The sequence below is a fragment of the Oryzias latipes genome, chromosome 13 (assembly GCF_002234675.1).
Source record: "Oryzias latipes chromosome 13, ASM223467v1".
NCBI lineage: Eukaryota > Metazoa > Chordata > Actinopteri > Beloniformes > Adrianichthyidae > Oryzias > Oryzias latipes.
Window position 1 is genome coordinate 13,819,166 of NC_019871.2, and position 71,835 is coordinate 13,891,000.

At 42.0% G+C, this 71,835-nt stretch overlaps 3 protein-coding genes across 6 annotated transcripts; 1 reads left to right on the forward strand and 2 right to left on the reverse strand.

Annotated features, from left to right (window-relative positions):
• Nucleotides 1-490: 490 nt before the first annotated feature.
• On the reverse strand, nt 491-8,130 carry LOC110016214 (protein CASP-like). Its single transcript, XM_020708242.2, has 8 exons — nt 3,537-8,130; nt 2,801-2,916; nt 2,580-2,696; nt 2,380-2,463; nt 1,622-1,678; nt 1,470-1,550; nt 1,330-1,394; nt 491-1,245 (listed from the first exon to the last, which is right to left on the reverse strand). Exons 1-8 carry the CDS (start codon nt 3,772-3,774, stop codon nt 1,197-1,199), a joined length of 807 nt encoding a protein of 268 aa, XP_020563901.1. The 5' UTR covers nt 3,775-8,130; the 3' UTR covers nt 491-1,196.
• cux1 (cut like homeobox 1) lies at nt 5,309-60,279 on the reverse strand. Of its 4 annotated transcripts, none has more exons than XM_011482511.3 (23): nt 60,121-60,279; nt 43,338-43,448; nt 40,035-40,082; nt 36,371-36,449; nt 32,760-32,897; nt 28,447-28,570; nt 27,064-27,140; nt 25,567-25,633; nt 21,403-21,451; nt 20,353-20,457; nt 19,765-19,947; nt 19,559-19,617; nt 18,363-18,405; nt 18,095-18,191; nt 15,818-16,618; nt 14,966-15,049; nt 14,360-14,461; nt 13,392-13,939; nt 13,155-13,296; nt 12,274-12,561; nt 11,988-12,176; nt 9,894-10,158; nt 5,309-9,463 (listed from the first exon to the last, which is right to left on the reverse strand). In XM_011482511.3, the coding sequence occupies exons 1-23, from the start codon at nt 60,181-60,183 to the stop codon at nt 8,959-8,961; spliced, it is 4,167 nt and encodes a 1,388-aa protein (XP_011480813.1). In that variant the 5' UTR covers nt 60,184-60,279; the 3' UTR covers nt 5,309-8,958. The 4 variants fall into 4 exon arrangements, with proteins under 4 accessions (XP_011480813.1, XP_011480812.1, XP_011480811.2 ...); XM_011482510.3 differs by having other exon boundaries at nt 19,765-19,953; nt 60,121-60,276; XM_011482509.3 differs by having other exon boundaries at nt 12,274-12,558; nt 19,765-19,953; nt 60,121-60,275.
• A 6,234-nt stretch (nt 60,280-66,513) lies between these two features.
• fut4 (alpha3-fucosyltransferase) lies at nt 66,514-67,671 on the forward strand. The gene has a single exon (NM_001104775.1). The coding sequence runs from the start codon at nt 66,514-66,516 to the stop codon at nt 67,669-67,671; it is 1,158 nt and encodes a 385-aa protein (NP_001098245.1).
• The last annotated feature ends 4,164 nt before the right edge of the window (nt 67,672-71,835 follow it).

Sequence of the window (71,835 nt, forward strand, 5' to 3'; positions counted from 1 at the left end):
TTTAACAGTATGTTGCATGAAGGGGAAAAAACAAAATGTAGTTGTTTTTTATGTATGACTATACCCTTTGTTACTTAGTTAATGTGATAATAGCCCATAACTGTCCAGTCAAGTTCAGTGCAAACATCCTTAGCCACTATTAACGTGTCAGTCATCATAAGTCAGCGACTTCAATTTGATCCAGTCTGCACCACCTTTGTCATAAGAAGGACCTCAAATGTGTTAATTACACATGTTAATTGTTGTTAATTACTTTGCATTTATTCAATTTAAAAACTGTTTTAAAAACCTTGTTTCTGCTTTTACCTACCGTGTGCAAAGAAGAGAGCACATATGAGCACAAACACACAAATAGGAACTGAGATGACTAAATAAAAAAATGACAGCCGAGTATCTTGGGAAACAGGTTCTGTGCAGACGCAGCAAACCCATTCAGATGCAATTAGCACATGGAGCTTAGAATGTTGATCGAATGAAGACCCAAGACAGATAACTGCATAGATTTTATTTGAACAGGAAGATGGAAAAAAGGGATAGACAAGCATGCAAGTAGCTGTTGAAAGCTGGGTTTACACTTTAGGTAACCGTCAACATGTCATTAACGTGTAACTAAACAAAGACAGTTGAATAAGATCCACAGCCCGTCACTTATCAATCCTACCATTGATATCAAGAGAAAAAGAAAAGATCAGCATGTTAGCTGTGTATATAAGTGAAAAAAAAACTTTTTTTTTGATCCAACATCCTCTCTTTCATAAATGTATCAACCCTACTAGAGAAAAAAAACAAACAACCCAAAACCCTATCATAATACCGCCACCGTTACCTTCAAAAACTGCATTAATTCCATTATAGTATTTTTATATATTAACCACCAGCCCTCTATCTTTAAAACACCCAACTAATCAAATATATATTTCAATTCTGAAAAAACAAAACTTAAGTACCGAGGTGTACTATGGTAGATTTCTAATTCTTTAAATCAAAATCGTTTTTAAATCATCTCAAACTTCATTTTGGTTCCCCAAAAATTTATAGTAAACGTTAAAACCCATAAAATGTCCCTAAGTCACAGTTTAGAATCCTATACTGCCACCTAGTGGAGATGTTCACTACTACAAAAACAAAGGAGCCAGAAAACCCGGAAAGGTTCCTTCAGAACCTGCATGATTTAAGGCTCTGTGATGCAGGACAGCCTACAGGTTTTGGTCGTTCTCGTGGAAGCGGTGGAGGTGGTCAGAATACCTGAAAGAAAAGGATTTATTTGATTGATGCAATTTCCTATTAAGTTATTATTATTATTTTTTTAACGTTTAGATGCACGCTTACTTTTTAGCACAGAACGCAGTGCAGTCTCTTCCAATACTCTCGCTCCAAGCAGTCTTGTACAGCACCTGGGCATTTTTTTAAAAAGGTGGTTAACACCTGGTTTGACCAAACCTGTGCACTAGAGTGTTTAATTGACCCACCAAGAAGACCAGACAGTGCAGGAACAAGGTGTAGAAGAAAGCAACAGTCCTGGCCATCTTGTTGGAGAGAATCACACGACCCTGCAGACAGAAGTCTCAAAGTTTGAGACACAACAACACATGACAGGAACTGTAAGGAGAGTTAAACTCACCAGGCTGAGAGTTGCTTTATCCCAAGGACTGAGGCTCAGGTATCGGCGCTGGCGCTCCTGGAGACAACACAGAAAAAAATTAGTAAAATGAAAAAAAAAAATGAAAAAATTAAAAATGAATTCTAGTGTCACTTTTTCTGGAATCTTAAAACTACATATAAAAGCAAATCTGCACTTCACATACAAAAAAATATGCCACTTTTTAGTGGCAAAGTACAATTTTTTCTATGACAAAAATCACAGAGAAAACGTAGGGAAAAAAAATACAGTAAAAATAGATACTCTGTTGTCTGTATTAACAATTTACTATCATTTTTATCTTGAATAAAAAAAAGAAACAAAGAAAATGATTGCAGTATTTTAAGTCTGATGATTTTTCATATACCCAGTGGGAAACGTGGTTCTGTTTGGATGAACACAGAACTGATATCCTGGCAACAGTAAAACATTTTTAGACCAATTAGGTGGAATTGAAGAATTTCTCACTGGTTGATAAACTTATACTGCTTTAGATCATCCTTTTTGGGGCAAGTATTTTTCTGCTTCCCTTATAACTGGTATAATTAAAACAGGTTCATGTAGACTTGAATAAAATATGTAAATGATATAAAATCAGATGCTTTAAAATAAGCAATGTTTGTTTAAAAAAACAAAAAAAAAGCTTCTTTTAGATGGGAAACAACAAACACATCAACAAGGACTGAGGTGAGGTAATTTGAGAGCAGAAACGTCATGGATTGTGTGTGTATGTGCTATACCCTCTTGCTGAAGGAGGCAAATGGATCCAGTCTTTCTTCATACTGAGAGGAGTAACGCATCACTGTGTCATCGCTCCCGCCAGCCTAAAACATAACAAAAACACAAAAACTGAGACGTCCTTCCAGCTTTAATCTGATTTTCCAGACAAAAACAAAGAGGAATCCCCACATCTGTATGAAAGTCACAATGAGGGACTCACTTTTCCCGGGTAGCTCTGCAGGAACTTGATTTTCTCGTAGAGCTTGATGTTGTCGGCCCTCAGGCTATCCAGCTCATTCTGCAGGGCCTGCATGGTCTGCTGCAGGGAGCGATTCTCCTGCAGGAGGAGAGGAGTCGCAGGCCAACGAAAGGGGTCAACAGTCACGTGAAGCAAAGACAGGTCGTCTGCGGCGGTTATTCACGAGGGTGTGAGAAACTCACAGCTTCCAGCTCCTGGTTACGGGAGCGGAACCGCTCCCTTTGGCTGGAGATGATGGCGAGCAGGGAGTCCATCTGACCCTGAGGAAGCTCCGTGTTGAGACTCACGCCTGAACCTGCTGACAACACACAGAGGAGTTGTTACACGCCACGACTCAAGTGAAGACATCAAAGACTTCCAGGCACACTTTATCTGATTATCCTGAATGAAAATGGAAACAACGCCGTTTAATTGCAGCATTTACTTCAAAGGGAAAATTTTTTGAATTGAGCGTGGAGATGAAACGAAAAACTTTCAACAAAACGATGCACCTTTTCATTAAGTGCATTCTGCCTTTCTAGTAGGAAAAAAACTGTAAATCTTAAGATCTGCAGGGAGGAAGTTTTCCATCAGCATCAAAGCTGCACATAAAATCAGTTTAAAACATTTTGTAGCTTCATATAGAAAAAAATAAAAACTATCAGCTTTCCAGTCCAACCTCATTCATAGTTGTAGCTATAGTCAGTTTTGTTGAAACATCCTGGATTCTGCCCAAGACGAACTCATTTACAGACCAATCAATTTGTCTCATCTCCTGAATTATTATCCTTCCAGTTCCCAGGAAGTTTTTTTCTACGATGATAAAATTGAAATCAAATGATCTTGATATGGTTAACGAGTAAACAAAGCCTTTTCTTTGCTTGAATATCCTCAACTTTTACTTTTTGCTCCAAACTTTGGATAAATCAAAGATTTTACCAGCAAACGACGCAGAGGCCTCCTTAATGGGATCCGGGATGTCCCTCATGTTGCTGATCTCCGATCCGTCCGCTTGGGGACGAGGCAGGGAGGACATGGCCTGGATGGTGCCCAGGTCATGCTCCAGCTTCACTATGAGCTCCTTTTGCTCCGAGCTGGTCCGCACCGCAGCAGAGAACTCTCCCTGCAGCTCAGAGTAACGTCCTGTCAGGAGCAGAGAATGTCGAGCGTTATTCATTCATTTTGTTCAGATAATCAGTAATCCTTCGGAAAACTCACCTGAAAAAGATGAAAAGAGCTGAAAAGGAAAAAAAAACGACTGCTTTTTTGTTTCTAGTTTCCAACCAAATGTCTCTTTTTCTCTGAGAATACTTTTGTTTTTCAAACCCCCAAATATTTTCCAACAGAAAAGAAGCACACAACAGAACTCTGTTAGTATTTGTATAAAAGAGATTTACTTCAATTATCACACCTAGGGTGCAAGTGAATAATAATGATGAATCAAATGTCAATCATAACAAATACATTGTGAACGTTTCATACAGTGATATTGCTTTTCAATGTTGCAGAAGGGACTGTTTTACAGTGCTGAGAACAAACAACATGATGCGCTTAGTAAATAGAAAGATAAAAGAAACAATGATACATGAAAAAAACAGAAAACAAAGGGAGACCCCACAGGAGGAAAAAAAGAGCATCTCATGAGTGACAGAAGTGCTGAGGAAACAACTTTCAAAGGAAAAAAACACACACATCCCTTTACAGTCATGCAGCCTTTTGTACTACAACAAACACATACTCGCGCACACACACACACACACACACAAAAATTAAGATGAGGAAAATTATTACTTCAACGTTGTTGATGGATAAGTTGGAGAAAATCCTCTAAAAACTTGCTGAAGCCTCAACAAGCATCTTAAAGCTTTCCAAAAGAGGAGGAGGAAGAAGAGAAGGGGTGGAAGGGTGAGGGGGGTGGGTGAAGATCTCCCCAGGTCATTTGGTCATCAGACTACACTGTGGTTGAAGCTATGGGTCAAATGAAGCAACGACGCTAGGTAGCAATACACAAAAACTTCTGTCGGCGACCTTTCAACAGAAGTGGAAAAAAACAAACCAATGTCACTTTTTGGCTTTTGCGTCTTTTCTTTAAGTCGTGCGAGACTCGACCTCGTGTTTATCGTCTCAACGTCGGTCTCGGAGTAAAAATAAGCAAACAAAGAAATGGCCTAAGACTTCCAAATTAGCCGGCGCCATTGCGAGTGAAAGGAAAACGCACGCGAGTGGAAGGGATGGGGGGGTTTAAAGATGAGTGTCTTGTGCTGTATAATGTGAACATGTATAACTGAGTGTGCTATGCATACAGCACCACTGATTCAGAAAGTGTTTCCTTACAAAACCCACTTCATAAGATATATTCTAAAAGTATTACAAAAACATCTGAGGTTTGTCTTTTTTTCTTTTTTTTTTCCTGAATGTGACCAGTGCTGCTTTTCCGGCTTCCATCACAACGAACGTGTCAAAATGAAGAACCACTACTTCAACAGATCATACAGTAAAGCTTTACGACTTCAGAAAACATGATAAGATATACAGCATTTGTTACACCTTTACAATGTTATTCAACAGTGTATAGAATCATCTGATTTAAATTTGTAGAAAAATATCTGTGGATCATGGAAAAGTCCTGAATCGTCCCTTCTCTTCTCCTGCCTTCAGACAAAAAGCACACTGTGACAATAGTGAATCAATCAGCTACTCGATTGACTGTATTTACACATCTCTCTTTTTTTTTTTTTCCAAATAAGCATTAGAATTGGCACACTTCATTATCAATACCTGTAGTGCCGCAATTCATGTCACAGCAAACCTGACACAAACAGAAAAATACAAAATGCCCCGTGAATAAATTCAGTGTTATTACAGTGTATGCTGATTCTACATGCTTCCTCCTTCATTCAAAGCTCTGGCCTTTCGCTGATGGTTCGTTTGAGTACAACATAAGAAAAAACTTGAGGGGGGGGGGATTATACAAACATAGACAATAGTTTGAAATGATACCCGGACTCCAAAAATGACTGCAGCTCAGTCGTAAAAACCTTTTCTTTCCTCCCGTTACTAGCAAATACACACAAGCTTCCACAGAGAACGCGTTGAGTACCAACATGAAGACCACCAGAAGAAAACTTTGGACCAGGGTGAGCGATTGATGATATCACTAGCTTGGTGCCCTGCTTGGCAGATAAAGGCACAAATCTGATGATGGTTCAGGTGAGCTGATGGACCCTTGAAATGTTCCAATAATCCGTGTGGTCATCCAGTCCCAGCGGTCCAACAGAGGCCCTTCAGGGAGGACAGACGTCTCACATCTGCTCTCCCGGAGAGGAGCCCACGTTGGAAAAGTTTTACAATTATCAGATTATTATTAGAAAATCCAATTCTGATCAATGGATTTAATTGAAGAACAGCTATGGCTGATGGTTGTAATCTGTACTATACAAGAGAAGTTTGATAAGAATAAAGTCTATGACGAGATGAGAATGGGTCCAGCCAAATTACGTCTCCATTTTTAGTGTCAATGTGAGTCTGTGCTTGGTTCTCAACCACACATTTTTTTTTCTTTTTTCTTAAAAGGCATAAATGTCCCAGACTTCTGGGATTTCCGTTGTAGTGTTTGCAGACCCTGTCCAAGGTTTCAGTCATAAAAAGATCTCGCTAAGTGCTTTGTTACGAACTGCAATAGAAATTCTGCATAATCATAGGCTGGCTATCTCTGCTCATTGTGGCGCAGCACTCCTGCTAGCTGGTACAATTCTCTAATCTCAATTTGGCAGATATGACCTCTTTTCAACACAAGTTCTCAAGTGAGGTAATTCCACTTGACCAATTTGATAAAAAGTACAAACTTGGAGCAGTTATTATTACATTGGCGTGATTAATAAGATGGGCGACATTTGGCTGCATGCCTTGCCAAGCGTTAGTGTTGGGCTTGCCCAAGGGGGGGGTTAATATATAAAAAGGATCAGAAAACAGGAGAAAAAACAGAAGGATTAGGCTATTTGATATCTACTGATCTTGATATGTCCTTTGATTCTCTAGCTAGCATTTGAAGAGTATAACAGTTGTGGTAAGAGCTTTCTGCTTATGGGAGCATGAACCGTAGCAAAACACGTTTTCAAAGCTACTGAAATGACACTAAACTTTAGGTTTCATGAATATACAAACAAACGAGAACTAGTACATCTTTGTAAATATTAACCAATACTGCCGGCAGTCTATACGCTAATAAAAATGTTACTTGCCCTCAGGAACAGTATAATCCCTTAAAAAATTGACAACTTGTATGATAAGACATTAAATGAAAAAAAAATACAGCACCTATAAATAAGCAGAATAAAAACCAAACTATAAATGCAAAATAGCAATAAAACCAAGCTACAGTAAATCATAATACACTACTTTGTGAGAAGATTAATGTAATGGTAACGCATCAAACAGCTTAAAGAAGGGTGTCAGTTGTGCACTAGTAGTGTGTGCAAGTAGATACGAAATATGACCCCCACGCATTGGATTACACGAAACGCTCCTCAATCTCACACACGCATGTGTCAACAGGCATGCGTGGATCCGCGCAAACACGCACAAAAGGGGAGGCAGTGGGCTGACAGGCACTGAGGGCTTGTGTGGGACAGGGAGGAGGTGATATGCCTTATAATTTTGTAGTGTATACAGTAGAATTTAATGCAAAAAAGACTTACATCCCTGGATACAGGAGAGACTGGAGGAGAGTGGCAACTACTCACACCAGGGTCAGGGGGAACTCACTTCGACAGCAACCAGCAGAAAGTACACAAGTTCAGCAAGTTTGCTTGCTTAAACCCTTTTTTCAGTCAATAAAATTATTATTTTTTTTATACTTTTTTTTTCTCTTTTAAATTCAACTGAGTGAATTGACCTTAACCCTGACTTACATGCAGGCAAGCAAAAATGCACACAAGAAGACAAGTATTCACACACACTCACACACTCTTCCTGATTTGGCCTATAAAAGATGAGTTTGTGAACAGAAACTGTTTTTTTTCTCCATTTTTCCAGAGGTGCAGACACAGACGCCAGCAGGTCCAGTGCTGGATTCAGATGTGCACCGCCTGAATCGACAAAAGAAATGTTAGACAGCTACAGTACTGCTGGAATTTCTTTGTACTGTATTTTGAGAAAAAAAATAAAAAATTCCCAACAATTTAACGTTTTCTGTTCTTAGTTTGTACGGATTAAAATGCTTTCCAAAAATTAAAATAAAATAAAAAAAAATCACTATTTTGTTCTCTTTAGAGTCAATAGACTGTGCAATCTCTTATTGGCAACCAGATAGCAGTATCAGAAACAGATCATCCTTCATCCTAAAAAGAAAGGTCTAAGGAGGCAAAAAAAAGAGGGTTCCTTCCTTCCTCTTCAGGTGAGTACGTGTGTTTGTGATGAACCTCAGATCCTTCTGGCCATCCCATGGCCGTCAGCAGGATAGGCGACGCAACAGGTCTAAGTTCATCAGTCAGTAACCCCCGGCAGCTCAGCCAGCAGGCTTTGAGTGTAGGAGTGACTTAAAAAAAAAAAAACCACAAAAATAAATGCTGCCATTGAGAAGAGAGCGCGCACACACCCACACACACACACACGCATTCTCTGAGTGTGTATGCATGCAAACGCATACACACAAACAGGTGCACACTGACACAACCCCCCCCCCCCCCCCAACACACAAAACACACACGCAGTGAGTGAAAAAGGCAAAGGGTTTGTAACAGTCACTCTACAGTGTGAAAAATGAGGCATCTCACTGAGTGAGGGGAGGTTTGTGGACACTTGGGAAGTGACAAGAAGAGCGGAAAAAGAATCTCCTTTAACAAAGTGAGAGTTCTTGTAAGAGAGTTCCTGTCTCTATCTATCATCTATCAGTGTCTATCACTGTGACAGCTGCTGTGTCAGGCCTTGCCTGTGTCACTGAGTACAGGTTTCAACCCCAGCTGTGGGTCAGACCCCAGCTCAGGACGAATCAGTCTGGTGCACCAGTGGCTGGTGATAGGGGGGGAGGTACAGCAGGGCCAGAGGCCAGCAGGACGGCTAAGTGCTTTTCTCAGTACAAAAACAAATATCAGTTAAAAAAAAAAAAAAAGAGAGGAGAGACACTTAAGTTATCTTATTTTGTTCTTCTATGTATTCAGTAAATCTTCTTTTAAGGGCTTTTTTTCCCCCCTGACCACTCTTTGTTTCTTTCCTCTTTTTTGGAAAGCTTCTACGTAATAAAAATGGCTGCTGAGCTTGACTTTGGCTGTGTCCAACCTCCAACTGGAACAGAGCAGGAGGGGTCCAAGGTTAGAGGTTGTGAGGTTAGGAGACAACGGGGATGAAGGACAGTCAGGGGGAGCTAGAACTCCCACTCTGAAGGATCCTCTTTGCTTGCAGCCTTCTCCAGCCTGTGGATGATATTATTGAGATTGGCTGCTTTCTTCTTGCGCAGATTGTTGTCCCTGGGGTTTCTGGCGGGGCCAGAGGCTGGGAGAATTGTACTAGAGGCAGAGCCACCGGAGGACGCGTCTGTAAGCCCAAAGAGCCCCAGTCCACTCTGCCCACAGCTGGAGCCTGGCCCGGCTAAGCCTGAGGTGGTGCAGTCTAACTGGGCAGGGGAATTATTAGAGCCCCCTGCCTCAGACTCTGCCTCCATGTCGTGGTCCTTGCATCCTCTGGGGTCCTCCATGCCGATGCCTAGTCCGTGGCGAGTCTCCGCTGTGCCCTCAGACTCTGTGCCATCACAGCTATCCCCTTCCCCTGATTTGGACCCACGGAGGGAAGGGGAGCCCCCCTCGCTGCCAGTCCCCACTCCTCCGGCTGCCTGGATTTCCTCTATGAAGAGCTCTCTTCTGATGCGTGACCTATTGGATAAACATGAGTTCAGTCTGACTTGTCAAACATGGCCTTCAGTTAATGAAATGTCAGCGTCTTCAGCTTAATTAGATAATCCTAATGAGAACTGCAGTTATTTCTGCTCGCTGTGACTTTTCAAATACAAAAGGAAAAAGATTTCACTCGTGGAAATAAAGGCAGTCAAGTCCAACTTATAAAACATTGATGTTTCATATCAAATCTGCTAAAGTATATTTGGGGTTTTTATTTTGATTTCACTAAAAAAATTCTATATAATTCCAGAGAAAAGCACATGAGACAAACCCTAAACTCTAAAAATGCAACTGATTTTGTGCAGTGTGTGAATGTGTGTGTGACTGTAAAGCCCTTTGGGCCTTGTAGGTAGAAAAGCGCCATATAAGTATACGCCATTTACCCATTTTTGTTTGTAGTACAGACCTGTAATTATGGAACCAGTTGATGACAGTACTGGTCTTCAGGTTGAGCTGGGAGGCCAGCTCCTCTATGGTTTTGGGGGAGGGATAAGGCTTTTGCTGATAAGCCTTTTTCAGGGCCTCCTTCTCTTCAGGGCCCAACACAACCCTGGGCTTCTTCAGCTGCTGTTGCCCGGGACTCTGGGAGCCTTGGACGTAATCGGAGCCGGGCAAACCCCCGTCTACCAAGTGACCATCGCTCAGGGAGCTCAGCCGCCTCTTCATGTAAGCTGTTTAACAACAAAAAACAAAAGGGGAGTTAGCATACATGGCAGATTTAAATAGTAAATCAATGAAACTAGATCAGTCCCTTAATAAATGATATAAAAGCACAAGTTAATATGTAATTTCTTTTTTTTGTTGTACAATGGTCCCTTGCCATTTGGCATTTTTCGCCATCTGTACTTGTTATTTTTAAACAGCACATTGTGTTTTGCTGTTGACCTTGTCAATTGTGCCATGTCCTCTGTACCGAAGGCGTTCAGCTTGCTATATATGCAAAAATCTTTGATTGCGATCAGATCTTTGGTTTCCCTCTATGACATTAGACTTATTTTTCTACATAGGCGGGAACTTTGAGAGTTCAAACAAGAGGGACAAGCGGGAAAATGCTCACGTCTGTCTGAGACAACTGTATGAAGTGTGTAGTGAGTTCGGAGCGTGAAATTCTACTTCACGGATTTCACCCATCGCAGGTTTTTTCGGGAACGCAACTCCTGAAATTAACGAGGAAGCTGGGCATTCATTGTAAAATGAAATGGCCACAATCGGAGAGCAGCAATGAGGCAAATGATGATTGCTGGACAGCAAAGTCAATTAAAAAAAAAGACCTAATAAGTAAAGAATTAAATTTTGTACTTCTGGAAAAAAAAGAGCGATTGAAATGTAAGAAGCAGTGACAGAAATTGAATGAAAACATGCCATCTTACCATAAAAACATAGATAACTAGCTATGCAAGCCATTAGGTGGTGCTATTGTCTCTCTAAAGGCTCTTCAAAGGAACCACTTCCATTTTAAAGCAATAGAGCCTTTACCATTTATGCTAGACACCGGCAGCTACATAAAAAAAACAGCGGATCGTGGCAGCTTTGCATTGACTTGACATTTTCTCCAACCCCAATACACGCTGCCAGACATATTAGTATTGCGAGAGGAAAACCCCTCAAAGCAAGGTTAGACCACTTTGAAAGTTGGACGCTGCCCGGCAGGTTTGTACCACAAGAGTGAGAGGTCAAATGTGGCCATTCTGGTTGAGCGGAAGCCCATGCGCTTCCTCTGGGTTCTGCTGATGGCCAAGAGCGGCGTCAACTCTACTATTTAAGCATTGTGGTCAATACGCTAAAATAGAGCTGAACACAAAAAACGATAGCATGGACTTGGGGTTCTTTTTACTCTTTAGGTTTGTGTATAGTACAGGGGAAAGTGATCCGCGGTTGCTGTGTGCACCGGTGGACTCTGACACGCGTCTTCAGAGAGACTGCTTCAAGTGGGCAGTTAGGGGTCACTGGGAGGCAGCTGGACGAGTGAAACCTTTTGGCTTTGTTGATTCTTTAACAAATCTTGCAACCAAGGCAGACAACAGAATGATGGGGGGTGAGGGAGTGGGCAACGGGCTAACGGATGATAAAAACGCGAGCGTATAGACACTGATGATTATTATGATGACGACGATGATGAAGAAGAGTGCTGATGACTGAGTAAGCAGGCCCCTGGCAGTCCCTGAGCTGTCACATTGAATACAGTATGTGATGTCTGCAGTCCTGATCGGTACTGACATCACACCAAGATGACTGCAATCTGCACAACATGCTCTGCTGTCCTACACAAAAGATACCGTGCGTGCAGATGTGCACGTGTAATTCAAAGCCCGCCGCTTGGGGTTGTTCTTTGTCATGTGAATTCATTTATAGAATAAGTAAATACTGCTGGAGATAAAGATTGCTTTTTGGGGATTTAGGTAATTTGGTTTGACATCACTCAGAAGCCAGTGGAATGTTTTTCTGTGTGCAGCAGTTTCTCAGTTTTCTTCTTATTTTCTTTTTTTTTTAATGTGCACACCTTTTTTCTCCAGGCGTTTCATGTCCATGAGCTTCTCCACACTGTGTGGATCCTGGAGCCAGAGCTGCATGCGGACAAAGGGCTCCCTGCCCTTCAGGCTCAGCTTGTGCCAGGGTTTGGGCCTGGCCAGCAGGTCTGAGACAGAACCCTGAGTCAGACCCAGGATAGTCTCCCCAAACAGACGTTGGCCTGGTTAGGCAAAGAAAAGAGGGAAAGACACACCGATACATCAATGTCTTCAGTGAAGAGAAGATGGATTTGATCTGAGAAATTGTACTTTTCTCACCAAGGTTATTGTCGGTTAACACCTCCTTAACCTTCTTGGTGATAGCATAAGTGTCGAGTTCAGGAGACATTGCAACCATCTCCTGAATGCTGAGACCCGAGTGACCTGGTACGGGCAGTGGGGTGCCCGGCTGAGACTCCCCACCTGAGGGGTCATCCGATGGAGGTTTGAGGGAGGACTGTGAGATGAGGGGATCCCCCGTGAGGCCGTTGACAGACTCTTCAGCCGAACTGAGAGGGGACTCGGGGGCCGGGCTGCAGCTCGCTGATGTCTTCGGTGTACTCTCTGCTGGAGCCGAACAGACACAGTGACAAAAATCGTACAGGTTAGCTGACATGTTGCATTAGGAGAGGGAAAAAAACTGTTTGATCACAAAATCACCAGGAATTTCAGTCAAATGACATCAACAAAATCCTTCCTGCTATACAAACAGCAAAAGGTGCTTAAGTTTTCAATTGAAGCTTTTTTTTTAACTTCATTTTTCCCCTCTGTGTCTGAGTGGAGCTGCGATGCAGCTCAGCAGGCTGGAAGAGAGCAGTCGTGAAGAGCTGTCAGTGTACATTAGCTGCTGTTTACACCCCCAGAGAGAAAACGAGAGACACACAAGCGCACACACACACATACTGAGCTGCCATCTGGCGCTGCGACACTAACTTGTCTATGACATGACAAACCAGCAGCTTGTTGGCTGACACTGCCACAGCACTGGAGATGGGGGGGATGGGGGGGATGCTAGGAGGGTGGGAGGCAGTGAGTGACACACTGATAGCAACGACTAGCCCTAATCAGCGTTTCAGTGGGAGGCTGTGGCCAAGGTTGGCGTGGTTTGTGGATCTGGATTTTGTGCTGGTGAGTGAGTGTTGGTGTGTTTCCCTCCTTACCTTGGTTCTGAGCTTGCTGGATGTGTGCGTTTTGTCCCTGGTCGCCATTGAGCCATGGCTGCATGCGAAGATATGGCTCTCTGTTCCTCTGGTTTAACTTGTTCCACGGTTTGTGCCGAGAAACGCCGTCACCCAATATTCCCTGAACACAAAAGAAGAATGAATCGGGAAGGTGAACTCCTCAGAACATTAACGCCCTGGAAGGGGAAGACAGTGGGATTTGCCCACACCCCTTACCTCTTTGGAGTCCTCCTGGTTGTGGTTCTCTTCTCCTGCCTGGTTCGATATGCTCCTTCTGGAATCTGTGTGCATGTTGCTCCACCACTGCTCTCTCCAGTAACCCACTCCTCCAGCATTCCCGGAGCGGGCCGAACCCTCGGAGGTCCGACCCACCCTGAGGGCGCCGTCGGCAGACATGTCGATTCCTGAAGAAGATCGGCTTTCCCTCTTCACACCAGAGCTGAAGTCCAGGATTGGAGATGGGGACGATGGGGATGACAACAGTGCACTGGCTGGCTTCTTGAGTGACAGAACTAGGGGGTTGTAGGGGGGTAGGGGGGCAGTGAGTGTGGAGCTCAGGAGGTCTCTCTGAGATAGTGATGATGAGGAGGAAGATGAGGCTTTGAGGATGGGCTCGAGTGCAGCCTGTTGAGCCTCCATCTCTCTGCGTGCTTGCTCTAAGATGGAGCGGATCGCTTCGTCCGACCCACTGCTCCCTCCGCTCCCTGCTCCACCTCCACCCCCTCCTTTCAATCCTGCATATGACGGCTGCGCGTGAGACAAATCTGTTGGGGGGGAGAATCAAAGGGTCAAAATTAAAGAACTGATGTAACCATCCTGACGCTACATACTCATACTCATGTGTGGCACGCTCAAGAACATGCTAAACTTGTATAATACAGTGTTGTACTGGACTGTCGCCACCCGATACTAGAGCATGTTCGCTTTCCAATACAGTTGTATTTGTCAATTGGTCAAAGTTCAACTGGTATAACGTTTCTCGCGCTTTTAATGACAGCGTGTTTTGTACATAGAGCCTAAAATCAGACTTAAGAACTTGAGCAGCAACGAGTGGAAGCGAGGGTTTTAAACCCTCGAGGCCAAAACGAGTTTTCATTGAAAGTGATGGCTTGAACGCACGTTTCCGAGCCCGGTGGGAACATAGCATTAGATTCCCTTTGCAGATGGGAAAAGCTGCAACTCACCAACTTTCTGCACTTGCAGCTCTCTTTTAGCCTGCTCCAGGATGGACTTGATGGCTTCATCTGAACCTGCTTCTGGGGTGCGGACACGAGCAGTGATGTTCCCTGAGAGCAGAGGAGGAGGAGATGAAAACATTATGGCTAAAGAGAACAAGTGACCAAGAGAAAATACAAGGATTAATAATGCAACCAAGGAAAAAAAAAAAAAACATTTTCAAAGGCACAAAGAGCAACATTTCCACCAATGTGCGATTGAGCAAAGATGTTGGATGGATAGTCCTAATGTATCTGGACCCTTCAGAGGGCACACATGCACACGTGCTGCAGAGATCGTCGAGGAAAGACTCCACACAGAAATAACAACTACCAATAAAATCCCTAAATACACATGCTGGCTTTCCGTGTGACGCAAGTCACTAGAAGTGTGCGGTTACTTTCAAAGCCCATTTATATCTGTTTGCCTACCCACAATTAATAAATGGCAACAAGGGAGCACACACACACACACACACACACACACACACACACAGCATGGATACACTTCACCCCATCACAAACATGCCACACAAACAGAACGTGCTAGAATCGCTGCATGTGAAGGGGACAGACCTGTGTGTGAAGCTGTATCGGAGAGGGTTCTCCGCTTCGGAACATCCTGAAACACTCGGCTAAGCTGGGGCTGGCCTGAGCCCTCTGTTAAAAACAATATACCACACACTATGTTACAGCACTTGTGTGTTTTCTGGTTTTTCTTTTTTTTTTGTTCCCTCCTCCTTTTACAGCTAGACTATATGGTGCCTTACAGTGCTTTGCAAATACAAGGAGTGTTTGTTCCACCCAATGCACATTATATGGTACCATAAATGCATTGATCTTAACCATCTGCAGCCCCAGTGGGAGCCAAACTTCTATTCTGGCGGCAATTTAAAAAGCCCTGCTGAAACTGACAACTGTGGGATTCATAATTTAACAGCATGTTTAAAACATAGGCATCCCAAGCGCAGCCTTTGCTTAACGTAGACCATCTATGACTCATTGGCTTTTTTTTTTTTTTTCCTTCAACTGCTGAGGCCACCTTCAATCAAAATGTCCTGATGCGTTAAGAAAAGCATGCCCAGGCTAATCGAATCTACCCGCAGTTAACAGTACCCCTGCCTTCCTGCTGGTTCCAAAGGATCAATAGTATTGACGTGTGAAAGGTTTCTGTATTGACCACGATGGCTAGGAGAGGCTCTTGGGATGAGTGCGTGCTAGGAACTCATTCAAAACACACAGGTGTGGCACAGAATGAGAGTTAAAGAGAGAGAAAGGAAAATAAAAAGCTAGTCCATATTGACAAGCTAATCAATGATTCTGTACAGGGCTGATTGCTACCACACTCACTCTCACACACACACAAGACAAGCACACAAACACAGGCTCCTCTACACCCCCACACACATTAAATATACACAAACTAACCTCTTTGCCGTCCCTGGATGCTGCGCAGGGCGAGGATGTTCTGCTCATCGGCGAGGAACTGCCTCATCTTATGAAAGGGCTCCTTCCCTCGGATGGTTAGCTTGTTCCACGGCTTTGGTCTGGCCAGGATTTCACTGACTGAACCCTGGGACAGTCCCAGCACGTAGTGGCCAAACACACGCTGACCTATGTTGTGCTTGATCAGCTGCTCTTTCACCTGCCGTGCAATTTCTGCTGTGTCCATGTCCTCCCCATCCAGAAGGCTGCCGGTGGTGGCGTCAGAGTGGCTGGGCGATGGCGAGGGGGCACTGCCCACTGTGCTGCTCCCATTGACGGGAGCCATGTCCGGACTGGCTGGAGGTGGCTGGGGGCTGCTGGCTGCCAGTGGGATAGCAGCAGACCCTGAGCCGGGGGTGGAGGTAGGGATGGAGCTCAAGGTTGGAGTGAATGGGGTGAACAGTAGCGCCCCACTGTGGATTCCAGATGACTCCTGCAAGGCTTTTGAGTAGAAGGTTTGGAGCAGCTGTCGCTGAATCAGGGAGTTCAAAGCCATCTTACCACCCACCAGAGGAAACACAGGGGAGTAAATGTCCTGTCCAATGCCTGTGGGAGTAAAGGGGTGTGTTTCGCTGCTGCTGGTTGTGGTGGCAGTGTTGAGGAGGTCCATGGGAGCACGAGACATAGGCAGCTGAGAGGAGGAAGGGAGAGAGGGGAGAGGAGGAGGAGACGAGGAAGAGGGATCGCTGCCCAAAGTCTCCTCCTTTGCTGCAGACTCTTCTGTCCCTTTTCGTCCGGCTGACCCTACAAGAAAGGGCACACACAATGCATTATGGGGGAGCCAACAAAAAAGGGGTTCCAAAACAAGAAAGGAACAAAGTCGCTTTAAAGTTGTCTTAGTCAAATCTTCCAAATTTGTCAGCGTTGTTTTCCTTTTTTGCCAACCCCCCCAGACAAAAGTGCCCATGCATTTGTGATTGCAACCTTTCTTGTAAGCCACAGCCTGGAAGAAAACAAGAGGACAAACAAAACAGTTGTCACCATGCCACTCGGGCAGATTAGCCTGGCCCATGACTCAGTCCGTCTCTCTGGGGCAGCATAAAGGTAACCGAGCAGCGTAAAAGACGTCCTTTCGAAAAACAATGCATCATCGGCGTCTTCTTCAAGCGGTTGCAGCCCTGTCTTGCATATTTTTCTCGGTGCTGCATCAGTCTTTAGTAAAAGTACATCCAGGTTTACAAAATGTCAAAATAAATACAGCTGGAATAAAAGTTTCAAACAACAATTGCATGGGTGGATACACAACTGAATCACGTTTTCTGATAAAAGACTTTTGCTCCCATCTCTGGGATGTTGCTCAGCTAAAATGCTCACATTCCAACGTATAAAAGACATAAAAACATTCTTCCAAAGTTGAATAACTACTAGAATAAATCTTTAGAAGCGCTTTGGGAGAACTCTTCTCATGCATAACCACAGAAACTTAACATGATTGAATAAGACAGTAAGCTTCCCTTACTGAGAATGTTAATCAATTCAAAGCTATTCAACTATTCAAGCCTAAAGCAATGACATTTCAAACCCATAAACAGTGGTGCAGAGGGCAACAGTCCCGATGTAGGGGGATTAGTACAGTGTTCTCCTTATTGTGAAATGCATTTATTTAATGTTCAGATCACCCGATTGTTGAGGTATTTACCAGAAACAAGATGGTATATTTTATTTGTTTTATGTTAGGTTTTTTAGATAAGAGTTCTGTTGGAAACTTGGAGACAGAGATTTTTCAAATAATAAATAATAGCAACAAAAAAACACACCCACATTTTTTAAGTATTCTCAGAGAAAAAGAATAACCAGGTTTCTAAAATTCAACCAAATTTCTGTTTCTATCAACATAAGAACTGTACTTCTTTTAGAGTCTTGCTGCACTTGACATAAGTTTTGGAGTTTAAGCTATCTGCATTTTCTCCTCTCTACCAGTTAAACCTTTGCTGAGCAGTCTGTTGCAAAACAAGCACAGAGATGGATCAATCCACCAATGTGCTCTACACTCAAATTGTTAATTTAGAAAAACATTTTGGCGCTGAACTTTTGCCAGCAAAACTCTTTTTCACAAAAACAGAAATTCTTAGCCAGCGTGCACTTTCATGATGCACTTGACCTTATCCTGAGTTTCTGCTTAGCTGTAACCGAGGACAAAACCTTTAGCAGGCAACCTAATGTGGTTTTGCTCCTGCTTTTTACGGACTCCCTCCCATAAAGCTGAACTTTGGGACTCACCGCTCAGCTCCGTGTTGGCGATGCGCAGAGCGGCACTCTCGGACTGAAGAGCGCGGTTCCTCTCCAGCAACAGCACCTCCAGAGGTTTGGAAGAATCCTGGTGCAGCAGAGAGGTGAAACAAGGTCAAAACGGGACTTTTTTCGATAAACATTTCCCATAAATGCCTGTTTAGGTGTTCATATTATTGATTTACCTATACTAATATGTCACTGCCTTATTAATAAGTAACAGTTTAACAGCTGAGTACTCGGTGTGTTTTTCTTTTACCTGCAGAGAGTCAGATGCTCCAAACTCCATCGCCTTAAGGATACTGACAAAAAAAAGGAAAAATAAAAAATCTTATCAGATTCCATCAAACATAAACACACATCTAGTGTAAAACTATCTTCATCGTTTACGTCTTTTTAGGGGCATGAATATTTGTCTCATTGCTACAGACATTTAGCACCACATAGGGAGTTCAAATCAAATCTTCCCTCACTCATCAGATGATTTAGCCCCATTAATTCATGGAAAATTTGAAATGTGCTTTGACAAATGACCATACAGGATTTGTGTGTGTACTCGGGCACTTCATTCCAGCAGTGCTTACTGAACCAGACAGGAGTGTGTGTGCATTATTCATTAGCTATTGTTTAGACTCTATGAGAATCATTGCCATCCTCTTCGTCATCCTCGGTGCATCACCCTGTCCTGTAGCCGGCAGTGAAACGACAGGAATGAAAATGGAGGCTGTGCAGAAGATTCAACAACGACGGTGCATAGGGAGGGGCAGCGGTGGCCTTGTTTCAGGGGCAGGACATGGTGCTGAGCTTCCCTCATGGCTGCATGAAGAATTGGAAAAACATAACACTGCATCCAGGGCCTTACTGATTCCTGATCAGTGTCCTGGAAGAAATGTTCCCTGACTTCAGAACACTGACTTAAGTGGCACTAGGGTAAGTCCCGCCCCCTGTGTGGCACCAGAGTGGGGGCCGGGGCTTCCAAACAAAGTTGTTGGTTTCAGCACACAAAAAACAAAGTAATTGACAGCTGCCTCTGCAGCAGACCCTTCTCATGTGCTTGAGCGGCCATGGGGACGATAACTCAGTCTCCACAGTGGTGGTGTGTGTGCGTGTGGGGGTGGGGGGGGGACGACTCGGTAGGTAAAAGAGGACAGCAAAGCCATTTCATTTATCTGTTTCTGTCAAATTGAAATCTAAATCAAGCGCTGTGTCTGTGCCTGTTCTTTGTGGCCTTGAGAACTCATTATATCCATTTTTTTTCAACAACTTTTACTGGCAGATCATTTTTTCAAAGAGTAATTTTCTCTTAAATACACCAAAGGTTAATTCACATTTTATTTAATAGTAAGTAGTACTGACTTCTGAAAATTCCACTTATTCGATTAACAGAAAAGTCAATGCCGTTTTTCTCTCATCAGTGGCTGTGCTGCTCATTTAAGGGCTTCAGTGTCTTCTTACCTCAGCTCCTTCTTAACCTCCTCATAGTCAGCTTGCTTCTCCAGTTTCTCCTCCAGCTCCTGTAAATCAAAGAGGTACATGTGAATAAAAGCAGAGATGTATTGCAAGGGCAGCAAAAAGCTGGTATAAAAGACAAAACAATCTTAACGAAAATGGTGTCTAAAAGCTGAAATTGTTTAGTTTTTGTGTGGTTTTTTTTGTGGAACCTTGAGAACTGCCGACTTGCTGCTCAGCTGCTGCTCCAGCTGTGTGATCTGAGAGCTGGTGGTCTCTCGGAGTTTGCTCAGGCTGGCCTGCAGTCTCTGGACATCCTCCACCAGCTGTGCGGTCTCTCTTTCTTTGGCCCTGAGTTCCGCCTCAAGACTGGAGTGGGATGCCCCCTCGGCAGCCTGTTCCTACAGGTCACAGAAGTTCAAAAAAAAAAAAAAAAGACATTGCTAACCCATAAAACAAACTGCAATCGCATTCATTTAAAGTCCCGCCTTTCATTAATTAATATGGAAGATTTTCCAAAAGAGATTCTTGAAGACTGCCTTCTCCTGATCAAAAAACATCAAATAAAAAAAAAATTCCTCAAACGTTGGTTTGCAGCATCAACAACTGATTTGCTGTTGAAAACTATGAATCTCCACTCTTCCTGTTAATGACTAAAAACCGTTCTGGGAATCCTGGAACCAGTGGCTGCAGTGATTCTAAACATTCATCAACCAAACAGTTCCTCGCGTGCAATGCTCATTTTAGATCTTTTACGAGCCCATTGCCAAACAATTCAGTGAATCGATAAAATGTGTCACCGTGTTGGGGTCAGCCTCGGCCGGGCTGTTAAGCTGCAGGGATTGGTTAGTCAAGGACAGCTGCTCTCGGAGTGCCTCTGCCTCCCTCTGAGCCGCCTCCGCTCGCTGGAGACAAAAAGACCAGAGCAAAAAGAAGATAAAACATCATATGCCTCCACTGGTTGCTCTCGTGTGGCTCACTACTTTTGGTGCGTGTGCATATTCTTCCTTTTTTGTCTGAATTAACTGCTATGTATAAGTGTTGGGAAAACGGCAATAAAACCTAAGTACGAGTTTTCCATTACACCATCAAAAAGAAGACGGCATCGATTGTTATACAGCTGAGAAAAATGTAGGATGACTTAAAAAAATGGATATTTCCGTTATTTAAATAAAAATCCTCAAAACTAAAATATCCACTGAAAAGTCTCTGCAACCATGCTGTGACGCTCCTGTTCAGAATCATCTGCAACATTGGGCCAACTTGCCATCATTAGGAGTTACAAGGAGCTGATTCCTCTGAGTTCCTAATTGCAAACATATTGAGAGCTGTTATTGACTGGGTGGGAGTGGAAGAGTGTGTTGCAAAAAAAAAAAAAAAAAAAAAGAAGACGACGAAGAAAATCCTGTTTTCCATTTTCTTCTTGTAAAAGCATATAAAAAGTCTGGCTGAGCTCAAGGCCATGCTGTCGCCCTGCGTAAACCTCAAATCAGAAGTGTGAACAGTGCGTGTGTCTTTGTGTATGTGCAGCATTATGGCTAGAATGGTAACCTGTAGGCCAATATTAACATTACATGCCTATGCTACCTCTTTCGACCACAAATCATTCTCTTGGGCTAATAATGAAAGTTAACAACAATGACATTAACAGATACTAAAAGAATATTTGCAACATGAGGGTGGAGGGCGTGCTACAGGCCTTATTTCAGCTGAAAGGCTTTAGTAGGTGTCTAGTAACCATGTGACTGAAACAGGACCCCTAAAGTGATAAACAACTCTTATCTGGTCATTTAGGACACTTTTATTTACAGATTTATGTAAGGTTTCCTTCCTTCTTTAGCCAAAATTACCTGATTGGCTCTTTCCAGGTCTGTCATCACCATCTCAATCTCATCGGCCCTGAGGGAGATAAATATTGTTACTCTAAAGAAATGTGAGAGTACTGGGAATAATAAAACACAGCTTCCCTAAAACATCAAATAATGGAAAATGAGCAGACGAGTCTCAGCTTAAAACACTGCACACATCACGTGTGTCTGGGATTGTTTCAAAAGTTAGGATCCATTAAGCCACTGTCTAAATTTCGCTTTAATCCATCGATTGTGAACCTTGCAACCCAAACAGCTTGCGTGTGTGCTTTCTTACATGTATTTAAGTGTACCTGTGTGTTCATGCGTGTGGGTGTGCACATGTAAGCCCCTAAACCCAGGCCACAGTAAAACAGAGGGATTACATTAATAGAGCTTTAAATCCTAATACAGCAGACTAATCTGCTATGAAGCTGTGTGATTGTGTCTGACTAATGGTCTGGATGGAGGCGACGGTTCACCTCTCACTTGCTAGAGGTCACACACCAAAAATATAACCTCACGCTACCACCTCTCATTTTAATCCTTTAGGAGGAAAAACAGGAAAAACTTTTCTCCTTTAATGAGTAAAATATATCATTAAAGTGTGCTTAGTCTGAAAACAGTAAAAGTTAAACACAATATAGAGACAGAATTTATATAGAGAGGTTTAATATATTGTGATATACAGATGTCAGGTTTAGACACAAAGGAAAATCCAAATACTATTAATGCTGATTAGTTGATAATTTCTTAGTGTGTGAGGGTAAGCAAAATAAACTCGACAGTTGTATCGTTACCAGAGTGAAGAAGCATGGAAATATTGACCTTTTGAATAGTGCTCAATGCAGCAGAAAGATGCGGACATGTTTATTTAAGACATTACTTGCTGATAAGAATACATGAGTTTGGAGTGCGGGGATGTGAGCGCATATGTGCACTGCTGCATCCATTAAGAACTCCTGATTTGACTGTGATCCTTTGATAGTGGACCCACTAGCCCACGCGGCTTTTGTATTTGTGTGTCACAGTATGAGAAACAGCGTTATGTCCCATAGGCTTGCATACTACTGATTTGAATGTGTTTAACAAAACCGACACAGTTGATATTAGGTCAACATTATGCCATGGGCAATGCAGCAAAAGGAATCAGATGTGGGCGGGAGAGCGTTTCGCTCTCCTCCTTTATTCCTTTCATACTTTTCCTTAATAGTTAAAAGGATCTGGTATGTATTTAAGCAACATAATAGTACACTACCTCAACAGCTTTTATCCAGTCTTAAGCTATAGTGTGCCGGACTCGCTCGGTTCCTCTCTCGCACACGCAAATGTAAGGTCAGACGGCCAACAAGCTAGAAAAGCTTGTAATGGAGAGCGTTTATGGGTAGTAATGCAACCCAAATACAGCGCCGCTTCTGCTCCAAATGTGATCATTTAATCAAAGTACAGATGCACAAAGTCTTCTTAAATAACCTTTGGATTTGGCTGTATTTGGGAATTATAAAGGCAAAGCTAGAGAATGAGGGCCAAAGCAGATCACAGGGAAGGGATTTTCTGTATATCCTGATACAGTCAGTCAGTCGCTGGGCAGAGCAGGGACTGCTCATGGCCTGCTAATGAACCCCATGGCATTAAATCGTCAAACATTTAGATGGGTCTACGGTAACCCAAAGTCCTATTTTAAATAGATTGAAAGGTGTATGTAAAGCACCGTCCGATAACCACAAGGAGGCGCTCTAAATTAGTCACACAGCTGTATGGGAAAACACATAAATGCCAACAAACACCACACACTTCCTTTGTACCATGAAAGCCAATGGGTGCACCCAGTGACATCAGTGAAGGACCTCCAAAAAAACACTAGAGCCTCTAAGCCTTTACTCTACTTCCTGCATCTGAGACGGGCCTTTTCATCTCTTATCTTCTCTATCCTGCTCCACACATAGCTGCTGCCTTTCTTTTCTGTACTCTGCTCATCTCTATCCTTCCCGTTTCAACCGTTCCTCTCCACTTTTTTTTCCTTCCTCCTTTATCTTTTTTTCCCCCCTTCCACCTCTCCTCTCTCATCTTTGGCCCTTTCTTCCTTGGCCTCTGCCTTCAGTGCCAGCAGGATATTCCCCTGATTTAGATTTTCATTTCCCTCCTCTTCCATGCCTCTTATCCCCTTCTTCCTTGCTGAAGCCTCCAGCCCCTGGCCTGCTTTTTGCCCCCCAGCTTTCATCACTCCATTCCTTTTCTTTCCGTGGCTCTCTCCACATTGCGTTTTCACAGCGTGTTACCTTGGGGATTTCAAGGAGGCTTAAAGAAAATCTAGCTGCGAGAGAGTGTCTGTGTGTGCGTGTGTGTGTTTTGCGTGCCATTTTGTGCTTAAATACCCCCGAGATGGACACAGGAAAGAAAAGCCAACTGCTGCTTAATTACCAGCAATTAAATGGGTAACCCTAATTGCATCAAGCCCCGTCTATGCAGTCAAAGCCACATCTACACCGGCACGGAGCGCAGCCTGCAAGCACACAACCCCACAGCATCCTGTGAGGCCAGAGATCAATATATCATTAATCTTTAACACAAACTAAACGATGAAAAAGCGGCCGGGCAGCCCCTCGCAGTGCCGACACGGGGAGGGAGCGATGCTACATCTACAGGCCGGCCTCCCGCTGTCGCTCAGCCACACACTGGACACCGCAACAACGGAGCGGATTCTTAGGGAGCCGTCATACGCCCCACAGTGTGTGCGTATTTACATGGGAGGCAGGCCTATGCAAGTTCATATATTTAATAGGCAGATTACCCAAAAGCAGCGAGAGGATTGGGGATTTGTCATGCCGTGTCATTCTCGTGAAATATTTTAGAGCGCCGTGTTTTGGAAGGAAGAAATATGAAGGACGTTTGTGTGAAATGGTATAAAAATGGGTGTAGTTAAAGGGTTAAAAGTTGCGTTCAGCCAAACACTGGCAATTTGCTCAGCCAAGCAGTAAACAGGGGAAGGACTCTGAGGACTGGGAGGGTGCAGCGTTAAAGAGGGTTTGTGTGTGCTTTAAAGCGTTGCATTAAAATTTCAGATCACAGCACGCCACATAGTCAAGGACCCTGAATGCCTCAGGCTCACGAGTGAGCAAGTGAGTGTGAGTGAATGAGTGAGTTCCAGTGTGCATGTGTGGATGTAGGCGGGCATGTGCTTATTAGCCTCTGTGCCCAGTCAGGGCCTACTGTAAGCACCCCCACAAACTTCCTTTTCTTTAGACACAAGAAGAAGAGAGACACCGACGCTAAAGAGAGCTTAAAGCCATGAAGCACTTCAGCGGAGAGAAAGAAAAATGAGGGCTGGTCCTCTGTTAGACAATGAAACCTATTGATTAGTGCCATTACACTGCATGCAGTGTCTTCCTGTAACCTTTACTCTCACACAAACTCCGTTCAGATGATGAAAGGGGCACACAAAAAAATGCAGTAAGTGAAAAGAAGAAAAAAAAATATCCTCAAGACAGAAACAAAATCGATTTGTTTTTAACTTCCGATCATTTCGACATCGAAGAGACATCGGGAGTCTGGGGAGCAGAACATCTAGAGAGTCACGTTGGCATTCTGCTGCACTTTGGGTGTGAATGCAGGATGCCCTTTAGTATGCAGTGTTTTATTTTCTAAAGAAAATGAAACACCAGTAATTAAGGGGCAAATAAACTCACATTCTCTTCAGAAAAAAAGTATTTTTTTTTACTTTGTAAGAGCAGTTTGGACAGTGGAGGGACAAAGGAGCGTGAAAGTGATAAAGTGGAGTGCCAACATGGAAAGGTTGTCATCCTGGCCATCACTTTTGCAATCAATGCAGCTCAAGCTCATCTGTCTGGTTCTTTTGGAATACATGTTTTAACTGATAATCACTGCAAATAGTCATTACACACCCAAAAAACACAAAGAAATATAATTTAGAGCTTTGCTGAGGCTGCAGAATAAATTTCAATCCACTTTAGAGCTACGCTGCATGGATGTTGCTGGGATCTGAAGGCTGCCGAGCGCTATGGGAGATATTCCAGCTGTTAGAGGGAGAGTGGGAGTTTCTAAGGAGGCAGATTCTCCCAAACAGGATGATTATGTCAGGAATAGAATATTGTGCAGACAGAGGGGAGAAGTCATCCGCAAACACACGCTGTTCAACAAAGCACTTACTTTGCTGTGGATTCTTCGTCGTACTTTGTCTTTAAATCAAAAAGCTCAGCCTGAGTTGTTTCAAGTGCTGTAAAAGATGAGGAGAAAAGAAAAAAAAAGAGTAAGACGAAAGCTGAAAGCCACAAGTCAATTTTCAAACAAAGTCGTTTAAGAGGCCCTTTTTCCTCGTCCTTTTGAGGTTTGGGCTCATTCCCAACATCAACATGTCGTCTTGTAACACTGAAGTACGGCTTAGTTTGCAACTAGTTACGTCTAAATATTGACAAGACATAGTGGCATCTAATGTGGCGGTCCAACATCCTTTAATCAATAGGGGAATGTGTCGCCTGGGCTCGCAAACAGAAACAAAGACTGATTAACAGCCCCGCTTGATCTATAAATACTGCTCTTCTGGATTGGGCACAAAAATATGTTTTTATCTAAATAACACCATTTAGCTTCAATCTGATGAACCAATATGGACCAATGTCAGATCTGACCCATTGGTTTCTATAGAACACTGCTGTGGATAGTGTGTAGCTGACTGCAACACTGATCTGATGTTACCAAACCCACACCTTTCTGACAACAGGCAAGACAAACAAGCCTTTCACTTGTTGGAACAAACCTAAGTCATGTGCGGATTTGACAAGCAAGTTCAAGCAAAAGACCACACCTCTGCTTGTGGACAACAATGACGACAAACATAAAATAAAATGTTATGGTACAAATTTGCCTACAACACATAAAATCAAGTAAGAGGTGGAAACTAGGCTGAGAGATGTTTACTTCTGTTTGCAGTTTTGTGCAGGGACGGGCACAGATGGCCTCATTGCTATTTGTTTTCCCAGCAACCCCTGCTCTAGCATGTTCTAATTGGCTAGGCACACCCGATCCAGGTAATCAGCCGTGAGTAGAGCGAGGAAATCTGGAAAAGATGCGTACAAACAAACCTTGAGGCTTGGAATTCCCCTGTGCAAATTGTTACTTGGTGAGCTGAGTTAGCTCCAGTACATTTGTTTTTAAACAAGCTTCAGTCTGGAAGTCAATGGGTTGTCTCTGCTGGAAGCCCCCACTCTCCCTTCCCAAATTTGATACAAACCAGCAAGCACCAACTTCAGCAGTTCGCTTTAGAAGTAGCTTACCTTTATCATGGTCTAGTTTCAGAGTTTTTTTAATGAATTTTGCTTTATTTCATATGTATATCATATTCATATATGGGGAGGGAGTAGTCACACGTTGACATTATAGCTCAAACTTGTGCAGATTTAGGGGTGTGTTGTTTTTGACCCAACAGAACTTTTACTTTGTCCCACCCAGTTGCTGTTTTTGGAAGGCTGGTGAGTTGGGAGGAGTGAACTCCGGTCAATGTGTCCGTCCCACTTTATGAACTTTCATAAAGAAATGCTTGAAATGATGGCGTTTTTAAATAATACAGAGACAACCGCAACAGCTTTTCAGATATACGACCTTTTTTAATTTGGCAGCCAAATGTGTTGGGACTGAATGGAGAGGTACCTGTCTGCAGGGATTGGACCTTGTGTTCAGCCTCTTCCAGCCTGGAGGACATGGAGGCCTGGCTTTCCTGGAGTTTTCTACGGAGGTAGAAAAACAGAGAGCAGGAAACAGAAAGTCACACTCAAGAGATGAGTCGGTTAATCTTAGGTTTGCATTTTGCTTAGCTTCTTTTAAAAAACCATTTTTCCCAGCGTTTCTGAAGTGTTTTCCCCACTAAAATCCTCCCAACACAGCCCACTCCTCATTAAGCAGCCCTATTAGGCAGGAATGTCTGGCCACTGGGGCACTCTGCGCACAGGGGGTGGGTTGAGTTAGGGTTGATTAAGGGAGGGGGGAAGGGGTGACAGAAACCACACGGATAAAACAGATTGATTCTTGGCATAAAAAAACTTGTGCTCTGCAGAAAAATTGTCACTGGCTGTGAAAACATCAATAATCCGGAGCAAAGATGGCATTTATGACACCATTTAATACCAGACTTTCCCACCATTCTGTCTCTAACTTTATGTTTTTTGCTGTCATTTTTTTTCTTTTTTTTAAGTCTCTGCCCATCTCCCCTTCCGAGATCAAAATGCATCAAGGGGTGCCATCTATTTAGTACCACTTTCAGACACAGGAAGTCGGTTCTCTGCAGACAGGAAGGGGCCTATAAAACACTGACGTACAGGAAATACAGTTGGACAATTGATCTTTTACTGCATGCCAGAAAGTCTTTAATCCACTGACAAAAACCCACACAAAAAAAACAATAGGATTAGCATTTTTGCAAGTTCAATTACAATTTTTAAAAAACCCAAAGAAAATCCTCAATCTGCAGTTGGGTAATTGGGTCTCTTTCAATGATAATTACAGCTGAATGATTTTAAATCAATATATAATTATTATATCTACATGGTGTGGCACTAAAGCTGCACATTAGCCTAGCTAAAGATTTTTCTGAACCACTTCAATGAAATGCTGAATCTCTTCATTCTGGGTGTACTGGTTTGCACCAGCGAACCACGAGTGCCCGTCACTTAGATGTTGCATAAACGTTTATTGACCCTACTAACTCGAAAGGGGGGCACACTTAGGATCCAAGTTAACAGTCGCTCGTATAAAATAAAGAATGGTTTCATAGAAACCTGCACTAAATTGGCAATCCTAAACAATTAAAGCAGTTTTCCCTGGAACGTAAATGGCTTTTCTGGAAAAGAGCAATTTAAAGTTTACTCATACTGTGAAAATTCATTCAAACATTTGAATCCAAGAAGGAAAATTAAAGTTTGACATTTCAAATTCTCTTTTTTTTTCTTTCAGAATACACAGAATTCCTAAAGGACAGAGAGGTGACACTGATGTAAAATGTTTCTCATTCGAAACAAAGGTCCACAGCAGCTTTACCTCTCCTTCTCTGCATAGTCATTGTGTAGCTGGAGCTGCTTCTCTTGGGCCAGGTTCTCCGCTTCATTCTTCAGAGACTGCTCATACTCTCTGATCTTCTCCTTCAAGGCCTTAATGGTGACCTCTGATGGAGGATTGGAGCAGAAAGACAGATTTTGATGAAAGAAACAGTATATACTTTTTTTTTTCTTGAATCGTGTTTGATTAAACCTTTTTTTGTACTGATATTTGATAAAACATGATCGTTGAAAAGTTATTAGCACCACAATACATGTTAGCACTTTCCTTAAGTATTTTGAGGCTTTAATTATTTATCTGTAATAGCTAAAAGTCCCACTCCAATCATTGTTTGATCTGTTGTAAAAGTGTTTCCAGTGGTCTTTTAATTATTATGCCGGTTTTAGCCAAAATGGAAAAAAAAACCTTTGTCGTTTTATAGGAGATATTTTCTGCAGGGCGGCAATAGTTAATCAGAAATTCCCCTCTGAGTTGCCAGCAGGACTGTTGGTGCACTCAATTCCCATCTTCCATTTGTTTACAGCAGGGTTGGACAATTATTTTAACTCGCGGGCCACATTGGGTTCTAAAATTCAATAGAAGGGCCGGACCAGGAGTAGAGGCGTGGAGTGAGAATGATCTGACATGGAATGTAGATGAAAACATTTGGGTTAAAAATTATATTCTCAAACAGAATATTCTAGAGTTTTTAGTTTAAAACTTTTGTTTACCATTTTTGGATCTCTTTTTTATTGTGAAGCTCTATGGTACCTTCAAGGAGTTGTAAAGTGCTTTATGTTTCATTCATTTATGATAATTTTGATAAAATAAATAACACTATTTATGAAATAAAACAATGACCAAATAATACTTTCTATGATTTTCAAAGACAAAAATTCAGCAAAAATATACTGATACATTAAAAAAAACCAATAAATAGTGGATCCTCTCCTGTCATAATTCTGCTGAGACTTTGAGGGCTGCTATTCCTCACGTCTCACAGTTTGCGCAGTTGTGCTGTGTCCTGCACGTCTGTTTCTCATCCAGTAATAATGAAAAAGCAAATTTCTATGTCTTCTGCTGCAGCTAAGCATACATCTTTCACCAGTACAGAGTTCCCTCGTTTATTGCAGGAGTTACGTTCTAAAAATAACCGTGATCGGTGAAATTCACGGAGTTTGATTACAGACGTTTATGGCAGTAAAACTCCTGACTGCCAAAATACACTTTTCTCACACTGACATGAACATTTTCACACTTTTCTCTTGTTTAAATTCTCAAACCTTCATAGAAATTTAGGTCCAGGATCTTAGAATGAAAACAAAGATCTGATCGATCACAGATTTCTGATCTGAAGAGCTCAGCGTTTCTGTACAGTAGACACTGAGGAGATTGATTGACAAGGTCTTCAGCCAATCAGGATACAGAACAGGGTGCGCTCTTTAAAAAAAGCAGCATGATCGCTCTAAAAGAATGAGCTAAACCGGGAAAGATGAACTGCGACGTGGAAAAGGGAGACTGTCTTCTTTTTCTATTTGACAGAGATTTTTGGAGGGTTTCACATCGGGACACAGACTGCAGAAGGGGGGAATAAAATGTCACGTCTTGATCGTGTGGCCAGATTTAAAAAAAAAAATACAACAACATGGGTCTCTGATATTGTTCGCTGGGCCGGACCAAACATGGAGGCGGGCCGGATCCAGCCCGCGGGGCGTAGTTTGCCCACCCCTGGTTTACACTCTCTCCTACTAGCTTACAGCCCCTCACAACCTCAACCTAACTTTAGTGGCACAACAAAAAAGGCAAGTAACATCGGAGCTATCCAGCTGGTACGGTTTTAAGTCAGATTCCAGCTCAGGTGTTAATAAATATTTGTTTACAAGTGGATGCATCAGAATGGAGTGGAGCAGGGAGCTTGCGCCTGCCGACTGCAGCTTCTGTGTAACAACTACCGGTACAACCCTTTTCAAACTTGCTTTTTTTCCCCGTCTGGTCCTGATTCAGAACAATTTCGATAGCAAAATACTCTGAAATGCAATTTTAATCTATATTTTCTTTACGTGTCCTCCCTCATGAGAAAAATGCAACAAGAAGAAAAAAGAAACACCCAAAAAACCCACTTTTCATTGGAATGACTGTTAAGTGCCTGACTGATTCCTACATCTCTTAAAATGTAGACAGATTGCTTAGGAAAAAAAACAAGGAAACAGAATTTGATATGTTTCCTGTGTTTTATAAACAGCAGCAATTGATGTGTCTGACCTTTGCTGATGAAGCAGCATTTTAAGTCCTGTGTTTTCGGTTTAGCACAGACGAAAACCTTGGCCCCTATGGCTCCAGCTTAATCTTTACATTCATGCCCGATACAGAAAACACACGCAGTAGATATGCTGTATTCATTAGAGTGGGATTAGTACTAAAAGCCCATAACATGCTGACAGCTGAGCTCTGTATGAGGTAGCCTGAAATAAATCTAAGGCATAACTGGAGTAATAAACAGGGCCAAGTACCCGTTAGTGTGTTGGTGCATGTTTCCCAGAGAAAGATATAAGTGAGGGAGACAATGATATAGAGCAATGTTGCCTGCTGCCTTTGACTGAGGGCTCTTAGCAATTTGTGTGTGCGTGTGTGTGATTTAAACTCCAGTCTCACTGCTCTGACACATAATCAATAGAGGAGAGTCCCCTTAGAGCCCTCTTACCCCTTAACTGCTTAACTGAACTTTAAACATTTAGGTTGCAAGGATCAATGGCCCCTGCACTCTGTGTGTGCATGCGTGTGTGTGTGTGTGTGTCTGTGCGTGTGTGTGTGTGTGTGTGCAGGTGGGTCCATGTATGTTTAACAGGAGTGGGAGTTCCACGGTGTGTTTTGGGGTTTAAATTCCCCCCGATCTATTGATGCGGGACGGAGGAATAAAGGAAGAGGGGAAAAGGGAAAATCAATGGCAGAATGGAACCCTGCCGCTATTGAGCTGTTCCAATTAACTCTTGCTGAGGAAAAAGGGGGATTCCAAAACACTCCCTGCCTGCTCACTCATTTCTTTTATACAAAAATTCCAACACTTTTATTGCCACTTCACACTCATCTCTCAGCCTGTCAGTTTTTCCATCTTTCTCTTATCCTGAATAGGCTTCTCTCCCTTTTTTTTAAACCAGTAAACAAAACCTCAGACAAACAAAGGGAAGATTTTCTTTATAAAACTGCTTTAAAAAAACAAGAAGTCATTATAAAGTCCAGGTTTTTGTATATACTGATATTTTAGAGACACAAACAAACTTCCTAATCTGACACATCTGCTCCTCCAGTGGCTGAAGACATCTCTTTATAGATTTCCTTTGGCCTCATGTCCAGCTGCCATATTTCTGTTTTTAAATGCAGATACTTCCTTTAACAACAGTCCAGTCACTGCATTAATGGAAATAGTAGTAGCCCTGCATTCATTTCATTGGTGCAGACTCATTAAATATGCTGCTTGCAGAGAGTGTGAAGACCTGCTTCAATTTCACACATGCGAAAGTTGGGGAAAAAAAACATGAACTGTTAAAAGTCCAGTTTCTCCACCATTCTAATATTTTAAACGAGTTAGCCATTTCATGGCTGCTCTGACAAAAAGAGAAATAGTGTCTTTTACCTTCCTTATTCTCTTTTGTGGCTCATTACTTAATCTATCTGCAGCACATCTCAACTAGTACAGATACAGACTGTGCAGTCACAGTGTGCCAACTTTTAGTTGAAGGGTGCAAAATGCGCAGGGGCCAGGAAGGACTATATTTGTTCTCAGCAAGTGCCTATATACCGTAAATGAAGAAACCAAGACACTGCCTACTGCTACAAAGCCATAGTATTCATCAAATCACCAACTTCAATGCCATTTTATTTGGGAGGTAAACATAACTTTAGGAGTTAAATAAACCCCTTCATTTACCACAAGTGGCCCTTGCACAGCATAGAGTCAAAGTTTAACTCCTGAAAATATAGAAAAATGCTAATGGCATGAAAATGGGTAAATATACTAATAGGAAATTGGATTACTAGTCTGATCTGAGTCTGTAAAAATCCCAGAACTCTGTGAATCTGAATGGCTAAAGATATACATTTACATAACACTAACATGATAGTTTTAAAGTTTGTGGGATCTTTAAAAGTTTGGAAATGTGCTCCAGAGTCTGAAAAGAAGCATCATTAGAAAATAACTCTTGAAACATTATCACGCCGGATGGTTTCAACATGAATAGAAGAGTGTAGATTTGAATCATGTGCCCTGAAAGTTAGGGAACATGCTCAAATGTGCAAATCTGCGCCCAAGTGTTTCTAACCTTGGTTTTTAACCTCTGCGAACTCTTTGTTGTAGTCCTCCAGTGTCTCTCGAAGTTTGGTGTTCTCTGTCTCAATGTCGTGCATCCTCTGGAGCTTCAGCTGCAGCTGCTGAGCCAGCTCCAGCACAGGTACAGGGTCTGGGGAGAAAAAACACACTGTGTTAACACACTGCAAAGCAGATTAGACAAGCAAGGGCGGCAAGGTAGAGAGCTCGGAATAACTACAGTCAAGGCCCTGTGAGAGCAGGAGTTTGTCCTGGTGAAGTGTCCTTGAGCAAGGCAATTAATCTAAAAGCTCCAAGAGAACATTTCTGGAGCCAACCATAGCTTTGATTTTGCTCTGAAGGATGACTGATTCCAGTGAGAATACTAATTTAGAACAGAATAATGAACATTCTTTATTGGAATATAGAATGTATATAATTCATTAGGGTGTGCTTTATATGCAACGGTTAAAATGCAAAACAAAATTTGGTAGACTTAACATGTCTACCATTTTTAAAGTAATTTGCCTCATATTTGGGGGAGATGAGCAGCATCAATTAAGGCTCAAAGTTGTTTATTCTTAGATCAAGAAATCAAAAGAGAAAAAAGAAAATAGGAGAAATAACACAAAAATAAATCAAACAGGATATATAGTCTTAAACTGATTAAAAAAATAAAGACATGCAGATGATACCATTAAGTTATTCACCTTTTGGCATTTCCCTTCGGGGGTCGCCACAGCGAATCAGCTTTCACTGATTGGCACAGGTGCTTTGGCCGAGATTTTCCTGACACACCCTGTATTTTATCCAGGCAGACCAACATTTGGGCCCACTTGTGGTTACATAGTTAGCCAGTAGCGTGTAGGGTCTCTCCCAAGGACCAACACTGGACGAAGCTCATCGTGCCCCCTGGGAAACGAACCCTGGTTTGAAACCCCACAGCCAACTGAGCCGTCCAGCCGCTTCAAATGGTGCCATTATAATTACTCTAATCAATCATAGACCTAGATGGACTCTTACATACAGAACACACACACACAACACAGTAAACCCACTTATATATAATGACTGACAGATAGTTTTAGAAATAGCATTAAAAGGAAGTGGAAGCAGCTTTATAAACCGTTCCCCGTATTGTATTTTACTTAACTTTTTTTATACAGTTGCCATAATACAAGACTTAACATCTATGTAGTTATTTAAACTTTATCAGTCCAAGTGAATATTATCTTGTATAGCTATAAATATTAATGCCACAAAAAATGTAGTACTCATTGATTATCATAACAAAAAATTAAACAGTCCTCTAAATGCACATACCCTAAGAAATTGTTTCAACAACCAGGGAATTCTAGGTGTCAATGATTCCGACGAAAACTTTGTTTTCTGTATTTTTAAACATTTTTTGTTGCATTTTTTTCATAATGGAAAAACATATATAAAGAAAAGTAAGATTAAAACTGAGTATTTCTTTATTCAAACTACAGAGAATCAGGAGCAGACAATAAATGTCGTGTTATTTTTTGGATAACCCTGCATTTACTTTGTAATGACCAAAAAAATGCTTTACGTTTAAAGATAATTTGTTGTAATCTGTCCTTTTATTTAGCTCTGCATTAACCACATTGCTAAGTTCCTTATAATCCTCTTCAGAGTAAAATACATTTGTATCATCAGCAAATATGAGTTTTTAAGGAACTGAACCATACAGGACACCTCAAATAATCTGATGTAAATTCTTCTAGCTTGACAAATTGTCTTCTAAATTGCTTTTGACCTATATTGATAATCACAGTTAGTTCAGGTTTGAGTACATCTTGGATACTGTCTTTCCTCTTTGACAAAAAGTTCAGCACAAAGTACACTAAATGATACTAAGTAAGCCATTATAAAGAGGAGCATTGTTAATTTATCAGATAAACACTAGCACTGTACGCAGGGGGGTTGTTGTCTTCATCGATTGCTAACGCAGCAGGAGAACTGGAGTAGATATCAGTAGATTTAGATGGGAACATAGATCAGAGACATTAACAAGAAATATTATTGGGCTGTGATCAGTTAAAGTGCTCACTATGATGAAGTTTCAAAGCCAGAGAGAAGAGAAAGATGGGAGCAGACAGTTGGACAAGGAGGAACGCCACAAAAAAAGAGCAGTAGAAAGAGAAATGAGAGATTAAAGACACAAAAACAGAGGGGGAAGAAAAGAAACTTTCTAGAGGCCTTTTACCAACAACTCTGGGAACACACAGCAGGGTTAACTGTCAGTGTGATGAAGAGAGCCCTGTCAGTCAGGCCAATCACATCTGATTGGTGCTCATGGGTGGCAGACTGGTGACAGGCAGCCAAGAGACGCAGGCGACGCTCATCAGCATGCCAGCTAAAAGAGCAGTTTATGCGTATGTGTGTTTGTGTGTGTGTGTGTTGTACAGATAAGAGGAACTGACAGCTTACAGCTGGGGGGGTAAGGGCTCTGTGTGTATGTGTGTGTGTCTAATGTCTGACGCAGTTAGATATCTTAACTATGCTAATGAGAGATCAGCAGAGAACGATTGGGGAATTTCATGCTGATTTTGTGCTGTCAAGGTGACACGCCATGGAGGGCTCCGTTTTGGCACGCACGCACATACACCTTTGCATAAACACACGCTCACTTTTACAGTCCCACATGAACACACAAACGGAAACAAATCCGAAGCAGCATAACTGTACGTTCTGGATCCTATCGGCTTTGGCGCCCTTGGAAATGAACTTTCTTTGCTTCTTATCAAACTTTTGTCCTTCATGTAAGCCCTCTTCAAGCCAGCTGCACAACCAGTTAAAAGCAGTTTGACTTGTGGGCCACTGGTGCTGAACACTCTCGCCAGACACCTTTAATCTAAAGCAGAGCACACTGGCTGACTAACCAGGCCTTCAGCTGACAGAAGACAGAACAAAACACAGTGTTTCCTCTTTCAAGACTGCTGCATTAGTCAGGCTGGTCTGTGTGTGTGTGTGTGTGTGTGTGTGGGTGTGTGTGTGTGTGTGTGTGTGTGTGTGTGCGTGGGTGTGTGTGTGCATCAGGCATTACATCATTGTCTCGCTGCAAGTTAAGAATAGCACCGTCAGAGCTGGCGCTGACTTATTGGGAGCAGTACAATCCAAAGATATTACTGTAGGTCTATCCATGTGGGAATATGATGACCTCCTTACGCTATAGATGAACTCAACTCCTTTTTCATTCCTACATGCACAGTCCCCCAAGGGCTCCCGTACAGCTGAAAATCTTCAACCAGCAACACTGTGACTGCGTGTTCTGTAACTTTCCTAAGCCTCCGTGTGCTGAACGGGACTGCTCAAGTGTGTGCACTTTACCGCAGCCATCAGTGAGTGCACCAGTCACCCATATCAAAATGCACCTTCTGTTAAGACCATCTAAAAGCTACACTCGTTGGGCTGAGATCTCCAGGCTACATATTAGAGCCCTGTAAATGCGTCGATGAGCACTGAAGGAGCAGCGTCGTTTTTTTTTTCTCTTTTGCACTACGGATATTGAGTGCATGAATAACTGTTTATCCAAAGATTTATGCTCGATGGGTTTAAATAGACACACTGTGACATACAGCATGAAATTAAGCTTGTTCTTACCAGGGACATCAATTATTTTCTTGTATACGTTCAAGAAGGCGGCCTCTGCTTCTTTACTCCTCTTACTCAAGGCATCGATCTGCAAAGATGACAAAAGAAAAAGTATTGGTTAATTCTCACATACACAACCTCATTTCCAATTGTCAAATTCATCCATTTTGAAAGTCTGCCCATTAATTTCACATTAGGGGTAGTCTACACAACTGTCCATCATCAGTTTGCACTGGTGTGTTGCATGTCATTGGGCATTTTGACAGGGGCTGCTTGGGTGTTTTCTTCCCGTAAATCCAGTTCAGCTGTTCAGCCGCTGACGGATGTGTTTCGTTTGCCATGCGGCTATGCATGTCCACGTCGGTCTGTCCTCAAGCAAGTGTGCCCGGGTCCATCAGTATGTGCGTGCGTGCGTGAGTGTGTATAAAAGTGTGTGTTCCCTCCAGCACACTGACATCATTAAACAGCTGGCTCAGTCTTTCCAGCCACAGCAGGGGCAGATTATTCAGTCAGCTCTTAGCAGCAATACAGTGTGGATCTATTACTGATGTAGCCATTAACACAGGCAGGCACGGCATGCATTCCATCCCCAACGTTATTGAATTGGACAGCATTAAGAAGGATCCATAAAAAAACTATTCTTTAAAAAAAAAAAAACTTTTGTAACGTTTTTAAAACCGAAACACAAAGGAATGGCTGGATTACAGCCCAAGTGTCACTCTTCAATATGAGAAACAGGGAGCGTAGGCAAAACATCTGAAGTCAAGTCAGAGTCTAAGGAAACAGATGCCAAATAAAGACATTCAGATGGTGCTACTGTAATGGGCAGAGGTACAGCTGACTACTCTGGCTCATGCACTCAGACTAAACAGCCTTGTGTTTCTCTTCCAACTCCTCCAGCGCATTAACAAAGAGAACAAGAATGAAGACAAAAGCCTATATAAGCCCAAATACAAAGTCTTCACATTCCCAGCCAAGCCAGTAGTGTAGTTGATGGGTGGTTAGGGGTTCTTGCCACTGTAAACAGAGCGGGTTACATGTAATACTGCCTGTGCTCCTATGGGAACCTAATAAATCTCTTCACATGGCTTTGATTCATCTCTAGATTTTAGCCGCAAAACATCTGGCCCTGAGTAGGCTGGTGCCAGCAACCCCCCGCCCTCCACTGTATTTTTATTTCAATTCATTTCTTGTCAATTTCATGTTGTCTGACTCATTACTTTTCCTCTGAGTTGTTTTAGTGTCAGTGTTTCTCACATGAGTCTCCGTCACGCACTTCAGCCTGTTTTACCAGCCTGCTATTTTTCTCACCCCCATACACAGACACACCCAAAACCCCACTCATTTCACTGATTCACATATCAAGCTACATTGTGCATTTTACAGTTTCAAATGCCGTCTCAAATTAAGTGATCATGATCCTCAAATGGAAGATTACAAATTTTCAGCACTTATACCTTTGGCACACCAACAACCGGCTTGTGTGCAAACATCTATTCATATCTACATAAAACTGTGTTTGATCAAAAATTTAAAGATTACAATGTGGAAAGACACAAAACCAAAAAAAACCCTCACAAAAATGTTTTTGCTGATAGCAGTAAAAGAAATCAGCAACATGGCTGTGCAGTGACTGGGCCAAGGTTAGTGGTACAACAGCTTTATATAGCCCGACATGGGAGGCAGGAAATAGACTTTTAATGTAGGACACACCCTACTGTTAAAGGCAGGTTAACTGCAAGACCAGAACCATTAGAAGACCACCCAGGATTTGCAAATCCAAGCCTGCTGTTCCAAACTGCAGTTCTTTCAACCAATCCCAATGACATCTGCTATTACACGCTCCCCTGCCCCCATCCTGCACACATACACAACAAATGAAGTGACACAAATGATACCTCACCAGTATCAGAGGGTTATTGGCGAGAAATGCTTACAATAGCAAAAGGTATCCCTGACACATCCCCACACACAAACACATACATACGTACGTCAGCACCTTGTGCCACCATCACTCAGCACTGCCTCACTCCCCTATCTCAACCATAGTGTGTGAAGGGCATCAGGCTGACCTGTACATACGTACGTGTGTGTTGTGTGTGTGTGTGGCCCCAGTGGAGTCTGATAAGAGGAGGCTATGGGAAGCAGAGACTAAGGCCTTGGATAATGGAAAAGCTTATCTGATCGATGGACCAAAAAGAAACACTGAGCATTCGATATAAACACAAAACCGGTTTGCCAAACTGGCCTTGTGGAAACTTTACAATTATTGGTAAAAATCATACCAGTAGGCATGTACCTTTCAATCACAAAAATAAAGCAATTAAGCCTTAAAATTTGCGGGTTGAAACTCTTTATTGGTTCGTCTCCATATTTACTTGACTTAGCCACAACTTCCTGAATAAAAAGTTAAAAGATAGGTTTGTAAGAGAATCTAAAAAGACCCCCTATGGTTCTTGGCGCTGTCTTGTCCTTGATCAAAGGTTTGAAGGGTAAGCAAACAAAGACAGGGTAAAATTACGTATCCTCATAGCGACTCGTGTTGTGGCATGCAAGTGTGCAGAATAGTCGTCTGATTGATGGGCTGTTTTGAGACTGGCGCGGGTGTACAGTATTATCTCAATAATCATAAGATAATGTCTCTCAGTTCCGCGACCACCCACTACGAGTCTCAGCAAGTTTTGGTGTGCATGCCGCCAAGGTGTGTCAACATAAAGATGGTGGAAACAGCTGACAAAGCCCCAATTATGCTGGTGTTTCTGTTCTCTAAATAGACTGTGGATCATCAGCAGAACATGGTGGAACCACTATAAATTACAGCATTTTTACATAACCACTGGCTGTGGTTGTTGATCTAACACAAGAATATGGAAACTAAACCAGTGTTAAACTGTAATGCTCTATGGCCAGTAGCAAAACAGCCCTGTCACTATGTATTGAGATGATTTTGCTTGAGAATGTGTGTGTCCTACAGTATGTGTATGTATGTCTGCGAGTACCCACCCACCCTTTCCAACCCCAAATAAAGCCCCTGTCTGAATCTGAACCAGCCGCTTCCACTCCAACATTCTGACTTTCACATACAGGAGTGAACTGCAAGTGCATAGCTGCCAGAAAGGAGGAGTCAAAATGGAATTAGGCCAATATGATGAGGAAGGAGATAGAAGTGAGCAGCAGTAGGAGTGTGTGTATATCTATCTATCTATCTATCTATCTATCTATCTATCTATCTATCTATCTATCCATCCAAGAAATAGTTCATGATTCACCAAACCTTCCCTTAAAAGACAGGCTAATAAACCCACTGTACAATGCAGACATACAAAGTCAGAGGAAATGGCAGTCAGTGAATTGTAACTGGCTTAAGCTAGGGTTTTGTGGTGACTTTTTTGCAGGATGCAATTTAAACACACCCTCGGGCTACAGGACTTCATGAATAGGACAGAAAATCAAGAGCAGAGCAGAGAAAAGAAGTAGAGGTAAGAAGGGAAATGAGATCGAGGCAAGAGTAAATACAGAAGATGTCTAAGCAAAATAATGACTACTTTAATGGGCAAGTGTAAAGAAAAAAATGAATGTCAGAGACTGAGATTGGGAGCAACACTAAGTCAATAAAACTTATATGAAATTAAAATGTTTTCAAGTGTCAGTATACATTCCATAACAAACTCACCTCTCCTTGGAAGCTCTTAAGCAAAGGGGCGACCTGTTTCCGTAAATCCTGAAGAAAAATGGAGATAGATAAGTAAATCAAGATATTCAAAGAGTTTCATTTTTGACATGAATATACAAAACCATGTGACACCCATATAAAGAATAATAAACATGCACTTCTGTAATTGAATTGAGAAAATGCCGTTCTCGCCACTTACTGAAACTGAATTTAGTAGGGTGTATAAAAGATCAGCAAAAGAAAAAGCAGTAAAGCTAGGTTTATTGCCCAGGGTGCTGTGCTGGACCGTGCTCCTTATAGGAACAGGTGCAGCACCACCTGGGCCACCCAAGGCATCAGAAGTGCGTGTGAGCCAGAGTCAATAAGCCACAGAGCAGATCTACAGTTAATGCAAATTGTCTTTTCAGTTCTGCTTGAAGTTACTGCTTAGGTCATTCTACAACTTTCTTTAATATAAAACAAATGCTTCTTTATCTATGTCCCATTGTTTGACTTTCCAATAAAAGTCAGCCGTTTTAGATTAGACAGCAAGTTGAGTATGTATCAAGGGAACATGCAAATCAGAACGCTGTAGGCGAGCCTCCATGCTGACAAACTGAACTGGAGCGTATGGTAAGAAGTGCAGCAGAATAGGACATTCTGTTCAGGAACACTTGATTTGTACAGTTTGTGGACACTCTCACACTCACAAGTCAACTTAATGAAGAAGGGCAACGACAGATATCTGTTCAGGAGCCGTGTTTCCTCTCTCAAACCTCCACCTAGACATCTAAGTGACAACTTTGGGTAATGAGTATCCCAAAATGACCTGTGACCAGTGTCTGGAACTGGGCAAGTCCCAGGTTGGTGCAGACAGGCCGTTTGTCTGCGGCTGAGGACAGGTCATGAACTCTGTGACCCTGGTTTATTGTTGACTCATCAGGGGTCACCATGGCAGTTTGTCTGGTCCAATTCAATATTCCCCTGGTGTGAATAATGACCTGAACCCTGCACCTTATTCTCTTTTGCGAAAGCTTTCCTTTTTTTAAAGAGCGCTTATATGAAACCAAATATTTGAATTTTCCATCAAGTTGTGGTGTGGTTTTGAGATTTCTGTTGTTTTCTTCTATTTTACTTAAACAAATTTAGACACCCCTTACTAAGAGACCAAACCATTTTTGACTGCAACAATAATGCTGCAAAAGATGAAAAGACTAAAACATTTTAAAGCAGGTAAAGCAGTTCAAAATACAACAGTGAGCTACTCAATCGCCAGGACACTAAACCCATTTGGTCCGCTCAAAAGCTGCTCCTTCAGCTCCCCCCTACAAAGATTTATGACCATATAACATAACAATGCACACACGGTCATTCTATATGTGTGTGTGTCTGTGTGTGTGTGTGTTGAGGGGAGTGGAGGGGCCCATGCACCAGGAGATGGATGGTCGGTGTGTAGGCTGCCAGCAGACAGCAGACAGGGTAGCCCGAGGAATCCTCCAGGGAGTATGGAACTCCCATTCCCTGTCTGTCTGCCCTGCAGCTAAACACAAACTGTGTCTTTGCATCCATGCACATATACACACAAACACAAAAGTTGTTTTACTGCTACTGCCTTTGGCTAGCAATCTTTGGGGCATTTTACAACCATTCCCACCCTTTTCTTTACAACACTGTAGTAGAGCGGACTTGACTAACTAAAAGGAAATTAAGAACTCAATGAATAATTTAGGAAACTTAGGAAGCACAGTGAGATGTAGTCTTAAAAATTTGACAGTGTGTCAGACCTAATAAATTATAAAAACTTTGTTTTCACGCTGCATTTCTTTGCACTACTTTCAAAATGCTACAAAACCTGCTGTGCGAGTGTGTGCATGTTATTATGCAGACCATGAGTGCAGTTCACGCCGAGTACAGCTCAGCAGACGAGACACAGTCAATGTGGGCCGGTCTCCTGGTTGTTGAATAATGGATCAGAGACGGACTCCCGCTCAGCTTAATGCAGTCTGATCTGATGTGACTGTGATCTCCGCTGACTGACACAGACCACTGAGAGCTGACAGCCCCCTCTATGGGCTGGTCAACCAAATACACAGCCCCACATGAGAGAGAACACAGCTCCATGAACACACAAGACTTTTTTTAATCAAGCGAAAGCCATCGCATGTTATGACCAAGCCTGTTTGGTTGGCAGTCTCGACGCCTCTGTACTTCCAACTGCCCAGTTTTTATTGCCGATTCCTATTGAGCCGGTTAGAGCCCTGTAATGAATCCTGTCGCTCGTCTGGCCTGGCTCAGATTCCTCCTCCACATACCAGGGAGATGCCAGGGGCCACACAGACGCCAGAGGAGCCTTCCTAAATCACAGCCTTGTTACACTGATGAATGTGTGTGTCCTGTTCTGTGATCTAGGCTATCTGCCTCTGTGTGCTTTAGCCTTTGCCTCTTCGTGTTTTCTCTGTGTGCATAGGCGTCTCGGCCTCTACATGTGTATTTCCTTGTGTCCGTCTCGACTCCCTCTGTCACTAGTAACGTGGTTATACTTGGAAATCAGACTAGAGATGAATGAGTAGGGTGAAGCAAAACTTGCATCTTCTGTATGCAGGCATGGCTCTCTCTCGTGTGTATATTCTTGTAACCACGATGGGCAACATGCTGGAGTCAATAGTCACAATCCCTATCCTGTGGTAAATATAATAGGGCCTACTGTCAACTCTACCGAGGGTTGACAATTTTCTATCCACTGTGTACACCATTCATACATAATTTATACCAACATCAATAATTCACCATGGTGACATTACCAATAATAACACAACAATACTTTGTTTTCTCTCTGAGGTTGGAACGGGGTTGCCTTGGTAACAGAGATGAAACAAATATTCCCAGGAGGAGTGATGGGAACACAGGAATAGGACAGAATTCCCTCCTGATCCCACTTAGTAGTGGTGTCACACTCTCTCTTTCTCCCCCTACTGCTCATCCCTGCTCTGACTTTCTGCCTTTCTCCCTGCATATACACACACCAACAGACCACACTTTCTGTTCCTATGAAAAACTAGGTCAGATAATACAAACTCCTGAGGGGTTTTCTGTTTTGTCTCTTCAGGATTTCACGGAAACTAATGGAGATACTATTTTTGGGAGCCAAGCCTGTATATCTCTTGTGTTGTCTTCTCTTTCTTATTGGTTTCTTTGTAAATAATTAGAGGTGCACTTACGAAAAAGTAGAACAGTAGCTGAAGCAAACTGACAGTTTGTGAATCGCGAGTTGTGTGTGCATGTTTCCTATGTTGGGACACGTCAGTAAACATTGGATTTTCTCACCTCTGGAGTGGTCTTCTTGAACTCACGGCTCAGGTCAATTAGTTTCTTCCTGGACTGTTCACTTTCGTCCTGTCTGTTGGCAAGCTGTGTGGCGGTGGCATCTAGTTCTTTCTGCAAACCAAACACACAATTTTGTAAGGTTTCCGGTGTGCATTTTGTCATCGGTACAGCAGTCCATACAGTAAACATTCATCTTCATAAAGAATGAAAAGCAGGAATTGTTTTTGCACCAGCCGTCCAGTTCCAGTAGAACCGATGATTAAATGGAGCAGCAGCAAAATCACAGATGATATAAACAACACTGCAACCAATAAATGAACTTTCCCACTAGTAATGTCAAATCATCAGTTAGTAGCAACTCACTCCAGAAACAATAACTTTGAAACCTGCATTAATGTTGACTAATCTCATCCTCATGATCTCTTTCAGCAAAATGACTTTATAGAAAATGATCATCAGCTCTAACCGGTCTTTTTGAGCGTTTAGTTAGTATTTTACGTAATGCAGACTCTTGAAACTTGTATAGATTTTGGGTCAAATTCTGACAAGTTCTGAGATTGCATCTGTGTCTGTGTTGAGCGTGTGAATATTGCAGGATGATGTTTCTTTTGGAGTCTTGCCCCGCATCACGCATACTCCTTTTTTTTTCACCGTCATCTTGAGAGCTTTCACCATATAATTCACTCAGTCAACCAGCAGCTCCATCTCCTCAGTTTAAATCTCTCCCTCACCCCCGCCTCTCTCCCTCACCCACCCCTTCTATCCACCTCCTGTGAGGCTGCCCACCCCAGAGAGTGATTAAACGCTGCTGAAGGGCCGTTATGCTAACTAACACACTAATCATTTAATACACACATTACCACAGGGGCCCTTGTGGCTCAGTCTACAGACAAGGTCCCAAAACACACTTGAGCACATAGAACCGCCTCCCCACACTGCCCACACCCCAAAAACTACAACCCTCTAAAGAAGCAACGTTACCAAGTACTAATTAGGAGATTTTCCCACATCAGCATTAAGTTTAACTCCCTGAGCAGCAGTGATCTTGTTTTATCCACAAAAGATCAAAGAAAAAAAATGATTAGGCAGACAGACTTGGTTGACTGTCCTCTGTTATGGATTTTACACAGCAGCACAGAGAGTAAAACAAAAAAAAGAAAAAAATTCTCACTTGCTTACAAGCCATCTTGCTCTAGCTGCTCACAGAGCAGTTGATGTAGCAGCACGCCTGCCCATGGCCATGGAGCAGCTGCCCTGTCTGTTAGTGAATTCGAGCGTGTGCAGAAGCTTGATGAGAAGTAGAACTAATACATTTTAATCACTTGAAATTATTTGTTATAAACTAAATGCCCCAATTTATGGGTATAGGTGAAATAATTCAACTGCTTCCAGATAACAGTATCATAATAGGAAAATCTCATCTGACTAACAACAAATTATACTAAGAAATGTAACCACAATGATTGACTGTTTGCAAAAACAAAAAAATAATAGTTTCAATCCAGTCCAAAATCAGATAAAATAAGCAGCAGAATAGAGTGAATTAGGTATGCATTTAACTAAACTGCATCATTAAACCCTCCCAGTCTAACTTACAATAACACATTAACTAACATTTACCTTTCTATGATACAATCACAGCGTTGAAACAAATGCAAAAACTCTGACATGCCATCATCTATCCAGTATATTTATAGCTGTTTCAACTTTAAAACATCAGGTTGTGGAAAGCAATGCCCTTCCCCATGTGGCGGGGTTTAGTACCAGCTATAGATAGACATGTATCAATAGCAAGGCAGAAAAATGTTTTGGTTGACGATGAAACCCAGACGCTAATTGAAAAAGGGAAGTTATTCCAAAATGCAAAATATACTTAGGAAGAGTGTGAGAAAGAGGAGTCAATAGTTCTACTAAAGTTTTACTGTTGTGCAGTTTTTTATTTATTTATCCGGGCATATTCTCAGCTTGCACGCTATTTAGTGAGCTATATTTACATTTGTGCATTTGACACAAATTAAAAATGACTGTGCACAATAAGGTGTGCAAGTGAACACTTGATCAGTCACAGCAAGCTCGACTTTTGTTATCTGGGCAATGATGCTGAAAGAACAGATCATTTTACGTTACTTTGTCATGTTTGATTACTGTTTAAGTAAAAATATTCCAAAATATCTTTTCTTTTTGGTTTTTATAAGTGCATATTTATAGTTCTGAACACATTCAGGCACAGGCTCAACTTCTCTGTTGGTGAGGCATTCACTCTATTAAGAATGTCAAAGCTTAATTATAATGGTTGAGTGGGACATCAAGCTTTTTTTCTTTAAAAATGTTCACAATAGCATAAAGTCTTAGTCAGATCAAAGTTGAATATAAAGCTGAGATTTCTTCTAACTGAAGCATTAAAACCACACTATCTCCAACATCAACAGGTTTTCTTGATTTGCCAAGTAGTTGATGCAACTCATAAAAATGTACTTTCAATATAATTCCTTGACTTAATGTTTTGAGTTTTTTGTCTCCGATTAGTTAAAATATTTAAACATATCAACCAAATGAATACGTTTTCAGCAAGATCCTGTCCCAATTTTTCTATTCTGTCTCAGAAGGTCCTGGGTCAATCCCTTTCTACATGTATCCCAATGCGTTTCCAAATCCCTGTCCCCTCAAAGATAAATAAATAAATCTCACCACTGCTAAGCAAAATAAATCACACATAAAAGAGGATTGATTTGATGCCAAGTGAGCAAGTAATTATGGTCATGGCCTTAGTCCAAAAAAACTGACCTGCGAACTAAGTTAGGTTTTCGACTATGCAGCAAACGGTGCCCACATTGCAAACACAGACAGGCTTAGCTCTCTCGTCTTGCTGATGGGAACACAACATCTAACGAAGCACAATCGCTGCCGCCACACACACAATCATTCTTACCACATCTGCCATTTTAACTCCCATAGAAAACGTTGCAAAATACACCACCTCAGGTAAAATAGTAAACAAGCAGTTTGGGTTTTTTCCCACTTTGGCACCTATTATGAATAAACTGAAGTGAGTAACTAAATCTATGGAAAACTAAAGCTAGGCAAGGCTGCGTTAAATCATCCTTCTCAAAAAGGAGCCTCTGTTTTATACAGTACTACCATCAAATAAAACTGACATTCTTTCTGATACATTTCAAAGCCATCAGGAAAAGGGCGGTATTGTTTACAGAAATCTAGAAAAATTATTTATTGAAATACCAAACTATGAACCTAAAGCGAGGGACATAGGAACAGAAATGTATTCACTATAGCTTGTTTGAACAAAGTTGATTTTAATTTAGAAAATCCCAGATGTGTCACTAGGTTTGAAGCAATAAAACATTGAAATTGATCACTGTTGATGTTGGGCAACGCTGTTCTACAGATTCATTACTTAAGTGTGAAAAAGTTGACATTTGCTACAAAAAAACCTTGATGTTTGATTAAGTATCAGTAGGAAAAACAGAAACACAAACTATCTCACCTTAACTTGACTTTAAAATACAATAAATATTTAAAAATATTTAACCTGTTAAGCATTTAAATTGACTTAACCCTTCACATGTATTTGAACCCTATTTTAAATCAAGCTTTGCCTGTTAAGGACGGCACAGTCCAGCTCAACAGAGGATGGAATATGTGTGTGCAGGGGAGCATTAAGTGGGCTGTAATGTCTGTATGATTGCTGTAACAGCACTGCCTGGCTAGGCTGGACTGGCCCACAGCAGCAGTCCCTGTCCTGGTTCATTTGGTCGTCTGGTCAGCTGTAAAGTCAATTGGAACAGATTGCCAACACTCCCTAGAGAGACTTCAACACCGACTTGGCCAAGAAGCCTCTTGCACTGCTCCACATGCATGTGCTCTCACATGAATGCACAGACAGGCTGCTGCAGTAACTTTGAGAGCCCAGTCTTTCCACATTCTTTGAACTCTGTTTCAGGAGAGAAAATGTGCTAACTTGTTAGCCCACCGCTCTATAGCTGAGTGAGCTTTTTTTTTCTTTTCTTTTTTTTTGTAGGAGAGGTTTAGCTCAAAGAGAAATTGGGATTTCTCAATCCTACCACCATGACTGTACACACTACAGGTAACACTGACGCATAAACAAATCCTATTACCTATGGTCCTCAGATCACTCGTGTGTATTTTCAATTTGAGCCACTTTAATGACATCCTTCGTTCATTTGCAGGCAAAGCAAGGCCTTCTATCCAGCTAATCTGCTCTAATTACTCTAATGAGCCACAGGTGATGATACAGTGAGGCTGATTAAAAGGGGCATGTCTGATTATGCCAATCATATTGACTACAGACTAAATGAGATAACAGGAGGCAGACGCTCTTTAATTGAGATATCAAAACTTTTGCGGAATTCCTTATGCCCCAACGCTCCCAACGATGCCGAGACAGATAGGCTGTTGGAATGACAACAAAGTTATTGTTATGTACACAGATAGGAGTCAATCTGCAGTTACTGTCTGTATAACCACGGTGACCAGGGGAGCACACAGAGGAGATAATGTTACCAAAGGACGGGCTTCTGGTCTCATTCTAAAGGACAGCGTAAAACTGGAAACTCCTTTGCGTACACCTAGCCCATAAACAAACATGCCAATGCTCAATTAGGTGGAACATGCAGATGAACTGCTCCATATTTGGAGCGTGCTTTGCACATATTCATCTAAAAGTACATGAAAAAATACAATTCAGTTCATACCGGATATAAGAAAACACAATTTTTCTCATCTACAAGGATAAAAGAAATTTAAATGTAAGCACTGCAGCTTTCAAGTAAAAACTTTGTACTTGACACCATGACACAGATGTTAAAAAGATTAGGTTTTTCTGTCCCACTCGCGCACTTCACTTATCTTTCCCTTTTATCTCGAAACATGTCTGAGGCCGTTATGTGGTTGTGATAGTAAACAGTAAAGGCGTCTGGAAAGATGTCTTATCTGAAATCTGCAAAACCTACCTTTCAAAGCACCCCCCCCCCATCTGCAACTCTTATGCAGCTGACTGTTCTGTATGCCGTACGTACTGTGTGGGGGTGGAGTCACGGGGTGGCAGCTCAGTCAGGAGCAACAGCCACGCTTGCTACAACGACATGGTACATGATCACAGATCACAGGCCCGCCCCCTCAAAACACAGCACAACAGCAGCAGCAGAGATAAGACACTGCGATCCTGGATGCCTGTCTGGCTTCCTACGTTTGACATAGCATGTTACAGAACTAAATGTGCCAACAGATGCTGTTTTCACAAACCACAAAGGGGGGTTTAAAAAGCAAGCCGTATCTTCCTGAATCTCTGTTTTAGCAATTCCTCTCTCAGACTGGAATGAAACCACCAAGTTTCCTTAATGCAGACTTGCACTTGAGTTTTACAGCGGAAGCTAGGATCTAAACGCTTTTCTTTTTCATTCGGTTTGTGTGCAGAACAGTTGGGGGCGAGGGACAACCTAACACTCTCCACAGTTTATCAAGACGCTTGTGCTCCCTGAGCATTTTGCTCCTTTTTTTGAACACATATCCACATCTACCAACTGCACAGGAGCAGTCAAGACTCACTTCAGTGATGCTGACGCAAGCCTGGATCAAAAACAGCCTTTTTACGCAGCAGCTTTGTTTGTATTGATCCATGTTTCTCTGCTCAGGAACTGGTTGTTGTTTTATCTCACCGACACCCAAACCTGAACTCTCCCCGAAGCTTTCTCAGAGCGAGTCATTATTTTACCTGACCTATTGTCTGACAAGGGGGGATTTAGCAGCCTGGACTGAGCCTAAATACAAATATAATGAGACTAAGACGGCTTGTAGTGGGGAGGAAGTGGAGCTCACTTGGTCTCATTTTGGAGAGTTTGGATCTTGCAGGAGGCCTGTGTCAAAGGGGTGAGCGGTGTGGAGAGTGCAACGGGAGGAGAGGGATATGGCGATATGCTGGGGTGTAATGCGATGGTGAAAGGGCAAGATTTTTCATCCCTGCGTTTACAGGCTGGAACGGCTAGGATATTGAGATCCAAGATAGGATCAGAGGGTAGTGAGCTGTTTCAGCTACAATAAAGGCCAGGCATTACAAACACAGCACTGATAGAGAGAAGGAGAAAGAAGCAGAGGGAGAGAGAGAATCACACCTCTCATCCCTGAATTAATGCCTCCATTCTGCCAGGAAGCCATTCTGTGCCAGTGAGAAGAGATTGGGGAGGGGATGAGTGCACAGATATAGACTAAAAAATGGAAACTGGGATCATGGAGAGAGGCGATAGGAATTAATCAAGTCTAGGGGCAGAGTGGGGCTCTTCAGGCCCTATAGCACATATACAAGGCTGAGAGCCAAGATTTTTTTAAGGCAACCTGCATCGTGCAGCCATTTCTTTCTATGACTTTAAATGCCCATACAAGCAACCATCAGTGAATGATGACAGAGTCGCAGGTGCAGGCAAGCAATGCAACACAGCAAACATCCACACCCTTCTACACTCATTTACAATCTATTTCTGACCCAGAAAGTCTGTGACCCCTGACAAGAGAGCAGTGTTGAGAGTTGCTCTGTTCTCAGTTTGTTAGCCATTGGGTTTGCTGTAATTTGTTTAGACTTCCATATAAGGACAACTAACTGCTTTAGGGAGCTGGCAGTTTAAGTACAGTGACAAAGGTGTGCATGCCTCTCACGTGCCTATGCTACATTAGGTCCCTGCTCTGCATGAGGTCCTTTTTTCCCCCCACATTTTAATTTAGCCCCCACTATCTGTTGTATCCAGTAATTTCTCTAGACGCCTGATGACACATCAGCATGAGCTGTGCCACGGCCTATAAAAGAACCATGTTGATTTCCGGACAAAAATTAAAAGCGTACATCAGAGCGCCCAATTTAGTTAGACATATCTTTGTGTCTGGAATCTTTAATGTCGGCTATCCACGCTGTCACTACTGTGTAGTGTCACCATTTCTTCTGAATTAGTTTGACACCCGTGGTCTATACAATCAACATCAACAGAATGTGTCCTGGGGCTCAGTCTTACTCAGCCTTTATGAGCAGAGATTTCTGCTCCGCTTGCATGACTTTCCAGAGAAAAAAGGCACAAAAAGAGTGAGAAGCAAAGAATGAGCATAGCTAATCCTTGCCTTAATGACAGAATAATTAGCTTGTGTTAGGCTAAGTAATGACTTGTAATTGTGCCATTCATTCTGTGTTGAGAAAATGTGATATAATGCCACACAAAGAAGGAAGAGGAATTGAGCACAGTGGGACATAAGAAGGAGCATGTGTAAGAACTCGGGCTTTTTATATTGATTGATCCAAACATCAAACGAACCACTAGAGTAAATGGGGGGGGGGGGGGGGGTGAAGGACAGCTAAAAGCTATTTGGAGCCTTCACTGCATAAAAGACTTGACCTGTTCCACACAGCAGACATATCAAAACCATCAAACAGCAATCAATAGACCAAAGCGGTCAACTCAACAAAACGACACCCTACTAAAACATCAAACTCCCAGCCAAAGCGTCAGATGATAGGCTACACTCAGCTTATCCATTACCATCAGATAAAGAGGAGATAAAACACAGAGCCTAATCCTTTCATGTGTCGTGACAGCCACAGCAGCCTCCGAGGCATTCCTTCAGTCTGGCTCTCAAATAGTTTTATGGCGGAAGGCAGCCATTCAGCCAGCCAGTCAAGGCTGTTCTGGTCTGTTTGTCTTATTTCACAGTTTACACGCTGTTTTATAGGTAGTTATTATGGTCGCCATGGTGATACCATACGTTTTTATAGTCTTTTGGTCTGAGGGCAGAGAGAGTAATAAACGAAAACACACACACACACAAACAAAGACTCACAAAACACACTCCTGCTGTGGAAAGGTCTTCTGTCCCTCCCTTCCTCCCTCCCTCACTCTTTATCAGTCTCGCCAAATGCCTATCTCCCCACTTTCTGCCTCATGTGAAACATGGATAGGCTAACGTACATTTGTCCTTTTTCATTTCACATCTGGAACTGATCAGAGGGCCTCCTGGAAGTTGAGGCCTCCGGGCCTATTAATAACCACACCGCTGAACTCCGGGTCAGACAGCAGTCAGTGGATGAGTCCGGGTCTACAAAACATGGCCCCTTCCTCTGACTCTCAAGACAACTCTCGCCTTTAGATGCAAGATGGCAGGTTACACAGCCCCATTTTGTGGACTTGAGTAAGACATTCTGAAGATCCACAACCCGAGCAAACGCAAACAGAATATTAGCACAGTATAGACTTAACTAGAATACTTTTCATTTAAGTTGAGCTGTTTACATTTTTTAAATGAATTCATAAAATCATCTTTGGTAAAGTTTAAGAAAGAAAAGAAAAAAAGAAGAAGAAAAAAAAAAATCACAAAAATATATTTACATTTTTTCTTTACTTTGAGAGTCCAAACAAGTTCAGGTTCAAGGAAGCTAGACCTGTTAAATGCCAGACAGATGGTAGTCATCCTGTGTTAGGTCTAAAGGTTAGACCAGTCAGACAGACCAGGTCATGGCGAGGGTCACACAGCATTGAACCATGGCTTAAATCTAACAGCTGCTCGGGGCAAAGGTTACAGAGGGGTTAAGGTACTGCCTCATCACGTTCAATGAATTTTGCAGCTATTAGGTATGATTTGTACAGAATTTTAAACATTTCACTTAACAAAAATCAAAGCTTATCCCTGACTAAGATTAAGTGAGAATAGGAGCATTCCCCTGCAATGAATACTAAGGTTCAATAAAAAAATATGGCTAGGGACTACACCACGATATAAGGAAGTGAAACTCAAGTATTCCCTTGCCTACTAACAGTAGTGGGGTATTGCAGGCTCAACAAGCCTTCTTCATCCCAAAAAGGAAGTATGGTTTGGGTTGGTGCTCATACAAGACCCAAGTAATTTAACAACAAATCAGGTGATAGGACTCTCTTGGTATAAGATACTAAAACAATGGACATGCTACAAATGTGTGAGATAAAATATTGCCAATCCCAAACCATTTTCAGCACTATGTGGAAAATTTGCATTCCAACTTTACAATGAATGCAAGAAAAAGAGCTCAAATTAAGAAGGTGAGAACATGATGAACTAACTACTGGAAGAAGATACTGGCAAAGGTATTGCAGCATGTGCTCCAATGGACGTAAATGTCTTAATTTACAAAATGTATAACTTCTGTAATTGACAGCTGAATAATTCAATTCTTTTATGACAATTACATGTTGTTTAATGGCTAAAATGAAGACTTCTCCGTAGAATGTCAATATTTCAATAGGTAAAAAATAGAAATGCTGGCAGGCACTGCACAGTCTTTTCACTGTAAAAAATCTTTTCTGTCAGCCTACGAAAAACGCTACCAAGGTACAATATAACTACACGCAACCCAGTTAAGATGCTAACAATTCACTGAACAATTTGTAAACGTAATGCACCACAATCCAACACACACACCTGCAGATACAGGCTAGTTGAATCATCATAATCGGAGGTAGTTTTCTGCTGAGTCCAGGCTGCAGTCGCTGTTATTTTTAGAGAACTGACACAGAGGCAGAATGTCCATTTACTCAGTGAGAGGGCAGCAGGACCATTATGCTCCAGGTTGCTTTTAAACTATGAAAAAATAGGAAAGAGCATAAAAGAAACAGAGCAAAGGTGTGGACGCTTACAGATAACATTAAGAACTTAGTCATTTCCATTCCGTTCTATTAAACTGCTAAGAGTAATAACACTAAAGCAATGTTTCTACTATAAAAAGGTGTAATTAAAACATTAACCTTTTCAACTTTTTTCACATTTTGGTTTGGCAAAATGAATGAAATCTTTCATGGACAAATGAGTTAGATCACAGAGAAGATGGAAGTTAAAACAGACCAATAATAAAAAGTAAATGACAACTGAGGCTAAAGATTTATGGGTGTTTTCATTTTGATGTCAAATAGATTGAACCTAAGGACAGGTTATAGGTCCGGCAACAGAAGCTGCAACTGACACTAAAATTTACACAGAAGCAGATATCAGGCCATATCATAATTCAATCCCTGTACCTCCAAAGTGCACCAATATCACAATTCAATACCAGGAGCCATTAAGCAGCACCACACCAATATCATAATTCAATCCTGAGGCCATCAACCCATGCCAATATCATCATTCGATACGTAGGCCATTAGGATACACCAAAAGGCTTATTAGAATTCAATACCCACTGTCAATGATCTCACAGGACATCGGCACTGAAGTCATGGGTTGACGTGGGGCGAGGTCTGTACATGAGGCTCTTGGGGCTCTTTTTAGCCCACGATTCAATAGAAGTGGGATAAACAACATATGATTAGCTTTGGCAACCCCTAAAGGAAGCAGTTGAAAGGCAAAGAGGAAACTGTCCTAAAACAAGGCAGGGAAAAAGGAATCGGTGGGTTGGTTTGAGTATCAACATAATTTAGCAGATCTGCTTAGACTGTCATTCATCCAGGTTGATGCCATCAAAGTAATAGGGTAAAAAAAGCAGTCAACTGAACTTGGTTAATCTTTTACTATTGAAGATGCTTCACGTGTTTTCCAAGAAGCTATCTGTGAATTGCAAAAAATCTATCAGAGTATCTAATGCAAAAACATATTTTTGGCAAGCTTAATAACCAAAGCCCATTCTGAAAGACAGTTATGTACATCATGTGTTGTAAAAATAACATCACACTCTGCCATGCTTGTCAAAAAAGTGGGGCCCCTGCCCTGCAACCATTCTACAACGATCCCATCGTGGTACTTTGGGATGGGACCCTCCCACCCACTGGACCCCCCCACCCCCCACCCACCCACCCCCACCCCCACCCATTCCACCCTCGTGTACTGTTCATGTGAATATGTGCTTTTGTGTTCAAATGGTATAGGTGTTTCTCTTGTATCTACAAATTGTATCGCAGTGTTTAGATAGGACTTTTTTTTGTCACCATTGCCCCCCCCACCCCCCACCCCCACACACACCTCATTTGTAACCCATCTACACCCATCCTAAACAAGGCAGCGCACTTACTGCTGCAGCCTCAGTCAACTCTGAACTGTACATGTGTATTTGTTGTATGCCTGATCTTGTTCGGGTTGTACTGGAAACAATATTGTATGTCAGTGTAAAAGCCGTGCAAACGACAATAAATGCTATCTATTTTTTTTTCTGCTTCACTTTATAGTTAACATCACGTTTAACATCTGCAGTAAATTCAATCCAGCCTCTAGCTAGGATTTTCTTGGCTCCTTTAAGTCAGTTTTCCCCAAATATCCCATAACTTACAGTTGTTCTGATCCGTCTCCACATCATAGTCTTTCTGTAATGCTAAAAAAGGTCAAAATGCTTTGCAGAATAGAAAGTACAATGATAAAAAAAGACAGACTAGTAAAAGTATTCACATCGAAAGCTAAATTAAGTTTTACGAGTTTTCTAACAAAATTGTTTAATGTATAAATGTTAAATTCTAGAAAATATGGGGGGGAAAGTGGTTCAGTTACAAACTTTTGAAGATTATCTGGCTTTCTGATGCCATCACATCATATTTTTCTCAGCTAGTACAGAGAAGAACTACAGTTACAGTGATGCAACAGCTGGCAGTGGTACCCAAATAAGAATCACAGTTTGATTCTCTTGAAACACATTGAATCAATGAATTTTAGACTTCACCAATGGTCCTTTTTCGTGCTCCTCTGTTTTTTGTTTGTTTTTTGGGGGCTAACTTTCTTAAAACTTCAATACAAAAGCACATGTATTTTTTTGCATTATTATTATTATTATTATTATTATACAGTATATTTAGGACATGAATGAATACTGGACAGTGGGGTTACTTTGGCTCTATAGCACTCCAGATTTTTATTTTGACATAATCATAACTGTAATATTAATAATAATGTTTTGAATCCAGTCCCATCACATGACTATCTTCAGAAGAGCTTAAACTGAAGTTTTCTTTAGGCAAAGAGAGTTGGTTTACCTTAAGTTTGTTTGCTTTTTATGCTTCCATGATTCAAAGGTCAATTTTAGGTGCCAGAGCGAGCTAAACAATAAAAAAAACATGACATTCCAAAAATATCAAGAGAGATACGAACACGTAAAGGAGCTAAAACCAAGATTAAAATGTTTCTTGTAAAATGCAACACAAGACAGTATATCATTAAGTTATAGTGTGTGTGACTGGATTGGTTTAAGTAGTATGGTTGGGCCAAAACTTACAGAAAGAACACCACCCTTTGTGATATTACATAAAGGCTCGAACTGGCGTTTACAATCCTCTACTCTTAAATGACGTGGAAACTTACAAGAGAAAGCAGTTAGAGTATTCTAAAGTTAGTTTACAGACAAGAAAGACGTGCTCTGGTGCTCTCTGTGCTGGAATGCTGAGCAGTCTGAGAACAAAAGCTTCTCTTATGAGACACACACAACATCTATGATCCTACAGGTGAGCAAAACGAGAAACTGGCTCCATAAAGGCCTGCTAGCTTCTGGACACCCTCTGCACATGTTGACAGCCGTATGGGAGCTTGGACGGCCTAGTAGGAAGTAATGGTTTCTTTCTTAGGGTGCAAGTTAGCAATCCCAGCTGGCAAAAAAGGCAACACATAAGGGAAACTATAACATGTTTTAGCATATGTTACAGGCTTTACTAATGTGGTATCTGCCAAGACTCAAAAATGATCTCAATTGATAGCCACTCTAAAATATCTAAGAGACATTTCTATGATCATTCTTTGGCAGAGCTCTAAGAATGTGATAAAAGTTTTACATAAAAATATTTGACATTTGGATGGAATGTTTTTTTATTGACTCAGTTGCTTTATCAATGAATATAAAACATGTTTTGCACAGATGACTCAAAGGGATTCATTCTTTAGGTAGGCAGCTGCTGAAAGTGGTAATGTCAGACAAAACGGATGCTGACGTTTTAGCTGAGAACTCTGGGGAGAAAAAAGAAACTCTTAAAAAAAAGTAGTTATTGCAATATTGAGCGAGAATAACCCTAGCGAAGGCAGGGTCCACCCTGGACAGTCCATCGCGGGGCCACACAAAGACAGACAACCACACACACTCACACCTAAGCGACAATTTAGAATCACCATTTAACCTTGTAAGCATGTTTTTGAACTGTGCGATGAAGCCGGAGTGTGTGGAAAAACCCACACATGTGAGAGGAGAACAGTCCAGCTTCACACAAGAAGGTACCCAGCTGAGATTTGAACTAGGGCCTAACCACTACACCCCCATGCAGCCCTTATCTACTATAACTCAGAATTATTATATTACTTAAAATTACACATATGTAAAATAAAAAAATATGCATGCATATATGGCAAACTAAACAAAAATTTGATTTCTTAAAAGTGTAAGTCATTTATTTCCGATTCTCAATTTGTCAAAATCAACACCCAAATCTTCCTGAAACCAGGAGAGGAAAGAAACTGAGTGAAAAGTGTTGCATACGATAAAAAGCTGGCAATATGGGCCTCCAATGATAAGCGTCTACTGGTAAATCAACCATAAGAAGTTTTTCTAGTTTTGGGAGCAGTTCAATTCCTTTGGCAGCAAGCAACGAAGACTCGACAGATGAAACGACATCGTCTGAAAAAGTTAGAGGACAAAGGCCCCATCAAAGGCAGGCCCAGGACGGACCAGAGACCTGACATGCACCCGTGCTCTTCTCTGACTCATGCCTAGACACTCACCGAACACAGAGAAGGCTCAGTCCCAATGCCAGGTTTTGTCACTGGGCAGAGAAGCGGTTGGCTACAGTAAAAACATGACGTGATGCCCCTTCCTCTGTGCTCCCCCCAGCCTGTGCAGCAACAGAGGAGTAAAAATATCCCACCAGTGAGTTCAGACAACCAGCTCATAAATTAACACTAAAACTTCTACAGACAACAGCGAGCCAGTCGTTGAGAGATTTACACCACTCAGGTTGCCACCGACCACAGCTCTGGGATCGGCTTACAAAACCTTTTTCCTAAATTTACCCATTAGGAGGTGGGGAATAAGAACGGCCTCTATATCAGTTTTCATCCAAGTCACTATTTAGCTGTCCGCTAACATAGTGAACTATTTTTCAAAGTGGCTCCAGGGTGCGTTTTTCCAGGAAGCGTTATGAGGTGAGATGTAGGCTATTAGGCCTAAATTGAAAATTATGTATAACTGAGAGGTCTGTTCTTAATTTCCTATGCTTACACAGAAAATACAAGTTATAGGTTTAGACCCAGCTATTCGCTCATATCTTAAGGCTTGCCTGTAATGAAGCGCAATCACTCATCGCTCTCAAGCAGAAACGCAATGTTCCAGCAAACTGCTTGGGAAAAAAAAAGTGGAAAAAAGTGATGATCCCTTCTAAAGAAACTCAACTCTGTAATGGACAGACAGGGATTACAGACGTTAAAACCTCCTCCATCTGTAATTCAGTGTCACCCTGCCATCATCTCTGAATCACTGATCCACTTTGCAAGTGTGCAAGACCTTGCTAAAAGCATCAGTGTTGCACCCATTTGTGTTTGTAGTGGCGGCGGTGGAGGGGAGCACGCAGAGACAACTTAACAGTTCACTGTGCATTTTTCAAAGCACTTTCTGTCCTCTAACAACCACCTAGCTTGTTTCTCGCACAGGGAATGGGACATGCTGATCAAATGGGATTTTAATGAATATCAGCATGTGGAGTCTAAGGAATAAATGCTTTGATGACTTGGAGCTACTGGCATCTAAGTTGAGTTGGATTTTGATCTTCACAAGAAAACATCTCTTTGCTGGCGCCTCTTACGTAGAAAAACAGATTAGGCGTGCTGCCGACGCTGTCCGTTCAATTAAAGAGGAGAAAAGAAAAAGAGGAGGAAATGTGGCGACAAGGCCAAACATAGGCTCTGATCACATCATACTACCCCCAAATTGTTCTTTCAAAACAGAAAAAACTGGCTTTTTAAAAAACCTTCTTCTCTAAAGGCTTTCCTCCAGGAGCCCCTCAGTGGGAGGGAGAGTAAATAAGATGTCATCAATAATAGACAGTGAATGTTCCGAGCAGTTGTGGGTGCATGCACGTGCACACACACACACACACACACACACACATACACCAGCTTCAACTGATTCCTATCCTGCAGACAAGCCTGCCAACTGCCAGCCTTTTTGCACACGCTCAGATTCACTGTCCTGACTAATCGCTTGTGATAGGGGCCTTTGCCATAATTACCCAGGGCCTTATCACAAACTTATGCGATGCATTTTTCATGTCCTAGCTACTGGCAGTGCCTGTGCTGTCTGTGCAGGCAGTCGGTGTATGAAAAGACTGAAACACACACACACACACACACAGAAAACTGTCCAGAGAGGGAAAAAAATAGGTGAAAGTGGGGTGAAGGGCCAAAGAGGAAAGGTAAAAAAAAAAAAAAAAAGATGGAGGGAGGAGGAAAACGCTGGCAGGGTGATAGATGGTGAGGAAAGACAAGAGAAGCCAGTCTACATTTTTTTACATAATGCATGAACAAGGGGGCATGAGTAGGAGGATCAAATAAATAGAAGAAGTGAAGCCTTGATGATGTGGCATAAGTGCAACACAAAGCCCGCTGGGAAGACTTGTTCACTGTCCTTTTGTCTCGCCAGTCATAGGGGCATCATGACCTAAATATAAGTTTAAACCCCGAGCCCGTGCAGTTCACAAAATAATGCATGAACAATTGGGGCTAGCCTTCCTAATGCAATTTTATGCAAATGACGACACCAACTAGCCCACTAATATTCATAATTTGTTATTTGAAATTCAGCTATGTGTGTTAAATGCCACGAGAGAGAAAAAACAACAGTGCCATTGTCTACATGTCTTGTGATAGGTCAAACACGCACTAATTTATTCACACACAGAGCAGGCCAGATATTTTTTTTTCCCGATATCCTCTCCTGTACCGACTCCTCAGTCCGGAGATAAGTGGCGTGCGTGGAGCCGAGGCATTCCTGAGTTCATCAAAATCACAAGGTCATCATCTAACACATTTCTAACATTCATGCCTTTAAGTCCGTCCCGCGCTGTTCACTTTCACAGACGTGGCAATGTGTGTCCAAAAACAAAAAAAAAAAACAAAAGAAAAAAGAAAAACCTTCAGTAAGACTGCTCTCAGGAAAAAACGACATAAAAAACAAACAGTCGAAGCAGCTCAGCTCCTTATCGGAGAGCGTTCCCTATAAACTGCTCAAAACCACGTTAGCAGATAAAGCTACTAACGTGTCGATTTGTAAACTTCTTATTGTGATAGTTAAAAAAAAAAATAGGGGAGGCTAAATAATGCAAGCAAACAGCCGTTGTGAGTCTGTGCTGCCCGTCTCAATGGTTGGTGTCACCACAGCGCCACCGTATAATGAGTCGCACTTATTTTTTTCTCCCCCAAATTATCCAACCTTACAGCGGCTAAAGCGTCGGGCTAACTGCGACTAACCGCTCCGGTAAAAGTTAAAGAACACGCAATAAAGAGAACCGAAAGCCCGTCGCCGAAGCTCGGTGGTTGTGCTTCCATTTCTGGCGCATCCCTGCGGCGTCGCCCGGCTTGCCCAGTTGCTATGTCCGATCGATGTTGAATTGAACAAAGAGGATCAATTTCTGATCAGCGAGAGAGCCACTTTCATCAATGTGAGGAAGAGGTCTTGAATTCTCTTCCGAAACACCTCCGAGACGGCCGCCGAATCCACACTAAACGCGGCCCTCGAGAGAATCGCCACGCGGGAAGCGAAGAGCGGACAGGCGGTCTGAGTGGACGTGGAACTGACCTGTAGTTGTTGTAAGTCAAAGCGCTTCCAATATTGAAACATCGATCCTGCATTGGCCGCCATCTTGAGACATATTGAGACAGGAATGAGATGCTGATAGAGAGCGCGGGGGTTGGAGTTCAGTGGAGAGGAGCGGGCGGAGGGAAGACCCGGACCGGATCACACCCTCCGCCTCCGCGCGGAGCAGCCGCCGAGCGGAGCGGAGTCAGCCTGCAGGAGTGTTGCCTTAATAACGCCATTATAATTTCTCATCATTTTTTTAAATGTATATTTATATATTACTGGTAGGCAGTCGCTGCGTTAAAGTGCCCTATTCTTTAGGGTACTACTTTAAAATGCAAAATCAGTTAAAGAAAAAGACTGGTCTGGGCTTGATTTTATCATTTGTTTACAGATTATAAATAACAGTGAGCAAAAATCATGCCAGAATTATCCCTTAAAGCTACGCACGGACGTACTGTCATAAAACAGGTCCCGGGGCACAGGCGGACCCCCTCATTATTAACCTGAGAACAGGACACAAAGCCTGAAACAACAATAGAGATGTTCAGGTTCGTTTGTCTTAAAATGGTAACTCTGAAAAAGTATATTTTCCATTACATTATGTTAATATTCAACCTGTAAGTCATAAACGATTTATTTTGTTTACCGGCATAGATTTCATTTCCACTTTAGATTAATTAGTGTCTTCGTTTGAACATGCTTTTTTCAACTGCATTTATGAAAGTTTATAATAAGGGTTTAGAAATAATCAGAATTCTTCTTTTGATTTTGAAATTCTTATACCTATTTGTCCTGGCTGTCCTTGTCCAGACAGAATTTTTAGACAGTAATGCGTAGTATAGTAAACCTTTTGCTCTTTCTTAACAGAAGTTGTATCATTTTGCTCATTGTACTTGTTATGTCAGATATTTAATTGTTGCTTTTTTTGGTTCTTTTACTGCTTCTTTACGTTATACTTTTGGTTTCTTGTCAGTAAATTCTATTTTTTATGTCTGTTAAGTGGCTATAATGGAACCAACTACTCAACTCTGTTTTTTGACACTTTGCATTGAATAATTTTGTATAGTATCTTTTTGTTTGTCTGATCAGTTGTTAAGCCCTTTATATTTATATTTCTAATACTGAAAAAGGAGGTATCACTGACTCACCACAGTGTTTGTGTTCAGTGGTTGGAATATTTTTATGGAAACATTTCCTGAAAAGACAATTTTAGGAAAATCAGGAAAGACATGTATGTTGCCTCAATGTTCTGTAGGAAGGTAAAAAAATACAGTATAATCATTTATAAATTATACTAATGATAAGCAGTAAAGTGATTTGATCAAAAATATCTTAAATTCCAGTTTGATTCGTTTATTTTTCACACATTGCCTGTAAAAAAAAGAATATAATGCTCAAAGCTTGTTGAGTATTACCATGTAAAAAATACATATCATTATTTAACTAATTTGAATTACGTGTACGTATTGTGCTATACAAATAAACTTGCCTTGCCTTAATTAAGACTAATTAGTTAAATAATGTCCAGTATTTTATTTAAAATCATGAATCTTGATATTTCATTTAAGGGAATCTTCTGTCATGCAGATATTAATCCGATTAGTCTATTTAATAAACTGGTTGTGTTACTAATCCAGTCAAGGCCGTGCTGCAGCAGGGAGAAGCCCAGTGGTCAGAGTGTCAGTGTGCATAGAGATCCTTTGTGGATGTGACCTTGAGCGGTGCACTGAACCCTAGCTGCTCCTGGGGCGTCGCTCCTGCTGACCACGTCCTCTGACCCTTGCAGTCTGTGGACGTGCCTCGGAGGAATATGCAAAGAATCTAATTACCCGGTATGGATGTTGTGCCCTAAATTCCAAAACTGTGCTGCCTCATTCACCTTAAAACAAATCTGGTTTCAGCCTCCTCTTCCTCCTCCTGCACACTGAAACCAACTCAAGCTGCTCAGGTTTATCAGTTTGACACATCTGTTCTACACATTGTTTTCATTTTTAGCACTTTGTGGCTTCCCAAATTTAAACCCACCGGTTTCGCTGCTAAGCCTAAAAAACTCACGCATGTATTTATACCTGCAAAGTTTGCTTCAACGCCCCACAAAAATATATATATTTTATACCTTTATTTTTATCCTACAAATCATTTTGGTTTTTTTTCTCCACCGCTGCACGTTAATCGCATTCACTAAAAATAACACGAGAATTTGCCATAGATAATAACACCTCTTTTGCTGCATTTGTCTGGACACAAAGGTTTGCATTCTTGTGCACTAAATTGCTGCAACTTTCAGGCCATTACTTGATTTGATTTGAAGCAGTTTGTGTCTCCCACAGCATGAATGGTGCTCAGTGCTAAATTGATATGTAGCTGAAATAGCTTGTGCCTTATTTCATACTTCGTTTATAGACGTAATGCAGCAATTTAAAGGATGGCTGCTTTTTTGTCATCACACCCAGTCAATAGAGTAGACTGAATTGCACTCTTAACATCTGCAAGTGATCTATCATTAAAGTATAATTAAAGTTCTATAAAATCATAAATAAAAATACATTCTATAGTTGCTATTTGTGATCTCCAGAATTTGTATTATAGTTCTTTGGAAACTGCGGAGTAGTCTCTAAAATGTCTCTTTCTGTGCGATTGTCTTCAAGCAAGCAATGTAGCTCTATTGCCAATCCAAATATTCAAAGTTTGACCGTAGGGAATTCAATTAATTCCATCAATAAATGACAGAATTCACACAAATATGCACTCATGAAGAAAGAGGTGCTCTTTGAGTATGAGGAAACATTTTCCAAAACCCAGACAAAGTTAAAATGCCCTAAATAAATGTGGACTATTTACTTTGCGGTTTAGATGAAAGACTGTGTATGAACTGATGAATCCAGAGTTTAATCCTCTCATTTCTTTCCCTTTCGTTAATCAGTGTTTTCCTAGCTTGGCCTCTGCCTGGTGATGCTACCTATCATTAAGCCAAACCAGAAATACTGGTCTGGGATAATCCGCACACAAGCTTAGCAGCTCTGCAATGTGTCCATTATGCTGTATTTGTATAGTTATCTCCTACTATCGCACAAAGAAGACAAACCAAAAGGAACTCGACACTTTTTATGCCTCTGGGTTTACTATAACGAGTTAAACAGGAATAATATTCATTTACAGTTAATAACTGTGCTTTGAGTTAACTCCATATAGTGATTCGAGTACTCAACACGGTCTCTAAGTTACAAATGTACCAACACAATATGTACTCAACGGATCAAATACTTTTTAATTTAAAACTCAAAGGGCTTTAAGTCATTTCAGACCAGTGGACCTGCTTGTGTTTATAGTCTGTCAACTGAGAACACATGTTTGACATTTGGTTTATATCTGTTTCTCATAAAGCTGCATACACGCCTCTATGTAGAGTCAGTGCTTAACATCTACGAGCTACAATCACCGGCGTTTTAACTCTACACGTCAGCACAGTCTGTTAGGATTTGACTGGAGTGTCAGGAGGATCTGGATCTCTTTGAAGTGGTGGTGGGAGGGGGGGGGGGGTGCACACTGCACAGTGTGAGTTAAAGCAAGAAGCTCAGCAATCACTTTGACTCTAGATGGAAAATGTTTCCCTTTAAAAAAAAAGGAAATAGAAGAAAAGCATCGTGAACTTTTCATGTTAAGGACAGCAGCAGCAGGTTCATGTGTGCAGGGAGAGCTTTAAAAAGCCTCATCGGCTCTTGTGCAAAGTTTAAATGTGGAGAAACGAACCCACATTCTTTGTGTCACTGCCATTATAAAACTAGATGTGCTGCCCAACCAGAGCTGCAGGGCATAAAATAAAGCAGCCTCTCTGTCCTTTTAACTCTCCCACTTTTCTCTGTTTGTGTCCCTTTCTCCCCTGCTCATTGACTCTGCCTGTAAGGTGCTTTTAGCGGGCCTTGTGTGGCTGGGTTGGAGACGGATGTGAGGCCCATGGGAGCTGCAGGCAGAGAGCAACACTGATCATGTCAGACAGGCTGGGGAGGCTGCATAAGATCATCACCACCCAGCAGTGGAGTGAATCGCCGCAGTGGCACTTTCACACAACCTCTGACCTCCGCTGTGACCTCCCAGGTCATGATCAAGGTCAGGGGTCAGCACGGGCCTCAGTGATCAGCATGATTGCAAGCCCCTCCTGACCCTTCTTCCTCCCCCCCCCCCCCCCCCCCCCCCCTCAGCTCACTCTGATCATCATTTTTTCCTCTTCCTCTATTTGTTTCTGTAAAGCCCCGTCTCTCCTTCGCCAGGCACTTCCAAGTGAGACATCTGTTCCCCTGGGAGTGCAAAAGGGAAAACAAGAGAAAATCAATAGAAAAGATGAGTGAAGACCCGCAGGTCCCATCACAAACTGAACACTTCTCCCTGTGCTGGTATTCTGGCATCCACAAAAAAACACATACTGACACACAATGGTGTTACTTGTGAGCAATAGTAAGGCACCAGTCAATACTAGCCTGGAAAATGTGTAAAACTCCAGCCAAAAGTACAACTCTCTGCAAAATAACCAATCCGCTTTGTTTATGTTTTATCACACTAATGGAAACGTTCACGTGTTGCATTTCTAAAACAGGACTTCAGCTGAAACCAAAGACGAAAAAAGGTGTTACAGCGTTTCATTTTTAGTTGGGGAGAAGTCCTTTACTGACACAAGCACAAATGCCAAGCTTTGTGACTGTAATCTGAGCAGCACAAAATGTCACCCTATCACCAAAGCTTTTATCACAGTTCATTTCCAGCAGCATTTGCATGTTTTGGCACTCAGACAAAAAAAAAAAAAAAAACCTGAAGGGACAAAAAGACAAATAAAGCAAATGATTATGTTTAGTCCCTTCGTTTGACATTTGGGTCAGAAACATCCTCTCACGGTTTGTAACGTTGAGGATGTTGACAGAGCTTATGAGGCTTCTATATATCTGCAGGCAGGACATTAAATGATTGGCCAAAAATAGAACTGTTCAGATGAAAGAGAGGATAAATAATGCAGGAAGAATACAAAACCTCTTATGGGGATAACTAGTTACACACACGTGCACACGCAGGCTGCAATGTGAGGAAAAGTGAATGGATGGAGCAGGAAGGAGGAGGACTCAGTGGGGACACACATCTTGTGCTTCATCTCCTCCCACTCCTTCTTGTCTACCATTTTTTTTTTGTTCCATCTCACAGTCAGACTTCATGACATACTCTGTGTCTGTGGGGAAGAATAATGTTGTTCCAGTCACGGTGTGTTTTTCCTGCCCACAAGCTCAGACACAACAAACAGTGCCAGCTCTAAAAACCTGCCGCCTCGTCATTATTTTTTCATGACTTTTCATCAGGATACCTCCAGACGCTGACAGCTGCTGCATCCTTCTGAGCATCGTGTCACTATCTCGAATAGTGTATCCTCTAATCCAAGTATTTGTTTGGGTTAGATCATCACATTAAACCTGTGAGTCACTTATTAACATTTTGGTTAGAGGGTTTTTTAATTTATTTATATATATTTTTTGGCAATGTAGGGTCACATCTAATAAATGAAACATTGGAGACAAACATTTTCAAAGCCTCACTGCTGCATCCATAATTTCCTGCTGAGATGTTTATTCATTTGTTCAATTAAAGAGGCGTGTTTTGAGAAAATTCCAGCACTGGCGCGCGCAGAAGCCAGGCCTTGTGCTTGTGTGGGGAGACATCTAGTGGAGAACAAGGTTTATTATGGATGTGTGTGTAGGAGTGGGGGGTGGGGGGCTGATAGGTAGAAATACTAGGAATTGATTTAACCATATAGAAAATAAGTTTGGAGGGTTGAATAGGGGGGGGGGGGGGGTTTGAAAAAAAATCAAGCTTTTAGGGTTTAAGTGACTCTGAATTGAAAGTCACGTGGACTGGATGTGAGTGTCTTTTAAAGAGAAAAATGGTGGGGAAATGACATGAAATGTGTTTGGACACCGCACCCTGCTTCAAAATGTTTACTCAATCCAAAAAGAACCTGAAACGCGCTCCGGCAGTCAACAGGCCCTCACAAAAGGCCCATTCACAGGTAACTGGAGCCCAGGCTAACGCTGCCACGTCAAAGCGCCTGAGAGCAGCTCCAGCACCGGGATACGTTTGTGCTTTTGGGTCACAATGACGGCGCTAAGTTGACCTTAGACCATGACGGGCTCAGAGGACGCGTAAAGAGGAGGAAGCTGGTGTTTTTGACACACTATCTCCTCGTCTGGAGAACACCTGAAGTCGGTCGTTTGGGTGTGTCAGCAGGTTTCAATGTACACGGGGTCACCTGTGCTGTCTAATTTCCTGGAACACACTAAAGAAGAAGTGCAGGGTGAGCTTCCTGGATCATCAAGACGTTGTTGCTGGGAGATCTGACGGGTGCAGGGGGCGTCCATGGGACTGTGGGCTCGTTGGAGAACACGGGGCCGCTCTTTCATTGCAACTCCCAGAGCAGCCAGTCGCTCAGGTTGGCCCCTGTGGAGGAAATGCTGCGTCTGCGTCCTGGAACGGACGCGCTCCCCCGCGTGCCTGCTCACTGTCGGTGTGGTGCTCCTCCTGGGAGTCTGCATCCACCTCCTGCCGGAGCAGATCGCTGCGCAGCCGTCCCCCACAGAGGAGGTGAGCGAGGTGACGCTTCTGATCTGGAATCACCCGTTCGGGGAATATCGGCAGCTTCCGGATTGTCTGGAGCTGTTGCACATCAAGGGGTGCACGCTCACGGACGATGCGCGGGCGTATCCGTACGCCGACGCCGTGCTCGTCCATCACCGAGAGGTGGCCACAGGTGAGACGGATCTTCCAGCGGCGCCGCGGCCCCCTCAGCAGAAGTGGATCTGGATGAACTACGAGTCTCCCACGCACACGTACGGACTGTGGCAGCTCGAGGGCGTGTTTAACCTCACGATGAGCTACCGAACAGACTCTGACATCTTTTTGCCGTACGGCTATCTGGCCCCCAGGGGTCTACAGGTACCTAATGCGCAGCCGCTCTCCCGGTCTTTGCGCACCACCCGCTCCGGCCGCGGCCTAGTGTCATGGGTGATTAGCAACTGGTCGGAGACCCACGCACGCGTGGCTTTCTACTACAAACTTCGCCGGTATATCCCGATCGACGTGTTCGGCAGCGCAGGCCGGCCGCTGCCGAAAGGCTCCAACAGCGTGGTGCAGCTGCTGCGCGGCTACATGTTCTACCTGGCCATGGAAAACTCCCAGCACACCGATTACATCACGGAGAAGCTGTGGAACGCCGTGGCGGCCGGTACCGTCCCGGTGGTGCTGGGTCCGTCCAGGAAGAACTATGAACGCTTCCTGCCCCCGCATGCGTTCATCCACGTGGAGGACTTCCCCACAGCGCGGCACCTGGCCCGCTACCTGCTGATGCTCAGCCGCAACCCCCTCCAAATGAAGCGGCACCTGAGCTGGAGGGGGGATTACAGCCTGCACCAGCCGACCTTCTGGGAAGAACACTACTGTACTGCATGTAGGGCGGTGAGGAAGAGGAGAGGGCGAACCGATGAGGTGGCAGACCTCACAGAATGGTTCCTCTCCTAAAAACTCCCCCAAGCACGACCTGTTGAAAGCTGAAACTGACTGACCTGCTGATTTTAAAGTTTACAAGTCAAATCTACTGTCTCAAAGAGACATTTTTATATGACTTATATTTTTAAAAAAAAAGAACTGTGAAGGATACATACAGACTGGAAACATGTCTGACAGTCACAATGCTGCTTCTAAGTTTACATTCAAAATGACTTGAGTGCAGCCTTGAATTTCTGCACATATGAGCAGCACATTGCTCCCAGTAATCATCAGTGATGTGTAATTAAATATATTTTCTAAGAAAACATGAAGGGAAGAGATGCCAAATGGAGGGACAGAAAGCTCGTCCAAGCCATGCACATGTAATTGGATATATGAAGAGTCCCTGGGTCTGAGCCTATAGTCTGAGCTGTTGTTCACAAAAAGCTGTACATGGGTGGCTGTCGTGTCTCAACAGGGCGTCCATCCTTAGAATAACACTTAAGCCTTGGTTTTGTGTCTTTTTTATCATTTTACCTGATTGCAATACTGATGTTTGTCTAAATAAAAATTGGTTGATTTAATGTTGTTGCCTTTAAGGTCTTTAATAAAAAATAAAAATCCACCTACCTTTTATTTTGCGCAACACTGATATACCAGAGCCGCTCAATACGAATCAAAGTGAGCCATTTGTTGCAAATGGGAATAATGTTGCTCCCTAATCAGTAAACTATTTATTTTGATGATTTGATTCATATCAGAATTTGTGGTTGTTGATACGATTCATTGTTGATAATGGTAGATTTTGAACGATTCGATTCACTGATAAAATCTCACACTCAAGAACTTTTTAGAAAACAAAATCAAAAAGTAGAAAACATTGAGGATATTTTATCTGTAAAGTTAAAGCATGTCAAAAAAATAAACATAAGATTGTAAATCAACTGTAGAAAACGTTAGAAAAATGTCATTCTTACAGTAATGTAACAATCCATTTTAACGATTAAATTCATATCAATTTATGGTTGAAGGTGCAAATCATAGTTAATATTAGTTCATTTGGAACGATCCAATTTGGTGACCTAAAATCCAGGACATCTTTAGCCAAGTATTCAGCCAGTGTGTCTCCAAATACTGTAAAAACAGTGGATGAATCGAGGTGTGACGTCACCCATACAAAATGCCTTACCTCAGGCTCTCGCGAAATGAGGCAAAAAACCTCACCATTGCTTCCTGATCGGGGCGCCGCCATGTTGAAACCAGTCGACAGTGATTGGCCCGAGTCGCTCCGAGTCATCGTATGCATGGCAATGGTGACAGTAGTTGCCATAGATACGATGACTTGGAGCGAAAGAGCTGTCAACTGGTTTCAACGCGGCGGCGCCCCGATCAGGAAGTAATGGTACTTCGAGAAGGGAGGGGTTGAGCTGTCCATTGTTTTTTTACAGTCAATGTGTGTGTCAGAGATAATTACCTGGTACTGAACATTGCAGGTGAAGTTTTCCAGATTCCTTGTTTTTCTTGCAAGATAATCAAGTGTAAATTAAACATGTGTACAAACAAACAAGTAAACAAGAATTAATGGAAAATCCATTCACATTTTAGTTTCCCAAAGTTTAGCCCTCTTTGTTGGTTTTGAATTCCCAAACCAATCAAATTATGAATTTCCACAAATTAACTGAACATTATTAGAACATTTTTCCACCCGTTGGACTGTAATGATGACTTGATCATTTTTTGTTGCCATCACATGTGTGTCTTGTGTGATACACATGGTTGTTTTTATGTTATAGTGAAATAAACTTACAGTATGTCTCTTCAAATAGTATTTTTCCAACATTGATTATTATCAGTCAACATTTTTTTAAATAATTGTGTAATGGTTTAGGTCAAACAACTTGCCTCAGACAGATCAATCTGCTTGGATTGTAGGAATAGAAATCAATTCATCGATTAAGTCAATGAATCGATACACCCCTAGTAAAATGCCATTCCAACTTCACTAGTTTGCTTCGATTGCCTGGAGAAACAGACATCTGTTTCTAGAAGATCCGGTTCCTATTTCCTGGGCAAATACACATTTACTGTTCCTGTATTCACAGGAGCTTCTTTTTCTTTGAACAGCTCTGACCTGTTTTTCTGCAACGTGTCATTTGAACGGCACGCTGTGTGATGAGTAAGCAACGCGACCTTTTGTTTGGGCACAGGTGGTTTTTACAGTTTACTTAAATAAGTTCTCACATTCTATTTTACAAGTTCTCAGATCAAATCTACAAGTGCGTTCTTTTTGGAGCACATTTACCTTCATAACAAAGGCCACTCCTTAATATTTGCCTAAAAATCAGGAGGTCACAAAGACATTCATTCAGGAAGACCTGAACGACAGAGGCTCCTGCAGCCCATGGCAGTCGCTCATTGGAACATCTTTTTTTTTTTGCCTCTTGGCAACAGAAACCATCCTCTATCTAATGATATTTGATATCACTAGAAAAAACTGAACTCCCACACAAAAACTATAACTACAGATTAAGTTGTTTGCAACTTGAACCCATTGACAAACAATGCAGCCTTCAGTGCTGGAGGTGTTTCTGCTGATTCCAGTATCGGACTCAACGGCTTGACTCGTGCCAACCACAGCAGGAGGTGGTCTACCTCCATGGAAGCAGACAGACTGTTCCACTGTTTTTCCACCCTTTAAAAAAAGAGGTGCAAGAAGATGCTGCAGCTCATTGAGCTGAAATTTGGATGCATCAGATGCTCCTTTACGCTGTGTGTGGAGCTGCACTGCCTCTTCTGGCAGCTTGTGTCCTCTGCTGTCAACAGCTTCTTCAGATGATTTGATATACAGACATTTAATAGAAAAATACTTTTTCCTATTGTAAAAAACATAAAATAATAAAAAATTATATACAATTGTAAAATCATGTTTAGGCAACAAAATACTGAACATTTGCCTTTTAACTTCTCTTTAAATTTTAAAATCTGAATACTTTTTTGACATATTAAGTGATGCTTATCTTTTTTTATCTTTCACAAAAATTGCAGCAATCAGCAACAAACCTAGCATGTTAATTTTATGCTGATTAAACACACTTTAAAACTCATTCAAAGTTAATATTTAAACCAGTAATAAAGAAAATGCTCAGTTCTCAACTCTGAGATTAAAGTTCATAGTTAATGTTTCTAATGTCTCAGGTAAATCTTTGGTGGAGCTGCTCCATAAAAGCTGACATATGATAAAATGTAGCTGGTATTCACATTGTTTCTGTTTGTACATCATTCATTAATGTAACATATAAAACCATTCTTTAAAAAATAGTTTGAGAATATGATACAAGTTCATGAAGGTTTAAAAAAAGTTTATGGGAATTTACCTAGGAACAAAGAAATAAAGTGTTTAAAAGGTAGGGTGGCACAATATGATGAAAACCTGCGATATTAGTGATCAATATTGCAATAACGGTATAGCGATGCATAAACAAATAGCAAAACAACTAAAAACATAATTTCCATTTCACTGCAACAGTTTCATTGAAATCAGAATCAACATACCTTAAATTATACTCCAAATGACCCTTGTTTACTTGGGGGGGAGCATCTACATAAAAGCTCCATCCAATTGGTCAACAACGGGAAGGAGTCCATCCGATTGGCCGACAATTTGACGGGCTCCATCTGATTGCTAAATGCATAAAGGATTTATTTGATTCGTTCAATACTAGCTGCCATAAGATTGTTTAAGCACATTTAAGATAACCATTTATTGCAATATTTTCGCCATCTTTTGCGATATGCATATTGAACGACTTGATTTCGCAATAACAACAAATTTGCGATTTATTGTGCTGGCCTATTGAAAGGCAATCACAAAGCCAGAACTATTGCTAAAGACCATTTCAGGAAGTAGAGGAAAGTGTGGCTCCTTGCAGAACAAAAATGATAAGAGGAAAATTCAACAGTTTTGCACAGCACTGTAAATCATTAGACAAAGTGGAACTTTATGAGAAGACTGCAGTGTGAAGCAAACACCAATTTAAGCAACTGCTTTTGAACATTTGTTTGTTGTTAATTCCAGGGCATAACAGCCGAAGGAGATTATTTCAGATTCTCAAGGCTGCAGTAAAGGGATTGTGGGGTTTGAAGCTGCAAGTTGAGACAAAAACCAGGAGATAGGATTGCTTTTACTGATGCCGAAAG

What these genes read in the sequence shown, in the direction of transcription:
- cux1 (XM_011482510.3), bottom strand. Translation starts at nt 60,183, where the DNA reads ATGGCGGCCAATGCAGGATCGATGTTTCAATATTGGAAGCGCTTTGAC. An exon ending in TTGACTTACAACAACTACAG is followed by an intron (nt 43,449 to 60,120) that starts GTCAGTTCCACG and finishes TTTGGTTTGCAG; the next exon opens with AAAGAACTAGATGCCACCGC. An exon ending in GGTCCAATCCCTGCAGACAG is followed by an intron (nt 25,634 to 27,063) that starts GTACCTCTCCAT and finishes CATCTTTTACAG; the next exon opens with CACTTGAAACAACTCAGGCT.
- LOC110016214 (XM_020708242.2), bottom strand. Translation starts at nt 3,774, where the DNA reads ATGAATAACGCTCGACATTCTCTGCTCCTGACAGGACGTTACTCTGAG. An exon ending in TTGCCTCCTTCAGCAAGAGG is followed by an intron (nt 1,679 to 2,379) that starts GTATAGCACATA and finishes TGTTGTCTCCAG; the next exon opens with GAGCGCCAGCGCCGATACCT. An exon ending in ACTGCGTTCTGTGCTAAAAA is followed by an intron (nt 1,246 to 1,329) that starts GTAAGCGTGCAT and finishes CTTTTCTTTCAG; the next exon opens with GTATTCTGACCACCTCCACC.
- fut4 (NM_001104775.1), top strand. Translation starts at nt 66,514, where the DNA reads ATGGGACTGTGGGCTCGTTGGAGAACACGGGGCCGCTCTTTCATTGCA.